The 72,089-nt window shown below is 42.9% G+C and overlaps 1 protein-coding gene and 2 pseudogenes across 1 annotated transcript in view; 1 reads left to right on the top strand and 2 right to left on the bottom strand.

Moving 5' to 3' along the window:
* Positions 1-42,612: 42,612 nt before the first annotated feature.
* On the bottom strand, positions 42,613-43,637 carry LOC113270230 (caspase-6-like; annotated as a pseudogene).
* An 11,685-nt stretch (positions 43,638-55,322) lies between these two features.
* Positions 55,323-57,225, top strand: LOC113270240 (transmembrane protein 242-like; annotated as a pseudogene).
* A 12,482-nt stretch (positions 57,226-69,707) lies between these two features.
* The window catches only part of WNK2 (WNK lysine deficient protein kinase 2), a 67,053-nt gene continuing 64,671 nt past the window's right edge, over positions 69,708-72,089 (bottom strand). Inside the window, exon 15 of the mRNA XM_057305549.1 lies at positions 69,708-69,911. Coding sequence (XP_057161532.1) covers positions 69,886-69,911 — 26 coding nt within the window. The 3' untranslated portion in view covers positions 69,708-69,885. The remainder of the gene's footprint in view (positions 69,912-72,089) is intronic.

Below are 72,089 nucleotides of genomic sequence, written 5' to 3'. Positions count from 1 at the left end.
AATTCCTCTCATATGAAGTATAAAGAATGATCAAATACAGAAATTAGATCAGAGGTTACCAAGGGCTGGGGAGATGGAGGAATTGGAAGTTATTGCTTAATGGTATGGTTTCTGTTTGGGGTGATGAAAGTTTTGGAAGCAGACAGTGGTGATGGCTACACGCATCATGAATGTAATGAAAGCTAGCCTATTGTACACTTAAAAATGGTTAAATGAAAAATGGTGTATGATATGGATTTACCATAGCATAATTTTTAGAAGTTACTATTGTAACAAAACCATTAAATTTCAAACTTTACATGGAGGAATCATACGTGAATTACGTCTCAATAAAGCGTTTTAAAAACCACAGTGAGATCCTACTACACACCTACTAGAATGGCTAAAATGAAGAGTGCTTGTTACCAAATGCTGACGAGGGTGTGGAGGAACTAGGACTCTCACACTGTTGGTAGGAAAATAGTTTGAAACTTTCTTTAAAAGTTCTGGTAATGGGGCCCCTTTAAGTCAGAGAGTGTGTCAGTAATCCCTGTTTTTAGTGTGTCAGTAATTCCTGTTTTTTTCCTAATTTTTTTTTTCCTCTCTCAGTCCTGACCTGAACTTTACCCTCGTCATGAAGAAGCACTGCAGAGGCCAACAAGAAAGCAGTAAGCTCAACCCTGAGAAAAAGCCCATCTTTTTAGCCTAGAGGGAGGAAGAAATGACCTTGTGGTCTGAAGAATGTGGAGGAAATGTGGGCTTATTTTTTTCTGTTTTCTCTTATTTTGCCTGAGAGCAGTTCCTTTTGGCAAAATCATGGGGCATGTTGGCAGGTAATAATCAGAGAGAAACCACATCTTTCTAGTGAGAATGCCAGGGAAAACGGTCCCTGGGAGCTAGAGAGTCTGGGGGACATCCTGGAGATTAGAGAGCTGGAATGGGGGCTCCCCAATTCTGTGTATGAGCAGACACATGTCCACGCTCAGCCTAGAACTGCACCTGTGAGGCAAAGGAGCAGCACTTTGAAAATTAAGGGACATTCCAACCACCACCCAGGGAGGACAAGACAGGTTTGTGTAGTGTGAGACTAACCCAGTGATTGCCTGCTAAAATGAAAATAGCCACATCCTCCATAGAATTGTTCAGACTTTTAGTACACAGAGTCTCCCAACATGAAGCAAACAGTGTTTGCTTTGCACAGCGGTATGAAACTGTAAAAATGACCAGGCAGGCATGCTAAAACTGTGTTATACAATCTTTTATCAATGAATTATGGTTTTCTGTGACTTCTAGAAATTTTCATCAAAACTTGAAAAACATATAGTCAGTTATAAAAACATATAGTCAGTTATAAATGTATAAAGAAATGAGCAAATCAATAAAATTAATATTTATTTTGTACCCTGCAATTGCAGACATTAGCAACACAGAGAATTAAAGTGCTTTTTGTCTTTGTAAAAAGTATATCCAGAGTCTTTTGTGCAGTACTTGCCTTTTTCATAAGTTGTATGACTTATTTGACAACTTGTCATAATCCTTTCTAAGCCTGGATCAGCTTTCAACATTTTCCTTTGTGCTTTTAATGTCATGAAATATCTCCAAGTGCCTTGACTCTGTTTTTGCTGGTGCCCCTTCCTCTGGGACATATTCACCCTTTCTGTCACAGCACTTTCCTGACACATTTGATAAACCCGCCTTGAATGGATCTTTCTGGCTGCACATATGAGCATCTGCAATGCAGCAATGCTGGCATGCCACAGTAAGCTATTTCTTTCTTTTTTTTAAATAAAGATTTTATTTATTTATTTACAGAGAGAGAGGCAGCGAGAGAGGGAACACAAGCAGGAGGAGTGGGAGAGGGAGAAGCAGACTTCCCGCTGAGCAGGGAGCCCAATGCGGGACTCGATCCCAGGACCCTGGGATCATGACCTGAGCCAAAGGCAGACGCTTAACGACCGAGCCACCCAGGCGCCCCGACAGTAAGCTATTTCTTCCATGACCCCATTTATGTCGGATTCCAATTCCTGCTTTCACTGTTCCACTTTGTAAACTTTCATGTGAATTTATCACTGGAGACAAGGAGGCAACACAACTACATACTTTGCTGTCTGTGCAGGAACTGAGATGTGCAGTGACCACTCACCAACAGACTCTGCAAGAAGCGACATCACTGGTCACTGAGCATGATGCCATCTGTTATTTACACAGTGACTGATGGACTGAGTGTTGTCAAAAACTGACCTCTGTACTTCGAAGCCAAAATACAACACGAAGACAGAGTTTGGGATGAAGAGGAACAATAGCTTTATTGCTTTGCCAGGCAGAGGAGGCTGTAGTAGGTTAAGGCCTTCAAAATTGCAAGCGTGGCCAGAGGGTGGGGCTAGGGGATTTTATAGGGAAATACAGGGTCCAGCTGGTTTCCACACGAATTGTGTACTTGCTGCCAGCCTCACTCAGCCTGTCTCCAGGGCGGTACCAGGTTCCCAAAGCAAAAGGCTAAGAAGAGAGATGGAGACGTTTGCAGAAGAGAGGGAAGAGGTTACTTAGTTTAAAATTGAGCTTCACAGAAGCATTAGTGCAGCTATTTTGGTTTTTGTTCAACTTTATGCTTTTAAGTGGTTTCATGAGGAGCTAGAGCAGTTTGCAGCAAGCTTGCACTTAATGCGATTACTTAGTTAATATGCTGTGGTAACTGAAACTTGAACCATGACCTTGGGGTACTACTGCCAGCTAAAAGGTGGTACCTGACACTTCACAATCACAAAGTGTCACTTCAACCATATAATATTCATTAGATGTGACTCACTAGTACCGGATCACTCCCAAAGGGATGGGAATTAGGGTCCAAGTCAAGGGATCTGTGGATGTATTTTTAGAACCACCACATTCCTGAAATGTATTTTCACTGCATATAAAATTCTGGGTTGATGATGCTTCTCTACTAATACTCTAAAGATATTGTTTCACTGCGTTCTATCCTACCTGATTTTTTATTAGATATCCCTGTATTGAATATGTTGTTTGGTTTTTCTGGTTACATTCAAGATTTTTTATCTTTGGTTTTTATCAACTAGATTATGACATACTGGGCATTTTGTTGGATTTTGCTGACTCTGTTGAACCTGTACATTTATTTTGTTCATGCGATTTTAAGTTTTCAGCAATTATTTCTTTAAAAATTTTTTTTTCTGCACCAATCCCCCCCATCTTTCTGACACTCAAATGACAAAAATACTAGACTTTTTTTTCTTCTAAGATTTTATTTAAATTCAAGTGTGTTCACATATAGTATAGTATTAGTTTCAGGGGTAGAATTTAGTGATTCATCAGTTTCATATAATACCCAGTGCTCATTACATCAAGTGTCCTCCTTAATGCCTATCATCCAGTTGCCCCATCCCCCCACCCACCTTCCCTCCAGTAACCCTTAGTTTGTTCCCTACAGTTAAGAGTCTCTTATGGCTTGCCTCCCTCTCTGTCTTTAAATTATTTTATTTTTCCTTCCCTTCCCCTATGTTCCTCTGTTTTGTTTCTTAAATACTAGGCTTTTTGATATTGTCTCACAGATTCCTGAAGCTCTGTTCATTTTGTCTTATCCTTTTTTCTGTCTTTCTCAGATTGGTTAATTTGTATTGATCTGTCTTGAATTCGTGACTCTTTCTTGTGTTACATCCATTCTGCTATGAAACCCATCTATTACTTTTTTTTTTAATTTCAGAAATTATATCTTTCAGTTTGAATTCCCACTTGGAATTTCTATGTCTCTGCCAAGAATTCTTCCTATTTACCTTAAGAGCTTATAATATTGTGATTATAATAGCTGCTTTCAAGCTTTTATCTAATAATCCAACATCTGGATCATTTTTGACCTGATACGTGTTGATTGTCCTTTCCTTTGTGAATAAGTGATATATGCCTGGTTCCTTGTGTGTCCAGGAATTTTGTATTATATCCTGGACATTTTGAATACTATGTTGTGAGACTCTGCAACCTGTTATAATCCTCTGGAGAATATTGATTTTAAGTAGGCAATTAACCCAGGTCGATACAGGCTGAAAACTTTGTCTCTCCTTCCCTGGGTGGTGGCTCCAATGGCAGCTATGGTTTCAAAGCTTTCACTCAGATCTTTGGGTCTGTCCATGCATGTCCAGTTTAGGTCTGAGCCCAGGACTTGCACCAGTTCATGTGCAGCATTGAGGGCTCCTCTTCTCTAGCTCTCTTCCCTATAATTCCCCAACATACACCGTTTGAATCACAGGAACTTTCTGGAGTTTTTGTTGCCCATCATGTCTTTTCATAGTTCCAGGACTGAGGTCCCCCACAAGCAGGGCTGAGAGAGAAACAAGAGCAAGATATATCTCTATCTTTATCTCCATCTCTAATCTAATTTATACTTATACCTATATCTATCTATGTGTCTATCTATCTATGTGTCTACCTACCTACCTACCTACCTACCTATTGAGGAGAGAGAGTTTGGGGGGAGAGAGAACACTCAGGGATATCCCCATGAAATCTCCTTGGCTCACAGAAAAACCCTTTTCCTGGTCCTCTGGCTGGAAAGACAGGGATTTGGAGTTTTTGCTGCATACGCCAACTGGGGGGAGTTCTGTGACTGGGGTCACTTTCATGTCAAAGCTATAATGTCAGCAATATTGGGAAACTCATTCCTGTACAGGATGTTTCTTCTTGATTTTTGATTCACACCCCCTAATTCTCCTACTATTATTATTACTTTTCAGGGTCCACAGGGAGTTGATATATAATTTTGTCCAGAAATTAATTGTAATGAGTGGGAGAAATAGGCTGGATTGTGCTTACACTATCTTGGCCAGCATAAGAAGTCTCAAAACTTTTAAAATCTTACAAAATTTAAGCTTGAGTTTATTTATTTATTTATTTTTAATCAAGTATTTTTTTTCCAAGTGGCTTCAGCATTCTTTTTTATGTCCTTCCCTAGCAACAGGGATTTTTAGAACAGTTTGTTTGGCAAGTGAGTCCTCAATGTTGTGATATTTTATTACTAAATGTGAAAATACCAAACTTTCCCTTTGCTTCCTTTGCTCCCCAGTTCAGTAGAACTTACTTAGCTTTCCTAAAGATATTTCTGAAGTTTTCAAAAAGTACAAAGTATTATGTATTGCATTTCCAAAACCCAAACTGGCATCTGCTGTATATTTAAATTTGGTATAAGATATATGAAGACTAATTTGTCACTACTCTGTTTATTCAAAATGCTGTTTATACGAAGCGAACTTTGGTAAGAAAATGTATCCTGAAAGAGTTTTTGTAATCAGCTTAAAATCATGTCTGCTTTCTTTGGTTTAGATGAAGGGAGAAAAGATTCAGCTTATTTCAAAGAAAAGGAATCTTTTTAAGCAAAAAGATTGTTTTAAAATTGAGTCAAACAAGTTATGTAAAAGGAAACATTTGATTTTAAAACATACATTTTCTATCTTGCTGCCATTTAAAGATAAACAAAATTATACAATCCATCAGTAGTACAGCATAAGAAACTATATCTGTGGTCGTTTGATGAGTAAGTGTGTGGAGGTTCTGATCAGCTCTTTTGTAGTGTGCCATAGAAAAGAGGAGCTCGTTCACCTGTTGCTAAGCAACAATGCTTCCTAGACCAGAACTTGTGGAAACCAAAGACAGGGTAGGGGTATGAATTGTCCAAATTCACAAAGAGAAAGAGAGGGTGCAGTATACAAGTGAATAGAGATCCAGGAAACCACTTTTTGAAAACTAACCAAAGGCAATTCAAGTGAATATTGGAGAAATACAGCAAAAGCCCAATTCTCTAGTTCCTCCATGCACAAAACACACACTGAACCCTAAGGAGTTCTGCATGTGTAAGGGTGAAAAGATTAACTCCCACATAGTTCAATGAACTCACAGTAAAAAATAATAATGAAGACAATTTTTTATTAATACATTTAAGGCATTTTGCTAAAAATGCTGCCTTTCATAGGTAGTAAAAGAAAGTAACACTTCAATTTTACTAATTGTTAAATTTCAGATATGAAGCACAAAGAATTCAGCAAAATTGAATGGGAAGGTTAATATTGTTATAGATTTAAGAATTGGACTTTTCCTTAAATTAAATTGCCAAGACTATAGAGAAAAAGTGTTCAAGGAAAAATAATCCTGTTTTATCTAAGTTGTGAAGAGATTAAAAGTTCTAGCTCTCTTTAGAAAATCTGAAATATGTAAATATAAAATCTTTTTTTTTTTTTAATAAAGATTTTATTTATTTGACAGAGAGAGAGACAGCCAGCGAGAGAGGGAACACAGGCAGGGGGAGTGGGAGAGGAAGAAGCAGTCTCCCAGTGGAGGAGCTCGATGTGGGGCTCAATCCCAGGACTCCGGGATCCCGCCCTGAGCTGAAGGCAGATGCTTAACGACTGAGCCACCCAGGCGCCGCATAAATATAAATTCTTTGTAAGCAGAACCACCAAGTAGCTTTGGTCCATAACCTTTCTAAACTTAGAGAAAATATTGAATTAAAAACCTGAAGAATAGTTGGAGTGGGAGATACCATTATCCCAAATCCAGTGATAACCAAGGAATTTTCTTTTCTTTTCTTTTCCTTTCTCTTCTTTTCTTTTTTTTCTTTTCTTTTCTTTTTGGTAATTTTATTGAAAATATTTTTTTCTAATGTTATTGAGGTAAAATTGACACATAAAATTGTAATATGTTTAAAGTGTTCGATGTGATGGTTTGGTATACATATACATTGTCAAAGGATTCCCACAATCATATCCATCACCTCACATAGCTGCCTTTTGTGTGTGTGTGTGACAATGCTTAAGGTCTCCCCTCTGAGCAAATTTCATGTGTACAATACAGTATTATCAGCTATAGTCACCATGCTCTACACTAAATCCTCAGAATTTATTCATCTTCTAACTGAATATTTATATCCTTTTACCAACTTCTCCTCACTTCCTCACCTCTTAGTCCTTCACAATTACCATTCTACTGTTTCTATGAGTTCAACTTTTTTTTTAGATTACATATACAAGTGATGCCATACAATATTTGTCTTTCTCTGTCTGGCTTATTTCACCTAGAATAATGCCCTCCAGTTTCATCCATGGCTGCATAACATTCAACTATATAGATGGATAAAGATATAGATATAGATATATAGATATAGATACATATCTCACATTTCCTTTGTTCATTTCAATTCTTTTTTTTTTTTTAAAGATTTTATTTATTTATTTGACAGAGATAGAGACAGCCAGCGAGAGAGGGAACACAAGCAGGGGGAGTGGGAGAGGAAGAAGCAGGCTCATAGAGGAGGAGCCTGATGTGGGGCTCGATCCCGGAACGCCGAGATCACGCCCTGAGCCGAAGGCAGACGCTTTAACCGCTGTTCATTTCAATTCTTGATGGACACTTGTTTCTGTACCTTGACTATTATAATAATGCTGTAGTGGACATGGAACTACTGCTATCTCTTCAAGGTATTGATTTTGTTTCCCTTGGATATATACCCCAAAGTAGGAATCCTGGAAAATATGGTAGTTCTATTTTTATTTTCTTGAGGAAACTCCATACTGTTTTCTTTTTTTAAAAAAAATTAATTATTTATTTGAGAGAGAAAGAGGAAGAGAGAGAGAGCATGAGTGAGGGGAGGGGCAGAAGGAGAGAGAGAATCTCAAGCAGACTCCCCACTAAGCACAGAGCCCAATGTGGGGCTCGATTTCATTATGCATGAGATCATGACCAGAGCCAAAATCACGAGTTGGGTGCTCAACCAACTGAACCACCCAGGTGCCCCCTCCATGCTGTTTTCTGTGGCAACTGTACAGGTTGACATTCCCACCAACAGTGTACAAGGGTTCCCTGTTCTCTGCATCCTCACCAGAATTTATTTCTTGTCTTTTTGATGATAGACATCCTAACAGGTGTGAATTGATATCTCCTTTTGATTTGCATTTCTCTGATTAGTGTAGTTGAGCACCTTTTCATGTACCCATTGGTCATTTGTATGTCTTCTTTGGAAAAATGTCTGTTCAGGTTCTTTGACTATTTAATTGGATTATTATTATTATTATTACTATTGAGTTGTATGAGTTATTTTTAAATTTTGGATATTAACTCCACATCATATATGAGGTTTGCAAATATTTTCTCCTGTTCCATGGGTTGCCTTTTTGTTTTGTTGTTTCCTTTGGTGTACAGAAGCTTTTTAGTTTGATACAGTCCATTTGTTTATTTTTGCTTTTGTTGCTTGTGCTTTTGGTGTCAAATCCAGAAACTCATTGCCAAGGCCAATGTCAAAAAGATTATCCCCTATAAACATAAGAGTTCATGGTTTCAATTCTTACATTCAAGTTTTTAATCCATTTTTGACTTGACTTTTGTCTATGGTATAAGATAGGGATTCAGTGTTATTGTTTTGCATATGGATATCCAGTTTTCCCAAGACCATTTACTAAAGAAGCTATTCTTTGCCCATTTGTATTCTTGGTGGCTTTTTTGAAAATTAATTTACCCTGTATTTATGAGTTTACTTCTGGGCTCTCTATTCTGTTTCTTTGATCTTTACACCTATTTTAATGCAAATACAATACTGTTTTGATTACTATAGCTTTGTAATATACTTCGAATCAGGAAGAGTGATGCCTTCAGCTTTGCTCTTCTTGCTCAAGATTACTTCAGATATTTGGGGTCTTTCCTGGTTTCATATGAATTGTAGATTTTTTTTTATTTCTATGGAAAATGCCATTGGAATTTTGATAGGGATTGCTTTGATAAGAATGGGAATCTATTTCTTTTGTTAGGGATTGTAGATTGCTTTGGGTGGTATGGATAATTTAACAATACTAATTCTTCCAATCCATAAATACAGAAATCTGTCCACTTATTTATGTCTTCTTCAATTTCTTTCATTAGCATTTTAGAGTTTCAGTGTACAGATCTTTCACCTCCTTAGTTTAAGTATTATATTGTTTTTGATACCATTGTAAAAAGGATTATTTTAATTTCTCTCTCTAATAGTTTGTTGTTAGTGTATAGAGACACACCTGATTTTTGTATACTGATCTTGTATCTTGTAACTTTATGGAGTTTATTTGTTCTAACAGATTTTTGGTGGAGTCTTTAGAGTTGTCTATATACAAAATCATGTCTTACGCAATCAGAGAAAATTTCACTCCTTCCTTTTAGGTTTGGATGCCTTTTATTTTTCTTCCCTAACTACTTACTCTGTCTAGGACTTCTAGCACTATGTTGAATAGAAGTAGTGAGAGGGGGTGTCCTTGTCTTGTTCCTGATCTTAAAAGAAATGCCTTTAGCTTTTCACCATTGAGTATGATGTTAGCTGTAGCCTTGTCATATATGGCCTTTATTATGTTGAGGTACATTCCATCTATACCTAATTTACTGAGTTTTTATCATTAAAGAATGTTGCATTCTCTTAAATGCCTTCTCTGCATCTATTGAGATAATCATATTTTTATTCCTCATTTTGTTACTAGAATGTATCACATCTATTGATTTGCATATGTTGAACCATCCTTGCATCCCACTTGATCATGGTGTATAATCCTTTTAATGTATTGTTGGATTTGGTTTCTTAGTATACTGTTGAAGATCTTTTTTTTTTTTTTTTTTTTTTTGCAACTATGTTCAACAGAGATACTGACCTGTAATTTTCTTTCTTGTAGTGTCTTTGTCTAGTTTGGTATCAGGGTAATGCTGACCTCATAAAATGAGATCAGAAGTGTTCCCTCCTCAAGTTTTTGGAAGAGTTTGAGAAGAATTGGTATTATTTTTGTTGTCTTTGTTCTTCCTAAATCTAAATGTCTGTTTCTTTCATTTGGTTTAGAAAGTTTTTAGCCATTATTTCTTTGAATAAGCTACCTGCTACTTTCTCTTCATCTTCTCCTTCTGGGACACATATAATGCATCTATTGGTCCATTTCATGGTGTTCCATAAATCCCTTAAGCTGTCTTCTTGACTTTTTCTTTTCTTTTTCTTTTTTTCCTTTCTTTTGATTGATGATTTCCACTGGACTGTCTTTGAGTTCACTGACCCTTTCTTCCACTTGATCTAGTCTGCTGTTGAGCCTCTCTATTGAATTTATCTTTTTTCTTTTTTTTATTATGTTCAGTTACCCACTGTATAGTACATCATTAGTTTTTGATGTAGTGTTCAATGATTTATTAGTACTCTATTAAATTTTTCAATGCAGTTTTCATTCTTTAGTTCTATGGTTTCTGTTGGTATTTTTAAGTATTTTCTCTTTGTTTAAATTCTCACTTTGTTAGGCATTGCCCTCCTTACCTTGGTGAGCATCTTGATGACTGTTAACTTAAACTCTGTTAGGTAGACTACTTATCTCCATTTCATTAAGGTCAGTTTTTAGAGATTTTCTTACTCCATTATTTATAACATATTCATTTGGTTTCTTCATTTAGATGGCAGCCACAACAGGTTGGGTCCTAGATGCATGGACAAGCTCTTTCTAGGGAGAAGCTGGAGGCTTGGTTTTACTGGTTGGCATGAGGCAGGAGAGGATGAGGTTGACCACCTGTTCTCTCAGTTTCCTGGGTGATCCCAGGGAGTGCCACACACGGGCAGATCAGAAGCCTGATCCTCAGGCAACAGCTTAAAAAGTATGCAGTCAATTCCCTTCCAGGGAGAAATGGGGAGATGGATGTTTTTGTCAGTTCCCTCTGCACTGAGCCCAAGGGTATAGATGCAGGGAGTACTCACATGCCCATTTAAAAACTACTTCTTTATACTTGAAACTGATATGATGTTATATGTCAGGTATGGCTCAACAACAACAACAACAGTCTTCTTTGTTTTCTATGGTCCTGTGGGATTCATGAATGCAAGCCCTGTTGGCTATCAGAGGTAGGTGATTTGAGGTCCCATATCTTAGGTGGTAACCTTAAAAGGTGCTTGAAGTATGATCCAAACTCTTCACTCCTCAGGTAGATGCTAGGAGTTGTGGGTTCCATCCTGAGTATAAGGCACTGTGGTAGGAGTAGTGTTTATGGCAAGAGTGTGTTTCATCCTTTCCTACCCATTTCAATGTGGGTATTTTCTCAGTCACTTGTTGTGTAGGAGTCACTCAGCTAGTTTCTGAATTTCTCCTAAAGGAAATTTCTTTGTGTGTATCTGTGTATTTGGTGCTTCAAGGGAGAAGGAATAATCAGGAGCTGCCTAGGACACCATCTGGATAATATCCATCTGATAATTTTCGAAATCTCTCATATTAAGCCCACCACCAACCAACTTTACGAGAAACATTAAAGAGAATTATTTGAGTGGGAAAAAAAGGCCAGAATCAGGAGTAAAGAAAATTATGAAAGGTAAAAGTACCACAAATAGATACAAACATAATAAGTGTAGTAGATTAATCATTTATAAAACTAGTACAGAAGTTAAGCACAAGAGTTGTAGAATCAATTATATCTATAAAAATCAGACAAGTGATTTACAAAATAAAAGGATGTAAAGTATGACACCATATACATAAAACGTCGGCAGGGGTAGCAGTAAAAATGTAGTGCTTTTAGAATGGGTTCAAACTTAAGCCACAGTCAACTTAATACAGACTGCTTTATGCATATACTATTATTTATGAACCAAATGGTAACCACAAATCAAAAACCTGTAATAGACATGCAAAATATTAGGAGAAAGGAACCCAAACATACCACAAGAAGAAGCCATCAAACCACAAGGGAAGAGAGCAGGAGAAGAACTACAAAAACAACCATAAAGCAAGTAACAAAATGACAGTAAGTACATGCCTATCAATAATTACTTTAAGTATATATGAACTAAATGCTCCAATCAAAATACATGGAGGCTATATAATATGCTACAAACCTAAAAATGGATCAACAAGAAATTACTAGAGGAAATTTTAAAAAATACCTGGTGAAAAATGAAAATGAAATAGTTAAATATCTTTGAGACACGGCAATAATACTCCTGAGAGGGAAAGTTATAGCAATGCAGGCTTACTTCAAGAAACAAGAAAAACCTCAAATAAACAATCTTATCCTACACCTAAAGGAACAAACAAGAAGAACAAAAGGAAGAACAAACAAAACCCAAAGTTAGTAGAAGGGAGGAAATTATAAAGCTCAAAGGGAAAATGAATGAAATAGAGACAAAAGAAAATTAGAAACGATCAGCGAAATCTGAGTTCTTTGAAAAGATCAACAACAGTGACAAACCTTTAACCAGACTCATTGAGAAAAAAAGAGAGATGACATAAATAAATAAAATTAGAAATGAGAGTAGTAACAACTGACACCACATAAAAATGAAGGATTATAAGAGACTGCTATGAAAAATTATATGCCAACAAATTGGACAACCTAGAAGAAATGGATAAATTCCCAGAAGCATGCAATCTTATAAGAATACATTGAAAAGAAATAGAAAAAAATATGGGGTGCCTGGGTGGCTCAGTCAGTTTAGCATCTGCCTTTGGCTTAGGTCATGATTCCAGGGAGTCTGCTTCTCCCTCTCTCTGCCCTTCCCCCTACTCACGCTCTCTCTCTCTTTCTCAAATAAATAAATAAAATCTTAAAAAAAGAGAAATAGAAAATTTGAACAGATTACTAGTAACAAAATTAATGAGTAATCAAGAAACTCCCAACAAACAAAAAGCCAAGACCAGTTGGCTTCATAAGAGAATACTACCAAATATTTAAAGAAGAGTTAATCCCTATTCTTCTCAAACTATTCTCAAAAATAGAATAGGAAGGAAATCTTCTAAATTCATCCTATTAGATCAGCATTACCCTAATACCAAAACCAGATAAAGACACTACAAAAAACGAAAAAAAAAATGCCAGTATCCTTAATGAATATAGATGTAAAATCCTCAATAAAATATTAGCAAACCAAATTTATGAATATGATTAAAAGGCTCATTCACCATGATTATGTGGGATTTATACCAGGGATGCAAAAATGGTTCAATATCCACAAATCAATCAATGTGGTACACCACATTAACAATAGAAAAATAAAAACAATTTGATCCCCTCAAATGCAGAAAAAGCATTTGACAAAATTCAACATCTGTTCATGACAAAAACTCTCAACAAAGCGGATTTAGAAGGAACATATCTCAACATAATAAATGCCATTTATTCCTAGGTATCTTATGGTTTTTGGTGCAATTGTAAATGGGATCAATTCCTTGATTTCTCTTTCTGCTGTTTCATTATTGGTGTATAGAAATGTGACAGATTTCTGTACATTGATTTTGTATCCTGTGACTTTACTGAATTCATGTATCAGTTCTAGCAATTTTTGGTAGAGTCTTTTGTGTTTTCTATATAGAGTATCATGTCATTTGCAAATAGTGAAACAATGACTGTGATGAAAGTCGACATCACTGTCTTGTTCCTGACCATAGAGGAAAAGCTCTCAGTTTCTCTCTATTGAGGACGATATTAGCTGTGGGTCTTTCACGTATGGCCTTTGTTATTTGGGGTATGTTCCCTCTAAACCTACTTTGTTGAGAGTTTATAAAGAATGGTTGGGGTACTTTGTCAAATGCTTTTCCTGCATCTATTGAGAGGATCATACGGTTCTTATCCTTTCTTTTATTAATGTGGTATATCACACTGATTGATTTGCAAATATTGAACCACTCTGGCAACTCAGGAATAAATCCCACATGATCATGGTGAATGATTTAATGTACTGATTTGATTTGCTAGTATTTTGTTGAGAATTTTTGCATCCATGTTCATCAGAGATATTGTCCTATAGTTCTCTCTTTTAGTGGAATCTTTGTTTGGTTTTGGCATCAGGGTAATGCTGGCCTTGTAGAATGAGTTTGGAAGTTTTCCTTCCATTTCTATTTTTTGGAACAGTTTGATAAGAATAGGCATTAACTCCTCTCTAAATGTTTGGTGGAATTGCCCCTGGGAAGCCATCTGGCCCTGGACTTTCATTTGTTGGGAAATATTTTATTACTGATTCAATTTCTTTGCTGGTTACAGTCTATTCAAGTTTCCTACTTCTTCCTGTTTCAGTTTGGTGGTTTGTAGGTTTCTAGGAATTTATCCATTTCTTCCAAATTGCCCAATATGTTTGGATATAATTTTTCTTTATATTCTCTTATAATTGTTTCTATATCCATGTCTTGGTTCTGATCTCTCCTCTCTGATTCATGATTTTATTTGGGTCTCTTCCCTTTTCTTTTTGATAAGTTTGGCTAGGGGGTTATCAATTTTATTAATCTTTTTCAAAGGACAAGCTCCTGTTTTCATTGATCCATTCTACTGGGTTTTGTTTGTTTGTTTCTATATCATTTATTTCTGCTGTAATCTTTACTATTTTCCTTCTTCAGTTGGCTTTAGCATCATTTGTTGTTCTTTTTCTAGCTCCTTTATGAGTAAGGTTAGGTTGTGAATTTGAGATTTTTCTTGCTTCTCGAAGTAGGCTTGTATTGCTGTATACTTCCTTTTTAGGGCCACTTTTGCTGCATCCCAAGGTTTTGGACCATTATATTTTCATTTTCATTTTTTTCTGTGTATTTTTTATTTCTTCTTCAATTTCCTAGTTGACCCATTCATTCTTTGGTAGGATGTTCTCTAATCTCCATTTATTTGTGGCCTTTCCAATTTTTTTCTTGTGGTTGACTTCAAATTTCATAGTGTTCTGGTCCGAAAATATGATCTGGAATGATCTCAATCTTTTTGTATTTGTTCAAGACTGACTTGTGACCTAGTATGTGATCTATTCTGGAGAATGTCCCACGTGCACTTGGAAAGAATGTGTATTCTGCTGCTTTAGGATGAAATATTCTGAACATATTTGTTAAGTTCATCTTGTCCAGTGTGTCATTCAAAGCCCTTGTTTCCTTATTGATTTTCTACTTAAATGATCTGTCCATTGATGTAAGTGGGGTGTTAAAGTCCCCTACTATTATTGTATTAGTATCAATGAGGTCCTTTATGTTTGTTATTGTTTTATATTTTTGGGGTGCTCCCATGTTAGGGGCATAAATATTTACAACTGTTAGAGCTCTTGTTGGATGGACTCCTTAATTATAATATAGTGTCCTTCTTCATCTCTTGTTATAGTCTTTGGTTTAAAATCTAGTTTGTCGGGGTGCCTGGGTGGCTAAGTCATTAAGCGTCTGCCTTTGGCTTAGGTTATGATCCCAGGGTCCTGGGATTGAGCCCCACATTGGGCTCCTTGCTCAGTGGGGAGCCTGCTTCTCCCTCTGCCTGCTGACCCCTGGTCATGCTCTCTCTCGGTCAAATAAATAAATAAAATCTTTTAAAAAATAAATAATAAAATCTAGTTTGTTGGAATGCCTGGGTGGCTCAGTCAGTTAAGCATCTGCCTTCAGCTCAGGTCATGATCCTAGGGTCCTGGGATCAAGTACCTCATTGGGCTCCTTGCTCAGTGGGGAAACTGCTTCTTCCTCTGCCTACTGTTCCCCTGCTTGTGCATGCTCTCTCTGACAAATAAGTAAGTAAATAAATACATAAATAAAGAAAATCTTTAAAAAAATAAAATTTAATTTGTCTGGTATAAGTATGGCTATCCTGGCTTTCTTTTGATGTCCATTATCATGATAAATGGCTCTCCATCCCCTCACTTTCTTTCTTTTTAAGATTTTATTTATTTGACAGAGAGAGAGAGAGAGAGAGCCAGCGAGAGAGGGAACACAAGCAGGGGGAGTGGAAGAGGAAGAAGCAGGCTTCCAGTGGAGCAGGGAGCCCGATGTAGGACTCGATCCCAGGACCCTGGGATCATGACCTGAGCTGAATGCAGACACTTAATGACTGAGCCACCCAGGGACCCCTCCATCCCCTCACTTTCAATGTGCTGGTGTCTTTAGGTCTAAAATGAGTCTCTTGTAGGCAGCATATAGATTGGTATTATTTTTTATCCATTCTAGCATCCTATGTCTTTTGATTGGAGCATTTAGTCCATTTATATTCAGAAGAAAAAATTATTGATGGATATGAATTTAGTGCTGTTTTATTACTTGTTTTGTTCTTTCTAGAAATTTTCTCCATTCCTTTCCAGTCTTTGTCATCTTTGGTATTTCTTTCCTGCTCAAAGAGTGCCCTTTAATATTTCTTGCAAGGCTGGTTTAGTGGTCATGAACTCCTTTAGCTTTTGCTTGTCTGGGAAACTCTTTATCTCTCCTCTGTATGATGCCTTGCTGCATAGAGTATTCTTGGCTGAGTATTTTCCCCATTCAGTATGTTGAATATATCGTGCCTTCTCCCTTCTTGCCACAGTCCCTTACTATAGAGATAAAAGACCTAAAAACTAGTCAGGCTGAAATGAAAATACAATAACTGAGATTTAAAACTGACTGGATGTAATGACCACAGGGATGGAATAAGCAGAGAAACAAGTGATATAGAAGATAAAATTATGGAAAACAATGAAGCTGAAAAGAAGAGGGAAAGAAAAGTACTGGATCATGAATATAGACTTAGGGAACTCAATGACTCCATAAAGCACCATAACATTTGTATCACAGGGGTTCCAGAAGAAGAGAGGGAAAACAGGGCAAAAGGTTTATCTGACGAAATTATAGCTGAAAATTTCCCTAATCGTGGGAAGGAAAAAGACATCCAAATCCAGGAGGCACAGAGAACTCCCACCAAAATCAACAAAAGCAGACCAACACCAAGACACATCATAGTTAAATTTGCAAAATATAGAGGTAAAGAAATGTACTTTGGAGATGAACCTTTTACTGAAATTGAATCTTCATCCAACTACATTTCTTAAACAATGTTTTATAACATTATTTATACATTAATCTTATAAGTGAACATTTGTATTTTATTCTCTTTCTATTGTATTTTAACTTAAAAAAATGCAGGTTTGCAATAAAGAATTTTACTAGTCAGCAGCAATATTCTTTTTATGAAATTATATCCCCAATACCCACAAGTCATATATAAAGGCAAATGTTCTTGTGTATTTTTAAAAATATTTATTTATTTATTTATTTATTTAAGAGAGAGAGAGAGAGAGAGAGAGAGAGTGGGGAGAGGCAGAAGGGAAAGGAGAGAGAAAAGGAGAAAGAATCTGAAGCAGACTCTGCACTGAACACAGAGCCAGATGTGGGGCCAGATCCCACAACTGAGAAATCATGGCCTGAATTGAAACCGGGAGTCAGACACTTAACTGACCTAGCCACCTGGCACCCCTTCTGTATTTTTTAAAAAGATAATAGATATCTTGGGGTGCCTTGGTGGCTCAGTTGGTTAAGCAACTGCCTTCAGCTCAGGTCATGATCCCAAGGTCCTGGCATCAAGCCTCACATTGGACTCCCTGCTGAGCAGGGAACCCCCTTCTCCCCTTACCTCTGCTGCTCCCCCTGCTTGTGCTCTCTCTCAAATAAGTAAAATCTTAAAAAAAATGATAATAGGGGCACCTGGATGGATCAGTCGGTTAAGCGTCTGTCTTCAGCTTGGGTCATGATGGTTCTGGGATCGAGCCCCTGCTCAGTGGGGAGCCTGCTTCTCCTTCTCCCTCTGCCTTCCACCCACCCCCACACTGCTTGTGGTCTTTGGTTCTCTCTCTGTGTCAAATAAATAAAAAGAATCTTAAAAAAACGGTAATAGATGTCTTTGGGGGTGTAGTTAGGTGGTATGCTTAAGAAGAAATTAGTATTATTTAATATTTATATTTTGATGTAATAATGGCTAGATATTAAAATAAGACAGCATTGATAAATTGCATGATGGCTTTCTTTCCCTCCAAGAATATTTCAGTGAGTTTTCTGACCAAAAAGGAATTCCCTGGGACAATTTGGGGAAGCTCCACATCACTGCACTAGCTCACCCTCCTCAGTTGAAAGCTGAATGACATTTCAGGGGTTTCTCTCCCACATAATTAAGGTGGGATCCCCACAATTAATAGTTTCCGTCACAGATGATGTCGCATCACCAGGTGATAAGCACAAACTAACACTAATCATGGGGAGAGGAGCAACAAGAGACACTTTATGACTGGCGAATGGGAAGTCACAGGAGACATGTCACAGAGGCAGCACTGTGAGAAGCTGGATGATCTCTCCTCACAATTGGTAAAGAAGCCTCTGCTTGGGCCTGGAGAAAGAGCAGTGAAGACAGAAAGAAGGTCTATGGCCTCATGGAGCTAGCAGCTTCAGAGAAAATGCAGATGTTAAGGAAATTAAATAGCAGAGATGGCATGTCACCTGATAATGCGGGTTCTGGAATAGAACAAACAGGGAGGGGTGGGGAATGATGGGGGTGGGTCGGGAGACCGTGAAGTCAGGGAAGGCCTCTCTGAGTGGGGGTCAGATAAGCAGTTAGGGCACCTCAGGAAGAGCTCTGTAGAATGAGGGATACAACAGGTGGCAGCTCTGAAGTGGGCATGGAGGTGGTGGGGTAACGACCGGCTGGGAGTCAGATCTGGAGCTCTGAGGAGCAACCACAGCTGTAGCTGTAAGTGTGAAGGGTCATCGGGGAGTGAACTTGTTAAATAAGAGATGTCCATGGACTGGGCAGATTCCAGGGGGCAACTTCAATAGGCCTGTTTATGGCCACAGCCCTCATCAGGTTTCGCTTTGTCAACAGTGCCACAAAAAGTGTCAATGGTGACCTACCTCAGTCTGTCACCACATGTTGGGCCATAAATTGTATAGAATTCCCTTGGGGAGGAACACCTCATGAATGAACAAAGCCTGAGGAGAGCAACAGAACATGGCCTGAATCATCCCACAGAGTCATGGTGCAGGGAAGAAGTGTTGCTCTTCTCCTTGGCCCTGGGAAGATGATGCCAACCAAGGTTTGACCTGGAGACTCAGCCTGTGATTGGGTTTTTAACTCTGGGTTTGCCTCCAGGTCCCCTGTCAGGTGACTTTAGGATGGTTAGATATTCCTTCAAGTCCTCCTGCTTCTGAGGGTCATTCTGAGCCCTAATATGCTATGAATCCACCATTGAAACCATCACCTCCCACTGCTCAAGGCTGACGTTCTTCATTCCACTATAATGTGTTTATTATCTTGCAAATATGTTTGTTAAATGTTTTTCTTTAAAGATTTTATTTATTTTTTGAGAGAGAGAGTGAGAGCACGACTAGAGCGGAGGGGCAGAGGAAGAGGGAGAAGCAGACTCCCCGCTGAGCAGGGAGCCCGACACAGGGCTCAATCCCAGGACCCCAGGCTAATGACCTGAGCTGAAGGCAGATGCTTAACCAACTGAGCCCCACATCTGTCCATTTTAAGTCTGTATGAGAGTCATGATTTCAACTTGTTTTGAAAATTCTCCTTTAACAGGTGCCTCTGGCTGATCAGAAGGTCATGTCCAAAGAAATGTAGTAGAGAAAAATGCAAACATATTTTTTAAACAATTATATGTGTCACAGAACTTTTTAAATGTGATAAAATATACATAATGTAAAACTTATCATTATACTGCAAAATTTAACCATTTAAGTGTACAGTTAAATAGCATTAAGTACATTCATACTGTTGTGCTGTTGTGCAAACATTACCACTGTCCATATCCAGAACTTTTTCATCACCCCAAATGGAATAACTCCCCATTCTTTCCTACCCTACGTTCCTGTAACCTTTGCTCTACTTTCTGTCCCTAAGAATGAGAATGATGTTAGCTATGAGTTTTTCACATATGGTCTTTAATATGTTCACGTACTTTCCATCTATTCCTACTTTGCTGAATGGTTTTTTTAGTTTTGTTTTGTTTTTTATCATAAAAGGGTATTAAATTGTGTCAAATGCCTTCTCTGCACCAACTGAGATGATTACACAGGTCTTTTTCTTTCATTCTGTTAATGTGGTATATTGATCACTTTTTGTATGTTAAACCATCCCTGCATTCTAAGAATAAACTCCCTTTGGTCATGGTGTATAATCTTTCTAATATATTACTGAATTCCTTTTGCTAGTGTTCTGTGGAGAATTCCCTCGGATATATTATTTGCAAATATCTTCTCCCATTCAGGTTACCTCTTAGTTTTGTCGATTGCTTCCTTCACTGTGCAGAAGCTTTTTTAATATTGGTGTAGTCCTAACAGTTTATTTTTGTTTTTATTTCCCTTGCCTTAGGAGACATATCTAGAAAAATGTTGCTACTGCTGGTGTCAAAGACATTATTGCCTGTGCTCTCCTCTAGGATTTTTATGGTTTCAGGTTTCACACTTAGGTCTTTAATTCATTTTGAGATTATTTTTCTATATGGTGTAAGTGATCTAGTTTCATTCTTTTGCACGTACCTGTACAGTTTTCCCAACACCATTTGCTGAAGAGAGTATTTTTCCCATCGCATATTCTTTCCTCTTTTACTGAAATTAATTGACCACATAATTGTGGGTTTATTTCTGGGTTTCTGTTCTGTTTCATTGATCTATGTGTCTATTTTGTGCCAGTTCATGTTTTGTTTTGGTTTCTACAGCTTTGTAATATAACTTGAAGTCTGGAATTATGATAACTCTACCTTTGTTTTTCTATTTCAAGATTGCTTTGGCTATTCAGGGTCCTTTGCAGTTCCATACAAATTTAGGCTTATTTGTTCTATTTCTTTGAAAAATGCTGTTGGTATTTTGATAGGAATTGCATTAAATGTGTAGATTGCTTTGGGCAGCATAGATATAGTAACAATATTTGTTCTTCCAATCCATGAGCATGGAATGTAATTCCATTTCTTCTGTCATTTTCAATTTTTTTTCACCAGTGTTTTATAGGTTTCAGAATACAGGTCTTTCACTACTTTGGTTAAGTTTATTCTTAGGTGGGTTTTTTTTTTTTTTGGTGCAATTATAAATGGGATTTTCTTTCTTTCTTTCTTTCTTTCTTTCTTTCTTTCTTTCTTTCTTACTTTCTTTCTTTCTTTCTTTTTTTAAAGATTTTATTTATTTATTTGACAGAGATAGAGACAGCCAGCGAGAGAGGGAACACAAGCAGGGGGAGTGGGAGAGGAAGCAGGCTCCTAGCGGAGGAGCCTGATGTGGGGCTCAATCCCAGAATGCCGGGATCACGCCCGGAGCCGAAGGCAGACGCTTAACGACTGCGCCACCCAGGTGCCCCACCTGTACTATGTTGAACAAAATGATGAGAGTGGACATCTTTGTCTTGTTCCTAACTTTAATAGAAAAACTCTCAGTTTTTCCTCATTGAGTATGTTATGTGAGTTTTTCATGTACGGCCTTTATTATCTTGAGGTATATTCCTTCTAGACTTACTTTGCTGAGGGTTTTTATCATGAATGGATGTGTACTTTGTCAAATGATTTTTCTGCACCTATTGAAATGATCATATGGTTTTCAGGCTTTCTCTTATCTGATGGGATGTATCATATTCATTGATTCGCAGGATACCAAGTACATACCTTAACCCCTAATCCCTAACCCCTAACCTTAACAATAACCCTCTGCAGAAGTATCTGAAGTGCAGGATACAAGGCACACACCCTAACCCCAAACCCTAAACCGAACGCACACGTGCATGTTTGTCTTGCACTGTTTTGCTTTCCAGCACTTTCATGTGACGCTCCTGTGTAGTTTCCACCTCTCTGCCCACATCATCCACCCTTTCTGGCAGCTTCTGCACGGTTAATTCACTAGAGCCGGAGCAAACCTACCATATTGTTTAAGGTCCCGGTCTGAGAATTCCAAAATCTTTGTCATACACAGATCTGCTTCTGGTGCTTGCTCTCTCTCTGAACTGCCTGCCTTGCCTTTTAGTGTGCCTTGTCTTAGCTTGTTGTAAGGCAGACAGGGATTAGGGGTAAAGGAGCTGAGGCAAATAGACCTTAACGTGAGATTTCCATTTCCATGGTGAGGAGTCAGGCTGCTTTTCTCTTAACTTCCCTCTGAGGATGTTCACCACACAGAGCGCAGGAGAACCCTAGCAGGCGTTGCCCCGTGGGTGCTGGCAGCCTTTGCTACCGAGGGCTCCCCTAGTCCTCGCCAGGGCTGAAACCTGCCGACGGGTCTGGCCGGCATGCCCAGTGACGTCTTCCACGGCGACCTGTACGTCCTCTTGGACAGGGAGTTCTATTTGCAAACCCACATTCCCGGGAGCACCTGGGGAACAGTCTCTGTTCAGCGGCCCTTCCCCCCAGTGGCCCTACTTTGTGTGCTCTGTCAGAAGCTGCAAATTGTATGTGCTGTTTCCAGGAGACTCTGCAATAATGTGCACTCACAGTCCTTCTGAACACTTCGTTGGAACGCACTACGGCCATCAAAGTAAACTTTGTGACACAGAGGAGCAGCTCGATGTGCGAAGTTAGTGGCAAACCCTAAGTGACACGGTCTAGTTCAGCCCCTGTGCTGTGGCAGCCATGTTCCGGTGACCCTGTGATTGTAGGGAGTCGGGGGTGGCAGGGCTCGCCCTCGAGGACATCATGGCAGCATCCAGCACTGTCTTTTCCCAGGAGTGGAAGAAAACCTCTTGTCCCCATTCCGGGCTCCTTCTCCTACCACGTGGGGGAAGGAGCATGTTCTCTGACCCGCGTCACCCAAACTTTGGGTCTCTGACCCTGCAGTGGTCCACTACAGCTGACCCAGAGGGCATGCAGCAGGGCTGGACCTGACCCCTGACCTCTCCTCGACCCTGAGGTATCACTCTGGAGAAGGTGACTGCAGAGTCCTCTGACTCTGTCAAGTCCCCCGTGGGAGAGATCGTGGGGTGGGGTCAACAGCCCCTCCCAGGGACGTCACCCTCCCCCTTCAGGGTAGTGGAGCCTGACTGTCCAAATGCAACTGTCTTGTCCTTGAAGGGGATCAGAAATGGGTGGAGGAGATGACAATGTTCAAAAATACCAAGTCGGCCCTAAAAAGAGAGAAGTGGAGATGAAACCATTGGCCCATAATGAAGATAGTCTGTTGTACGAAAAGACCACAGTCAAAACACCTTATACAGAGAGGATTCCAGAAGTTCTGGAATGGCAGCTCCAACCCCTCCTTCAAGGAGTGATCTGACTTTCACAGGATCACTCTGAGGGGCTGGGAGTAGACTGAGGGGACAAGACAGTTCGTTCATGTCGGAAGCAACCATTCTAGAGAGAACGTTCCCTCATCACTGGCATCTCCTGAGGTGTGGCTTGTGCTTGATTCCTTCCATTTGTTGACCAGTTGTGCAGCCGTCAGGTCAGTTGGTTCCCTAGTGTCTGAGTCCATTCCCTCTGCTGGAACACAGCATCACAGAGTGGGCTGCCTCGACAACAGCAATTATTTCTCCCAGTTCTGGAGTCTGGAAGTCCCAGATCGTGGAGCCAGCACGGTTGGCTACCAGGGAGACCCCCTTCCCAGAATGCAGGCGGTGCCTTCTCTTTGCACCTTTATGACCGAGAGAGAGGGAGAGAATTCTCTGGGGTCCCTTTCTTAAGGGCACTAATCCATTTCATGAGGGCTTCACCCTCATGACCCTGTCAACTCTCAAAGGCCTTACCTCCTACCAAGACCATATTGGGGGCTAGGATTTCAACATAGGATTTTGGGGGGACAGTCAGTCCATAACACCCAGCATGTTCCAAGAGCAACTAATGGGTTTTCTGGTTAATATTTTAAAATACTCAGTTTTCAAGTATCTGAGGTGTTTCAGACCATCGCAGGTATCATTGCTCCAGTGATCCCATATCTGGACAGCGGGAACACCACCTCATTGGCCCCTGGGTCCTTCCCACGTGTGCCCACAAGTAGTCCCTGTCGCTTCCTTGCTTTTGGTTATAGGAAGATGCTCCAGGCTCATGGTGCACACTTCCTGCCCCTGACACAGCACGGCCATTTCTTATTGAAGGATGTCCGGTTGCTTTTGGAGGGAAATGCTATTGAGCGTCCTCAGTGAGGGCAGCACATATGCTCACTGCTACTGGCTTTATTGTTCCCAGCCACTGTCAGATCCACCTAGAACATATGAATTTTTAATTAGTGTCTTGATTCTGAGATAAACTGTAGATTCACGTGCAGTTTTAAGGTTGTATTATTTACTGAGGTCCCATGTAAACTCGACTGCAGTCACACCGCAGAAACTCTACTACAACGGCACAACCAGGAGAAGGGCGTTCCCACAGTCAGGATCCATTTCCATCCTTGCCAGGATCCATCACGTCTCCCTCTTAGAGCTACACCCACTTACCCTGTCCCCAATCCGTCCTGCACTCCTGGAAGCCACTGTTCTCCATTCGTCTAACTTTGTCCTTTGAGGAATGCTGTATAAATGGAATCCTACACTGAGTAATCCTTCGGATTGGCTTGTTTCATTCTGTCACATTCTGTGGCAGTTGGCCCACGTTGTGTGTGAATCCCAGCGTGCTCCTCCTCGTGTCTGCGCAGTGCTCCAGGCCTCGGGTGCGGCACGGTCTGAGTCATTCACCCACTGGAGCATGTCCGGGGCTTTGTCCCCCGGCTGCTGGCTGATACAAGTAAACCTGCTACAAACGTTCGTGTACAGGCTTCTGGGTGGACACCAGTCTTCCCTGCTCCATGACAAACACCCAGGGACGCCATGGCTGGGTCGTATGGTAGTAGCTCTTTGAGTAAAAGTGCAGAACTACTTTCCAGAGTGGCCATGCCACTTTGCGTCCCCAGCAGAGTGAAGGACCGATGCATTTCTCCACTCCCTTGTCCCTTGTGCCGTTGTCAGCACTTTCTGTTCAGCCATCCTGACAGGTGTGTGGTGAGAGCCCCTCAGGAATTTACCCTTCCCTCAGCCTTGGCTAATGGTGTGGACATCCTTCTATGTGCTCACTTCCCATCTCTGCATGCTTTCTGGTCAGTAGCCAGTTTTCTTTGTTATCCTGCGGAGGCTGGGTTGGCGGGTCCCTGAGGATCTGGGACGCAGGTAGAGAGCCTCTCTCGACCGGGAGGGCCGCCCTCACCTGAAGGCAGCTGACCATTAACCTGTGACCTGGAAGCCTCTCTCGACCTGGGAGGTCCCCGGACAGTGCCCACTGCGTCGTGGACATCGTCCACGAGGACATCGCACCACTACAGGTGCGTCCCAGAAGCCCCGCCCAGCGTTCACTGTGTCTGGGACGGCGCCCTAGGATCTCCACCCAGTTTCCATTGCCCCCGGCTGGCACCTGTGGAAACCCCAACAGTGGCTATGGAGTCCTGCGGCCACCGCAGTCCACAACGACATCATTGGTGGAGACCCCACCCAGCATCCTCTGCACCTCGTATGGCACCGTGGAACCTGCCCAGCATCTACGGTGCCCTGGAGAATGTCTGCGGAAGCCCCGCCCGGAGTACGGAGTTCTGGACAGTGCCGCCGTGGCCCGGCCCTGCGTCCATGGCTTCCCAGAGTGCGCCTGAGGCCACTCCGCCCCACTACGAAGTTCTTGGAAGAGACTCCAGCATCCAGTGCATCCTAGATGGCGCCTGTGGAATCCCTGCCCCAAGTCTAGGGTGTCCTGGAGGGCGCCTGCTGATGCCCTGCCCAGCGTGTGAGGCGTCCTGGGTGGCGCCTGCGGCCTCCGGACCCCGGACGACACCCTTGGAGGAGGCCTCGCCCAGTGTCTCAGGCGTTCTAGACAGTGCCTGCTAAGACCCCTCCCACCGCGAAGGCGCCGGAGGAAGCCTCACCGCCTGAGAGCGGGGCACGCTGGAAGCCCCTCCGAGCTTCCCCAGCGTCCTGGACGGCGCCCTTGGAAGGCGCCCCAGTCAGAGTCTGCAGCGTCTTGGACGGCACCTGTGCCCTCTCCGCCTCTTGATAAGGTCCTTGGAGGAGGCCCCGCCCAGAATCCACGGCTTCCTCCACTACGCCTGCGGAGTCCCGCCCCACGACGACGTCCTGCGACTGGGACGGCGCCTGAAGAATCTCCACCCAGCTTCCATTGCCTCGGGTATGGAGGCGCAGCCCAGCGTTTATGGTGTCCCGCGTGGCGCTTGCGGAAGCCCCGCCCCACGATGACGTTCTTGGAGTAGGCCCCGCCCAGCACCTACGGGGACCTGGATGACGTCTGTGGAAGCTCCGCCCCATGCCGGCGTTCTCGGAGCAGGCCCCGCCCAGCGTCTGCGGAGTCCTGGCCGGCGTCTGCGGAAGCCCCGCCTCACGACGAGGTTCTTGGGGTAGGCTCCGCCCAGCGTCTACGGTGCTGTAGAAGCCCCGTGCCACTAAGATGTTCTTGGAGTAGGCTCGGCGCAGGGTCTTTGGCGTCCTGGCCGGCGTCTGTGGAAGCCCCGCCCCACGACGAGGGTCTTGGAGTAGGCCCCGCCCAGCATCTACGCCATCCTCGACGAAGGCGGGGCGCCTAGCGATGACAAGCCCCGCCCAGCGTCTGCGGCGCCCTGGACGGTGCCTGTGAAAGCCCCGCCCCACGACGAGGTTCTTGAAGTAGGCCCCGCCCAGCGTCTGCGGCGTCCTGGACGGCGCCTGTGGAAGCCCCGTGCCACTACCCCGGCGCCCCCAAGGCCTTCCCTCTCGCGGGTCCGTTAGTGCGAGTCCCGTCGGGTTTGTGTGTCTTGGCGAGTCTAGAGCTCCCCGGCCCAGCGTGCGCCCCAGTCGCCTCCCGTCCGTGGTTGGGCGTTCCTTGGGCGCGCAGACAGCCGTGAAGCCCCTCGGGGTTTGCTTGCGGGTTGTGGCGCTGGCGTCCCCTGCAAACTGTTGGCCTGTCCCTGGCTCCTGGCGCGTTTCTAGTAGGAGCCTCTCCGCAAGTTTGTTCCTTCCATTTACGGCGGCGAAGTTCTGGCAGCTCCGTGTAGGGGCTGAGCGTTCGTGCAGGGTCGGTCTTTGGCCTCCGGACTTGGAGACGTGCGGCAGCGCCCGCGGGAGAGGACCGCGGGAGGGCCCCGCGCCGCCGGGCACGTCTGGGAAAGGGCCGCAGCGCTTTTCGCGGCCCACGCCCGCGCTCCCAACGCGCTCTAGCGGCTCTGCCGTCTGCGCATCGCCCCGCGAATTTGAGGAGCGTCGTCGAGTCCCTGTCTGCAGACGAGCCCCCCCGGGACGCGCTGGGAATTTCAGGAACGCGGTGCATCCGTTCCAGGAGGATTGGCGTCTTCTCACCCGCGACCCAGGTGTGTCTCCGCGTTTCTTTACATCACTGGTTGATTTCATTCACCTGCGTCTGCAGTTTTCAGGCTACAGGTCATTCGACTTTTATTAGATGAAGAGCTCACATTCCACGTTTTGAAAAATTATAAATGATACCGTATATGTAACTATCATGTTCGTGTGTTCACTGCTAGTCTATAGCAGTGCATTTTTTATTTTTTTATTTTTTTAATAATATTTTTTTAAATTATATTATGTTTTTAAAAAAGATTTTGAGAGAGCGCGCGCACGAGCGGTGGGGAGGGGCAGTGGGAGAGGGAGAAGGAGATTCCCCGCTCAGCCCCTGCGGATGCGAGGGGATGTGATCCTAGGACCCCAGGATCATGACCTGAGCTGAAGGCAGACATTTTTTTTTTCTTTTTTTTATGTCAGTCTTGTATCATGCGACTTTGCAGAACTCTCTATTTACATCTAAGGGTTTGAGGTTGTTGTTGCCTTGGGTGTTTTTGATTTTTGGGTTGTTCGGTAGATTCTTGGTTTTTTTTTTTCCACATAGCCAATCACGTCATCTGCAAATAAGAATAGTTTGATTTTCTTTCATTCTACATTTCCTTCTTCTTGACTGGATTGGCCATGTTGAAGTCCGGTGCTGAGAGCGGACGTTCATACCTTATTCCATTTCGCAGGGGAAAAGCATTCTGTCACACCTAGTAAGTGAAGTGGGTTTTACAAATGGCTTTTATCAAGTTGAGAAAGTTCCTTCTATTCTTATGTTGCTGGGGGGGGGCGGTCAATGGGTATTGAGTTTTGTTAAATGAATTGTTTATGTGGATGAATATAGTCATGTGCTTTTCTTAGCCTGTTCACTTAGGAAACAGGTTTCGGGACCCGGGAACCCCACTTGTTCATGCTGTGTAATCCTTTTTATCTATTGATGGATTGTGTTTACTCAAATTTTGTGGAGGCTGTTTGGGTCTGTATTCGTGAGTGCTATTGGCCTGTAGTATTTTGGGGGTACAGTCAGTTTTTGGTATCTCAGGATTATGTTAGCTTCAAGTACTTTGGGAAGTGTCCCTCTTATTTGTTTTGGAAGAAGTGTATATACATTGGCATTGATTATTCTTTAAACTTTTTTTAAAGACCTTATTAGAGAGTGCGAGCATCAGCAGAGAGGGGGATGGGAGGGTGAAAGGCAGAGGGGGAGGGAGAGGGAGAGAGAGAATCTTTTTTTTTTTTTTTTAAGATTTTTATTTATTTATTTGACAGAGAGAGAGACAGCCAGCGAGAGAGGGAACACAAGCAGGGGGAGTGGAAGAAGCAGGCTCATAGCGGAGGAGCCTGATGTGGGGCTCGATCCCATAACGCCGGGATCACGCCCTGAGCCGAAGGCAGACGCCCAACCACTGTGCCACCCAGGCGCCCTGAGAGAGAGAATCTCTTAAGTAGACTCTACTTTGAGTGGGGAACCGGACCCGGGGCTCCATCCCACAAGAGATCAGGCCTGAGCGGAAACCAAGAGTTGGACACTTGGCCAACTGAGCCACTCAGGTGCCCCTGATTATTCTTTAAACTTTTGGCACAATTCTCCAAAGAGACCGTTAGAGAGTGAGGGCCTTTTTTGGAATTTTCAAAGTTATGGAATAACTTTACATAATAGTTGTTGAGCTATTCATGTTATTTATTATTATCCTTCCCTCCCTCTCCTGTAACCCAAGGCAACCACTGGTCCTTTCACTCTCTTCATAGTTTTGTCTTTTCCAGGATGTCGTACAGTTGGAATCATAGGACATGGAGCCTTCTCAGATGGGCTTCTTTCACTTAGTAATGTGCATTTAAGATCGTCCATGCCTTGTCATGGCTTGTTATTTCCCCCTTTAAAAAAATTATTTATTTGTTTATTCATTTATTTTAGTTCAGAGGTGCAGTTTAGTGATTCATCAGTTGCATATAATAGCCAGTGCTCATTACATCAACTGCCCTCCTTGATGCCCATCACCCAGTTACCCCATCCCTATACCCACATCCCCTCCAGCAACCCTCAGTTTGTTTTTTATAGTTAAGAGTCTCTTATGGTTTATCTCCTTCTCTGATTTCATCTTATTTTATTTTTCTTCCATTTCCCTATGTTCATCTGTTTTGTTTCTCAAATTCCACATAAGTGAAATCGTATGATATTTTTCTCTGACTTATTTCACTTAGCATAATACTCTCTAGTTCCATCCAGGTTGTTGCAGATGGCAAGTATTTTATTCTTTTTGATGCCTGTGTAATATTACTTTGTATATTTATATACCACATCTTAATCCATTCATTTGTCGATAGACATCTGGATTCTTTCTGTATTTTGGCTGTTGTGGATATTGCTGCTATAAACATTGGGGTGCATGTGCCCCTTGGAACACATTTATATTCTTTGGTTAAATACCTAGTAGTGCACTTGCTGGGTCATAGGATAGTCTTATCAGATAAAAGGCTAGTATCCAAAATCTATAAAGAACTTTTCAAACTCAACACACAAAAAAACAAATAGTCCTGTCAAGAAATGGGCAGAAGACATGAACAAACATTTCTCCAAAGAAGACATACAAACGGCCAGCAGACACATGAAAAACTGCTCAACATCACTTGTCATCAGGGAAATACAAATCAAGACCACAATGAGACACCACGTCACACCTGTCAGAATGGCTAAAACTAGCAACTCAGGAAACAACAGACGTTGGCGAGGATGCGGAGAAAGAGGAACCCTCTTCACTGTTGGTGGAAATGTAAACTGGTGCAGCCACTCTGGGAAACAGTATGGAGGATCTTCAAAAAGTTAAAAAGAGAGCCCTCCGCCTTTTTCTTTTCTGAAGATTTTATTTATTTGAAAGAGAGCACATGAGAAAGAACGAGGTGGGGGAGGGACAGAGGGAGAGGGAGAAGCAGACGAGCAGGGAGCCTGTCATGGGGCTGATCTCAGGGTCCCGAGATTGTGACCTGAACTGAAGGCGGATACTTAATTGACTGACCCACCCAGGTGGCCCTCCCTCCTTCTTTTTTTTTTAAGCACTGAATAACATTTCTCATTGTATGGATTTGTCAGTTTGCTTATTCATTTGTTTACTGTAGGACGTTTTGGATGCTTCTTGGCATCGGCACTTGAGAATAAAGCTTATAGACACCTGGGTGCAGGCTTTTGTGTGGACATAAGTTTTGGAGTCGTGTGTGACTACTAAGAAGTGTGATTGCAGGGTTATATGGTAAGAGTACATTTAGTTTGATAAGAAACTGCCAATTTCCTTCCCTTGTGCTGGTAGCATTGTGCATTGATACCAGCAGTGAATGAGAGTTTCTGTTACTCTCCATCCCTGTCAGCAGTTTGTGTGATCAGTGTTTTGTATTTTTGCGCTTGTGTAGCTAGCTGCGTGGTAGTATTTCATTGTTGATTCAGTTTGCAGTTCCCTAAAGACAAGTAAAACTGATTATATTTTATATGTTTTTTTGTCATTTGTATGTCTTCTTAGGTGAGATGTGTGGTCAGATTTTATAAGAGTACATCTTTAGTTTTGTTTTTTATTGTGGGTAAAAGCACATAAACTGAGATCTACTCTGTCAGCAAATTTTTGGAGTGTATAGTACAGTATTAGTTAATAAGCAAAATGATGTACAGCAGAGCTCTTGAACTTCTTCATGTTGTGTAACCAACTTTCTAGCTGCTGACACCAAGTCTTTATTTTCCCCTCCCCAGCCCCTGCCAACCAGCATTCTACCTTCTGCTTCTATGAGATTGACTAATTGATATCCCCTCATTCAAGTGGAATCATGCAGTAGTCCTTCTTTTGTGACTTATTTGAGCGTGGTGTCCCTCAGGCTCATCTGTTGTTGAAAATGGCATGATTTCTTTCATTTTAAGGCTGAGTAATATTTCATTGTGTGTAAATACACATTCTTTTTATCCTTTCATCTGCCAGCAGACATTTAGATTATTTCCCCATCTTGCCTGTTGTGAATAATACAGTAAATGCAAGAGAGCAGATGTTTCTTAGAGATCCTGATTTCAAATCATGGATAATTACTCAGACTTGGTACTGCTGGATCATATGGTAATTCTAATTTTAATTTGGGGGGACCTCCATACTGTTTTTTCCCCCAACATTTAGTTTTTGCTATTTTTGTTTTTACTTTCATTTTTATTTACTTATTTTTAAAAGATTTTGTTTATTTGGGGGGGGAGAGGAGTGCGTGTGAGCACACACAAGCTGGGGGAGTGGCAGCGAGAGGGAGAAGGAGGCTCCCTGCTCAGCAGGGAGCCCTATGTGGGGCTCTATCTCAGGACCCCGGGAACATGACCTTAGCTGAAGGCAGATGCTTAACTGACTTGAGCCACCCAGGCACCCCTATTACTTTTATTTTCTTATTTAAATTCAATTAGCCAACGTACAGTACATCATTAGTTTCAGATGTAGAGTTCAGTAATTCTTCAGTTGCGTGTAACACCCAGTGCTCATCACATCACATGCCCTCCTTAATGCCTATCACCCAATTACTCCATCCCCCTTACCCACTTCCCCTCCAGCAACCCTCAGTTTGTTTCCTATATTTAAGAGTCTCTCATGGTTTTTCTCCCTCTCGGTTGACTTCGCATTCAGTTTTCCCTCCCTTTCCCTGTGATCCATACTCTTTTCCACGGTGGATGCATCTGTCTCGCCAACAGTACACAAGGATTCCAACTTCCTCACATCCTCATCAACACCGGTTATTATTATTTTTTATAATGGCCATTCTGACATGTGTGAGGTGATACCTCATTGTGGTTTTCATTTGCATTTTCCTGGTAATTAGAGATGTTGAGCATCTTTTCACGTCCCTGTTGTGTATTTGTATGTCTTTTTTGGAAAAATGTCTATTCAAGTTCTTTGGCCATTTTTTAATTGGGTGGGGTTTTTTTTGTTTTGTTTTATTTTTTGCGGTTTTTTTTTTTGCAGTTGAGTTGTCTGTATTCATATGTTTTTAAGGTATTAATCCCTTATCAGATACCTGGTTCCTGGTTCGAAAATATTTTTCCAACTCCATAGGTTGCCAATACCCCCTATTGGTTGTTTCCTCTGCTTTGCAGTTTGATGTAGTCCTACTTAACCTTTTTTTTTTTTTTTTTTGTCTGCTTTTGTGTCATATCCAAGAAATCATTGCCAAGACCACTATCAAGCCCCTTTTCACCTACATTCCCTTCTAGGAGATGTATTGTTTCAGGTCTTTTGTTTATGACTTCAATTCATTTTTAGTTGATTTCTGTGTGTGGCGTCAGAGAGGGTTCCTTTCGCATTCTTTCCCACTTAAAGATCGGGTTTTCCCAGCATCAGTTTATTGAGCAGATCTTCCTTTCCCCAATTGTGTATTGGTGTCATCCTTCTTGAAGATGAGCTGACTGTAAATGTGTGGATTTATTTCTGGGCTGTTGTGTTCCATTGGTCTAGGTGTCTGTCTTTATGCCAGTACCATACTGTTTTAATTACTGTAAGTTTATGATATGTTTTGAAATAAAAAAGTGTGAGGCCCTTAGCTTTGTTTTTCTTTGTCAATATTGTTTTGGCTCTTCAGGGTCCGGTGTGGTTCCATATGATTTTTAGGATTGTTCTATTTCTGTATAAATGCCATTAGGATTTTGATAGGGACTGCATGGAATCTCTGGACTGCTTTGGATAGCTTTGACATTTTAACAATATTAAGTCTCTGATCCATGAACATTGGATATCTTTCCATTTATGTGTCTTCTCTGATCTCTTTCACCAATGTTTTGTACTTTTCAGCGGACAAGTCTTTCTCCCCCTTGGTTAAGTTTACTCCTAAGTGTTTAATTTTATTGGATGCTCTTGTAAATTGGATTGTTTTCTAAATTGCTTTAGGGATAGTTTATTGACGGTGTGTAGAAATGAAACTGATGTTTTTGTGTGTGTGTGTGTGTGAGTTCACTTCTTTTATTGTTTTTCCTGTCCAGAGATAATCACAGATGTGTTGAACAAACAAATTCAAAGTCAGCAGTCGGGGGGTGCCTGGGTGGCGCAGTCGTTGGGCGTCTGCCTTCGGCTCAGGGCATGATTCCGGCGTTGCGGGATCGAGCCCCACATCAGGCTCCTCTGCTGTGAGCCTGCTTCTTCCTCCCACTCCCCCTGCTTGTGTTCCCTCTCTCGCTGGCTCTCTCTCTGTCTGTCAAATAAATAAATAAATAAATAAATCTTTAAAAAAAAAAAACAAAAAACAAAGTCAGCAGTCGGAAGAGTAAGGATTTCATGGTTTTTGAAACTATGAAGAAATGAAATACACTTGCTGAAAAACCGTCCAAGATCCACCAAAAATTATGGGGAGACCTCCTATTTTGTACAGGAAATCTTTTTTTTAATGTTTTTTTTATTATATTATGTTAGTCGCCATACAGTACATCCCTGGTTTTTGTTGTAAAGTTCGATGATTCATTAGTTGTGTATAACACCCAGTGCACCATGCAATACGTGCCCTCCCCACCACCCATCACCAGCCTATCCCATTCCCCCACCCCCCTCCCCTCTGAAGCCCTCAGTTTGTTTCTCAGAGTCCACAGTCTCTCATGCTTCATTCCCCCTTCTGATCACCCCCCCTTTCTTTATCCCTTTCTTTTCCTACCGATCTTCCTAGTTCTTATGTTCCATAGATGAGAGAAACCATATGATAATTGTCTTTCTCTGCTTGACTTATTTCACTTAGCATTATCTCATCCAGTGCTGTCCATGTTGCAGCAAATGTTGAGAAATCGTTCTCTTTGATAGCTGAGTAATATTCCATTGTATATATGGACCACAACTTCTTAATCCAGTCATCTGTTGAAGGGCATCTCGGCTCCTTCCATGATTTAGCTACTGTGGACAAAGCTGCTATGAACATTGGGGTGTATATGGCCCTTCTCTTCACTACGTCTGTATCTTTGGGGTAAATACCCAGTAGTGCAATGGCTGGATCATAGGGTAGCTCAATTTTTAACTTTTTAAGGGACCTCCACACTGTTTTCCAGAGTGGCTATACCAACTTGTATTCCCACCAACAATGTAGGAGGGATCCCCTTTCTCCACATCCTCTCCAACAATTGTTGTTTCTTGCCTTGTCAATTTTTGCCATTCTAACTGGCGTAAGGTGGTATCTTAGTGTGGTTTTGATTTGAATTTCCTTGATGGCTAATGATTTTGAACATTTTTTCATATGTCTGTTAGCCATTTGTATGTCTTCATTGGAAAAGTGTCTGTTCAGATCTTCTGCCCATTTTATGATTTGTTTATTTGTTTCTCGTGTATTGAGTTTGAGAAGTTCTTTGTAGATCTTGGATACCAGTCTTTTATCTGTAGTATCATTGTTTTTATCTTCTGCATCTTTCCTGAAGTTGTTTGTTTATTGTTGTTGTTGCTGCTGCTGCTTTTTCTGGCCTCATTAGGGTGTTTTACATAAAAGGTGCTCATTGCCAATGCAGCTAGGTTTATGTCTTCCTTCTCAATGTGGATATAGTATAGCTGTTTCATCCCTAATTTCTCTGGCTTGTGTTGCAGTACTGTGTTGAGTATAAGTGATGAGAATGAGTATCCTTGCCTTGATCCTGATGAGAGAAAAAAAGTTTTCAGTTTTTCACCATTGAGTGTTATGTTCACTGTGGGATTTTCACATATAAGCTTTCTTATGTTGAGGTAATTTCCTTCTATTCTTAGTTCAGAATTTGTATCATCAGATATGCTGAAATTTGCCAAAGGTTTTCTTCATCTGTCAAGATGATCATGTGAATTTTTATCCTTCATTCTGTTAATGGCCAGTGGTCACACTGATTACTCTTCATATGTTGAACTGTCTTCGCACCCCAGTGACAAATCCCACATGGCCCTGGTGTATGATCCTTTAATGTGCTGTTGAGTTCTGTTTGCTAGTATTTTGTTTAGGATTTTCCATCTATGTCCATCTACAATATCGGCCTGTAGATTTCTTTGTTTGTGGTGTCTTTGTCTGGTTTTGGTATCAAGGTAATGCTGACGTCATAAAACGAGTCTGGAAGTGTGCTCACCTTCAGTTTCCTTTGGAAGAGTTAAATTGGTGTTTAGGTGGTAGGTAAGATTCACAAGGGAAGTCATCTGGAGCTGGCCTTCCCCTGTTCAGAGGTATTTAATACCTGATTCAGTCTTCCTACTAGTTACAGATCTGGTCAAATTTGTATTTCTTCATTATTCTATTTCGGTATGTTTTATAGTTCTTGGAAATTATTTTATCAAGGTTATCCCCGTAATTTTCGTAACAGTCTCATGATCCTTTATATTTGTGTGTCATCAGTTTTAAATATCCAGTTGTACATTTCTGATTTTGATCTTATTTGGTCTAGCTGAAGGTTTATCAATTTTGATGTAATCTGGAAATACAGTTTGCCACTTTCTTTTTTATTTGTATACCTCATTTCTTTTTCTGGTCTAACTTCTCTGGCTAGAACTTCTAGTACTGTGTTGAATGAAAGTGTCAAGATTGGGCATCTTTGTCTTTTTCCTGATCTTGGAGAAAAAGCATTCAGCTTCTTTGTTGGCTTGTCGTTCATTGACTTTGTCACTGAGTTACGTTCCCTCTGTACCTACTTTGTTGAGGGTTTTTATCATAAATGGATGTTGAATTTTGTCAAATGTTTTTTCTGCATGTATTGAGAAGATCACATGATTTGTACCCTTCATTTTGTTAATGCGGTGTATCACATTAATACTTTTTGGATGTTAAATCTTCCTTGCATTCCTAAAATAAATCCGTTTTGACCATGGTGTTATGATCTCTTTAACATATTGTTGAATCAGTTTGCCAATATTTTGTTGAGGATTTTTGCATTGATTTTTCTTATGGATATTGGTCTGTAATTTTCTTCTCTGGTATCCTTGCCTAGATTTAGCATCAGGGTCTCAGAAAATGAGTTTGGAAGTGTTACTTATTTTTCTATTTTGTTTAGTTCATCTTTTCCAAAAAAACCAGCACTTAGTTTTAGTGATTTTTTTTTCCTGTTGTCTTTTCGGTTTCTGTTTCATTTATTTCCACTGTTATCTACATCGTTTCCTTCCTTCTACTAACTCTGGACTTTGTTCTTCTTTTTCTAGTTCTTTGTGGTGTAGTGTTAGGTTGTTTATTTGAGATCTTTCTTGTTTTTTGACATAGGCATTTATCTTTGTTACTGTTGCTCTTAGAACTGATTTTGCTGCATCCTATAAGTTTTGTTTTGTTGTGTTTCTTTTTTTAATCATCTCTAGGTATTTTCTGACCTCTCTTTTGATTTCTTTTTTGACCCAGTGGTTGTTCAGTAGCATGTGGTCTAATCTGCAATTATCTGTGAATTTTCCAGTTTTCTTGTAATTGATTTCTAGTTTCATACCATTGTGGTTGGAAAATGCTTGATATGATTTCAGTCTTCTTAAATTTGTAAATTCTTGTTTTGTGGCTTAATGTGATCTGTCCTGGAAAATGTTTTATGTACAATTGAGAAGAATGTGTGTTCTGTTGCTTCTCAATGGAATGTTCTGTGTATATCTGGAAAGGCCCATCTGGTCTGAAGTGTCATTTAAGTCTCGTGTTTCCTTACTGATTTTTCTGTCTGGATGATGTATCCATCTATGAAAGCAGGATATTGAAGTACCCTTCTATTATTGTATTGTTTTTTATTTCTCCCTTTAGGTCTGTTAATATTCTTTTTGTTTATTTAGGTGCTCCTGTGTCAGGTGCATAACTGTTTACAAATGTTACATCCTTATGTTGGGTTGACCCCTTTGTCATTGCATATTGACCTATTTGTTTCTTACTACATACACTCACTGTCTTAAAGAGTATTTGTCTGATAGAAGTATTGCTATTTGAGCTTTGTCTTGGTTTCTGGTTGCATAGAATATATTTTTTCAATTCGTGTGTGTCCTGACATCTGAAGTGAATCTCCTGTAGGGTATTATGGGTATGGATGGGTAATGTTTTTGTGCTTTAAGTTTTGTCACTTCCTTCTTTTTGTAACATTGGGATGACTTTTTTCTTTTTTTTTCCCCTCTAGTTTCTTGAAATGTAAAATGGGATTATTTGAGATTTTTAAAATTTTTATTATTTTTAAATTCATTTTTTAAAATTATTTTTTATTTAAATTCAGTTAACATATAGTGTAGTATTAGTTTCAGAGTTGGAGTTCAGTGATTCATCAGTTTTATATAATACACAGTGCTCATTACATCATGTGCCCTCCTTAATGTCCATTACCCAGTTACCCCATTCCCTCCACCCCTCACCCCCTCCAGCAACCCTCAGTTTGTTTCCTCTTAGTTAAGAGTCTCTTATGGTTTGTCTCCCTCTCTGATTTTGTCTTATTTTCCCCTCCCTTCCCCTATGATCCTGTTTTGTTTCTTAAATTCCATGTATGACTGAGATAATAGGATAATTGTCTTTCTCTGATTAACTTTGCTTAGCATAATAACCTCTAGTTCCAGCCACATCGTTGCAAATGGCAATATTTCATCCTTTTGACGGCTGCGTAATATTCCAATGTGTGTGTGTGTGTGTGTGTGTGTGTGTGTATGTATGTATATACATGTATACACACACACACACACACACACACACACCCCACATCATCTTTATCCATTCATCTGTTGATGGACATCTGGGCTCATTCCAGAGTTTTGCTATTGTGGACATTGCTGCTATAAACATTGGGGTGCAGGTGCCCCTTCGGATCACTACATTTGTATCCTTGGGGTAAATGCAAGGTAGTGGAATTGCTGGGTCATAGGTTAGCTCTATTTTCAACTTTTTGAGGAACCTCCACACTGTTGTCCAGAGTGGCTGTACCAGCTTGCATTCCCACCACTGGTGTAAGAGCGTTCCCCTTCCTCATTCTCATCAACATGTCGTTTCCTGACTTCTTAATTTTAGCCTTTCTGACTGGTGTGAGATGGTATCTCATTGTGTTTTTGTTTTTGTTTTTGTTTTTTAAAGATTTTATTTATTTGTCAGAGAGAGTGCGCAATTGCTCAGAAGGGAGCAAGGAGCCTGATGCAGGACTCGATCTCAGGACTCTGGGATCATGACCTGAGCTGAAGGCAGATGCTTAACCGACTGAGCCACCCACGTGTCCCTCATTGTGGTTTTTGATTTGTATTTCCCTGATGCTGAGTGATGTTGAGCATACTTTCATGTGTCTGTTGGTGATTTGTATTTCTTCTTTGGAGAAATATTTATTCATGCTTTCTGCCCATTTCTTGACTGGATTATTTAATTTATTTTTGTGTGTTGAGTTTGATAAGTTCTTTATAGATTTGGGATAGTAGCCCTTTATTTGATTAGACCTTTGCAGATATCTTCTTCCATTCTGTCAGTTGTCTTTTAGTTTTGTTGACTCTTTGCTGTGCAAAAGCTTTTTATCTTGATGAAGTCCCAATAGTTCATTTTTGCCTTTGCTTTCCTTGCCTTTGGAGACATGTCTAGCAAGAAGTTGCTGCAGCCAAGGTCACAGAGGTAGCTGCCTGTGTTCTTTTCTAGGATATTGATGGATTCCTGTTGCATATTTAAGTCTTTCATCCATTTTTTGTATGGTGTAAGAAAATGGTCCAGTTTCATTCTTCTGCATGCAGCCGTCTAATTTTCCCAGCACCCATTTGTTGAAGAGACTGTCTTTTTTCCATTGGATATTCTTTCCTGCTTTGTCAAAGATTAGTTGATCATAGAGTCGAGGGTCCATTTCTAGGTTCTCTGTTCTGTTCCATTGATCTATGTGTCTGTTTTTGTGCTGGTACCATACTGTCTTGATGATGACAGCTTTGTGATAGAGCTTGAAGTCTGGAATTGTGATGCCACCAGCTTTGGTTTTCTTTTTCAACATTCTTCTGGGTATTACAAATTTTAGGGTTATTTGTTCCAACTTTGTGAAAAAAGTTGGTGGTATTTTGATAGGGATTGCATCGAATGTGCAGATTGCTCTAGGTAGCATAGACATTTTAACAATATTTGTTCTTCCAGGGGCGCCTGGGTGGCGCAATCGTTAAGCGTTTGCCTTCGTCTCAGGGCGTTATCCCAGCATTCTGGGATTGAGCCCCACATCGGCTCCTCTGCTGGGAGCCTGCTTCTTCCTCTCCCGCTCCCCCTGGTTGTGTTCCCTCTCTCACTGGCTGTCTCTGTCAAATAAATAAATAAAAGATCTTAAAAAAAAAAAAACAACGATATTTGTTCTTCCAGTCCATGAGCAGGGAACGTTTTTTTTCCATTTCTTCGTGTCTTCCTCAGTTTCTTTCATGAGTGTTCTATGGTTTTCTGAGTACAGATCTTTTGCCTCTTTGGTTAGGTTTATTCCTAAGTATCTTATGGTTTTTGGTGCAATTGTAAATGGGATTAACTCCTTAATTTTACTTTTTTCTCTCTCATTGTTAGTGTACAGAAAATGTAGCTGATTTCAGTGCATTGATTTTATATCTTGCCACTTTGCTGAATTCCTGTATGAGTCTAGCAGTTTTGAGGTGGAGTCTTTTGGGTTTTCCACAGAGTATCATGTCATCTGCAAAGTGAGAATTTAACTTCTTTGCCAATTGGGATTCTTTTTATTTCTTTTTGTTGTCTGATTGCTGGGGCTAGGATTTCTAGTACTGTGTTGAACAACAGTGGTGAGAGTGGACATCCTTGTCATGTTCCTGACCTTAGGGGAAAAGCTCTGTTTTTCCCCATTGAGAATGATATTCACTGTGGGATTTTCATAGATGACTTTTATGATATTGACGTACGTTCCCTCTATCCCTACACTGTGAAAAGTTTTTATCAAGAAAGGATGCTGTACTTTGTCAGACTTTTTTTTCTGTGTCTATTGAGAGGCTCGTATGGCTCTTGTCCTTTCTTCTATTAATGTAGTGTATCACACTGATTGATTTGTGGATGTTGAATCACCCTTGTAGCCCAGGAATAAATCCCACTTGGTCCCGGTGAATAATCCTTTTAATGTACTGTTGGATCCTATTGGATCCTATTGGCTAGTATCTCTGTGAGAATTTTGGCATCCATGTTCATCAGGGACATTGGTCTGTAATTCTCCTTTTTGGTGGGGTCTTTGTCTGGTTTTGGGATCAAGGTAATGCTGGCCTCATAGAGTTTAGAAGTTTTCCTTCCCTTTCGATTTTTTGAAACAGCTTCAGAAGAATAGGTATTAATTTTTCCTTAAATATTTGGTAGAATTCCCCCGGGAAGCCTTCTGGCCCTGGGTTCTTGTTTGTTAGGAGATTTTTGATTACTGCTTCAATTTCTTCCTTGTTCAGTTTTGGTAGTTTATACATCTCTAGAAAAGCATCCACTTCTTCCAGATTGCCTAATTTGTCGACATATTTGCTCATAATATGTTCTTAGAATTGTTTGTATTTCTTTGGTGTTGGTTGTGATCTCTTCTCTTTCATTCATGATTTTCTTTATTTGTGCCTGTTAGGTCCATTTGTTCCGTAGTATCGTTCAACTCATTGTTTCCTCGTGAACCTTCTGTGTAGATGTTCTATTCATTTTTGAAAGTGGGGTATGAAATCCTGTATTATTATTGTTTTGCTCTCTCTCCCTCTAGTTTGTGTTGGCTTCTTACATTTGTGCATTCTGATATTGGGTGTAAATATATTTATAGTTGCTATATACCTATGTACATTGACCATTTTATCATTATATAATGTTCTCTCTCCATGTGTTTTGCTTTATTATTTTTTTTTAAGATTTTATTTATTTATTTGACACAGAGACAGCCAGCGAGAGAGGGAACACAAGCAGGGGGAGTGGGAGAGGAAGAAGCAGGCTCCTAGTGGAGGAGCCTGATGTGGGGCTCGATCCCATAACGCCGGGATCACGCACTGAGCCGAAGGCAGAAGCTTAACGACTACGCCACCCAGGCGCCCCATCCATGTGTTTTGCTTTCAAGAATATTTTTCTTGATATAAATATGGTAACTTTTACTTTTATTGGGTTATTGGGTTAAATCTAAAGTGAGTCACTTCTGGAACTTGGACAGTGGGCCTTGGTTGTTTTGATTTTTGTTTTGCTGTGCTTTGCTTTCTTTTGTTTACATATTTGCCACTCTTTCATTTGGTTAGGGGGTTTAACCCATCTGTATATAATTGCCTATTGATAGGGAAGGACTTACAGTTGCTATTGTCTTCTTGTTTTGTGTTTGTCTTGTACTTTTGAAACTTAAGATTGTATGATTTTAAATGAATTTTAGGTTCATAGCAAAATTGAGAGAATGTACAGAGATTTCCCTTATGCCCCTTGCCCTCACATATGCATAGATATGCATAGCTTATGCCAGCCGTTATCAGCATTCCCCACAGAATTGTTTATTTATTATGATTGATAGCCACACATTGACACACCATAATCACCCAAGTCCGTAATTTGCCTTAGGGTTCCTCTCGATGTTTGTATGTTCTGTGTGTTTGGACAAACACATAAGACGTATCCATCGTTATGGTATCATATAGAGTATCTTCACTGTCCTCAAAGTCCCTTGTGCCCCAGTTACTCATCTCTGCCCTCCCAAACCCATGAAAACAGAATGTCTTACAGTTGGAATCACATAGTATGTAGCCTTTTTAGATAGGCCGTTTTCACGTAGTGATGTGCATTGATTTCTTCCATGTCTTTTCAGGGCGTGAATGCTCATGTTTTTGTTGGTACATATGCTGATTAACATTCAGTATCTGGATTTAGCACAGTTTATATGTAAATGCACCCAATAGAATATCTTGGTTTTCCAAGTCTTAGAATTATGAAAAATTATATTTGTGCAGGCTTATATGAATATAGATTTTCAACCAATTTGGGTAAATATCCGGAAGGTTCAGTTGCTGGATTGTATGGTAAGAGCTTTATGTTTAGCTTCATGAGAAACTCCAAACTGTCTTCCAAAGTGGCTGTATCATTTTTGAATCTCACCATCCATGAATGACGGTTCTTGTTGCTCTACCTCTTCACCAACATTTGGGGTTGTCACTATGTTCAGTATCTTCTTTGATGAGATGTTGGTTAAGTTCTTGGGCCATTTTAGAAAAAATAGGGTTGTTTTCTCATTGTTGAGTTTTAAGTATCCTTCATCTGTTTGGACAGCATTCCGTTATTGTACGTGTCCTTTGTCAATATTCTCTACAAGTCTATGCCTTGTCTTCTCATTTTCTTGCCTTTGTCTTTCAGAGATCAGAGGTTTGCATTTTTGTTTAGTAACCTTGCGATTTACTATAAAAATCAAGTATCATCAATGCTTGTGTATTTTTTTTTTTTTAGATTTTATTTATTTATTAGAGAGAGCACAAGCAGGGTAAGGGGTGAAGGGAGAAGCAGACTCACTGCCAAGCAGGGGCCCTGATGTGGGGCTCTATCCTGGGATTTCAGGATCATGACCTGAGCCAAAGGCAGATGCTTAACCAACTGAGCCACCCAGGCACCCCTTGTGGATTTTTATTTATAGTAATTCCCTGAGGATTTCATTTCACATATATCAAACCCTTTTACCACGTCTAATACCAATACTAACTATTTTTTAAAGTTTTCATTAAACCTTTAAGACATTTTAAATTGCCGTATTATAAATTTCAACCTAGTGATACTTACTTATATAAAAAGATGGAAAATCTGTTTTGAATATAGATACATAAAACAAAATAGTTCCTATCATTTAGATTTTGGAAAGAAATGCAGCTTTTAGTTAGCAGTGATGCAAAATGGGGAACCTGCTTCTTTCCAGTGACATTTGAGTCTTTGCAAAAGTCCACTGGGCACTGAGAAACTTTCCTGTTCACCGGGGTGAGGAGTTCTGTGACCTCTAAGGAGGAGCCGAATTTTCCCAGCATCTCACACAAATCTTGAATATGCCATGAGCCATTCACAGGTTCCCGATGAGAATAATAACCTTCTGCAGCACAGTAATACATGAGAAATACATGAGAAAGTCAGGTGTGCACTGAGGCCTCATCCACTTGGGTTATGTTAGCATCCAGCTTGTCTGTCAGATGAGCCACTACATCCAAAGGAATGACTGGCACATCATGCTGGTCTCCTCAACATGCCTGAATGATAAATATCTTGGGTTTTCCAACTACGGTCTAACATTTTTCTCCTTTGAACAAGCCAGTCAGTGTCTGAATTTCAATTTTGGCATCATATGAGTAAATGTGATCGCCTACACCATGACTCAGGAAAACACATAAAAAGCAGTCAGCATCTATGTGGCTAGAGGTTGATGCCTCGTGAATTTTGAGCAGTAGTTCTTCTGCTTTAAGATCATTAAAGCATTTCACTTCAAATCCTAGGTCTGAAAACCTGGGCATAAGATTGTCTCTGTGTGCGCTGGTGCCCTGCCTTTCTGGCATCGTTAGGTGCCAGAGGAACCTCTCATGATTGAAGATTAACGCAATGCCTCTACTCTTGTGGTCCATTTTGTACTTTTCTGCCGCATCAAATATTTCACTCTTATAGAAGGCATCAGTTTCCATCACGTTTTGTCCCTCACTTAGGGTGAGCCCCTGTTGCAGAGGTCATGTGGTGTCCGTGCCCCTCCCATCCCTCAGGAGGCCTCTGCTTCCTGCAGCTGGGGCCCCACCAAAGGTTTGTATTTTAATGAAGGGCAACTTATCAGTTCTTTCATGGACTATGTCTTTGGTGTTCTATCTAAAAGTCCTCACCATACTCAAAGCCATCTAGGTTTTCTTGTATGTTATCCTCTAGACTTCTGTGGTTTTGCTCTTTGCATTTGGGTCTGTGATCCAATTTGAGTTGATTTTTTTGTGAAAGGTGTAAAGTCCATGTCTAGATTAACTTTTTTTTTTGTATGTGGATGTCCAACTGTTTCAGCATCATTTGATGAAGGAGTATCTTTGCTCTATTGCCTTGCCTTTTCTCTTTTTTCTCTTTTCCACTTACAGCTTTTCTTGACTCATTATCCTCTCTTGCTGTCTGCTTTTGTGTGTTCTGATTTTTGAGTGAGATATTTTGATTGCTTTTTCATTTTCTTTTGTGTATCTTGTGTAGACATTTTTTTGTGGTTGTCACTGGGCTTACATACAATATCAACTAGTCATAACAGTCTATTTTAATAGCAGCTTAAATTGGATCACATAAAAACCTTACACTTGTATACTGCTTCCTTCCCACACCTTATGTTGATGTCACAAATTACATCTTTTTTTAAAAGATTTATTTATTTATTTTAGAGAGGGAGTGCAGGGGGTGGGGGAGAGCCAGAGGGAGAGAGACACTTAAGTAGACTCTGCACTGAGTGCAGAGCTCAAGCTTATGACCCTGAGATCATGACCCTGAGCCAAAACCAAGAGTTGGACTCTTAACCATCTGCACCACCCAGGCACCCCTCAAATGACATCTTTTTGTATCATGTATCTTTTACCATGTTCCAGTTATAGGTACTATTTATATGTTTGTTTTTTAATTTTTATATCAGAATTAACAGTAGATTTACATAACACCATTACAGAATTACACTATTTTGTATTTGTTTATATCCCTAACTCTACCAGTGAGCTTTATATTTTGTACGCTTTTGTGGTGTGGTTTCACATCCTTTCATTTCTACTTGAAGGACACCCTTTAGCATTTTTTGAAAGACAGGTCTAATGGTGATAAATGCCCTCAGCTTTGGGATCTTCCTATTTTCTCCTTTAGTTTTAAAGGATACTTTGCTAGATATAACATTCTTTTTGGCAGTTTTTCTGTCACACTTTGTATACCATCTCACTCTGTTTGGGCCTGAACAGTTTCTGCTGAGAAATCTCCTGATAGTCTTCAGGGAATTCCCTAGTATGTGACAGTCACTTTCTTTTGCTGTTTTGGAAGCTCTCTTTTCTTTGACCTCTGTCACATTGATCATAATGTGTCTCACTGTGACTTCTTTTGGGTTCATCCACTTTGGAGCTTTTGGGCTTCTAGAATCTGAATGTCCAATTCTTTCCCCAGATTTGGGAAGTTTGGGGCCATTATTTCTTCAAATACGTTTTCTGTGCCTTTCTTTTTCCCCCTTTGGAACTCCTATAAATTTCATATAGCAGTTAGTTTGATAAGAATTATGTAAGTGCCTTAAGTTTTCTTCACTTTTAAGTTCCTTTTCATTTTGCTTTTATGACTATAGAATTTTATATGACTTGTGTGAGTCCACTTATTGTTTTTTCTGCTTCACTGAATCTATTGTTGGGCTGCTCTGGTGAAAATTTTCAATTAACTTACTGTATTTCTTAGCTAAAAATTCTAAGTATTTTTTATCTTGTTTTAAATACTCAATTTGTGTTTCAGTTTGCTGAACTTGGCTAACATCTTTATGATGGTTATTCTAAATTATTTGTTAAGAAGTCCATATGTCACCATTTCTTTTGTGTCTGTTGATGATTAATTTTGTTCCTTTGTTTGGGTCATGTTGTTCTACTTTTCCATATTTTTTGGACACTTTGTGTTGGTGTCAGTGTATTTGATAAAAGTTGCCTGTCTAGTCTTTATAGATTGGCTTCTTACTGGGAAGACCTTCACCGAAGGAGACTGTGCCCTCTTACTCCCTCTGGTGTTTGCTAGCTGTAGTGCAGGTCCTCTGGAGCAACTGCACACTACCCAGACCTTTCCTTGTGTTGTGTTCTCAGTGGCCGTTAGACATCCAGATTGCACCTGTTCCTGTTAGCATTCTGACAGGCTTGACAGAAACTGGTGCCTCAAGTAGCCCCTGTACAATTCTGAGCATGGGATAGACGCTTCAGTGTTGTCTTTCCCTCCCCAGGGAAAATTCAGGGGCTGAGAGGCTTTCTGACTGTGTCGCACTGAGCTGAGGAGGGGCTGTGGGTAGTAAGTGCCCAGTACCCCAGCCATTGCCTCTCTTCTCAGAGGATTTTGCTGCCCTGAAGCTTGAAAGGAAGAAGCCCAGCTCTGCCATTCTTTTTGATTTTAATTTTTGTTTTTTTTGTAGACATTTTTCCTGCTTCGTATTCTCTGAGCCTGGCTTCTTTGGGTGGGGGGCGGGGGGGTGTGGTGAGGGAGTTTCCTTGTCAGACAGCTTCCGTTCTGGAAACCACCAAGATTCTCATTTGCACTTCGGATATTTCCATAGGGTAGGGTACCTTATGTTATCAATAAAATACTACAATGTATGTGTTTTTGGGAAGGTGTTTCTTAAATGTTATCCTTCTCAATCCAGCATTGAAATAAGGATGACAGACACGGTCAGGGAAACGTATCACATTGGAAATAGGTTCCTTTTATGAGGCTTATATTTGGGGACTGCTTAGAGACTTGCAGGTAGGGGGGAATGCAATGCATAAGGCATTGTGTGGTAGACAGAATACCACACCCCCCAACGATGTCCACATCTTAATCCACAGAGTCTGTGAATCTGCAGTTATACATTGAAAAAAGGGATTTTGCAGATGTGATTAAATTCCAGAAAGGATTCTGAAATGGGGAGATGATGGGGATTACCTGAGTGAACCCACTGTCCTTATAGGAGGGAGTTAGGACAGTGAGGAAGGAGATGTGATGATAGAAGCAGAGATCAGAGGGGAGACAGGGTGGTGTCTATGATCCTTATGGAGGGCTGGTATTCAGATGAGCATTGTTGGAAGCTCTAGAAGTTGGAAAGGAACAGCCCTCAAAAGATGTATCCCCGCTGCCACATGACTTTATCCAGCAAGAATGATGTAGGAATTCTGTTCTCCAAGATGGCAATGAATTTAAGCTACCAGGTTTGTTAGAATATTTTACAGCAAGAATAAGAATTAACCTGGGGCTAGTGCCACTCCAGCCATTACATGTCCTGGCCCGAAGGGACACAGGGCAAGTTTGGCAGAGGAACCCCAGGGAGACACTACGTAGACTCAGCCCTGAAGAGAAGCAGGGCCTGAAGCCCATGGTTGAGCCAGCTCAAGGTGACCTTGTCAAGGAGGAGCCGGGAGATAAATGCCCTAGGTCACACACCTTCCCTCACTGTCGTCCTGGCTTCCCCAGCAGTTGAACACAAAGAAAGCTGGAAGGATGGAAGCATCTCGGACGCCAACACTTCATGGGTTCTGCTGGTGGCTCTGCCCTCCCACCTGAGTCCTGGGCTCCAGATGGGAACTGCACACACTAGGCACCCGACCCCCTCACTAGGTTGTTTGTGACTTTGTGTCTCTGCCTGTGTGATGACTCCTTCCAGAATGTCCTTGCTCTCTTCATTTTTAGCCCACTCCTGCACCATAATCATCCTAAACAGCCTGGAGAGCCCATGTCTGCAACTGGGGCTGACATCAGCTGGGCTCGGGGAGGGGGCAGGCTGGTGCTAGAAGACCCCACTGCCTGCCTTGGCTCTGCTCGCTACACAGACAGAAAGGGAGACCACTTATGCATGCATGGGGGATGTGGACCAGGCTGGCTGCAGCCTGGAGCTTGGGGCGTTCTAGGCCCAGCTGGTCCTACAGCACTCCTAGAGGGTCATGGCAGGGCCAGGCCATTCCCTTCCTCTGCCCATGTGGGTCAGGCTCGGGGGACCTATTCCTGGGTGAGGCTCATTCCCCCATTCACAGAAGCCTGGTCCTGCTACAAAGGTCCCAGGGGTCTCCCCCTCTGAGGCTCTGTCTGTCCTTGTCTTTGAGGGTGGCGCTCTGAACTGAAGGGTGTCCCCAGAGGTACCAACCAAGAGCCTAGATTTCCAGATGTAACAACACACAAGACAACGATGGTACCGGCAGGGTCTGAGAGTTTCGTGGATGTTCATTCAGTGCGGCCTGTTTTCCACACTGAATCCAAGTGTTCCAGGAGGGGGTGATCCACTGTTCTGGGGGTTACACAGTGACCCACCCTCATTCCTTACTGTGGCCCTGCCATCCTCAGCTCATTCTTCTCCAGGTGTCCCTGGGGACAGTCTCAGTTTACCGAGTCATCTTCGGAAGTGGCCTCTGCGCAGGGCCTAGGCCCTCTTTGCCTGAATTTGCCACCTCTCATTTGGTTCAGCCATGTCTCTCCTGTCTCTAAGGCAGACGTAGGCTCAGAGCCTCCTGGCCCATCCGCTGGAGTGTGCTGTGAGTGTCTTATCCTCAGAACCGTGTCTGCAGAGGAAGTGAAAGAAGCCCTCGCCGAGGCCGTGTGGGTGTCCTGCAGGGACCCCGTGCATGCAGGAGAAGAGAGTCTGCCCAGTGGTGGCTGAGGGGAGGAGGAAGGCAGAGCCGAAGTGAGAGGTGTTTCTCCCTTTGTGTGTCAGGAGACTGTTCTTAACAGCAGTTTTAGGTTTAAAGGGAAATTGGGAAGTACAGAGTGTTGCCCTCTACCACTGTGCTTCCTCAGACGTCTGGACACCTTGCGTCAGAGCGCTCCATCCCTTACAACTGCTCATTATCAGCTCGCATTCATAGTGTGTGGTAGGGTTCAGTGCTTGTGTTGTGCAGGTTGGTTTGACCAAAGCATAACGTGTTTGTCCCCCGTGACGGTATCACAGGGAAGAGTTTCACTGCCCAGAACGAGCCCGGGGCTGCGCCGCTTCTTCCCTGGCTCTGTCTCCTGCATCCCGACGCTCTCCTTGTTGGGGTGGCTCCTTCTGATGGGGACGCAGCCCTTGCAGCATTCTCGGGGCTAGTGTGAGCATGGCAGAGCTCTGTCCACCCCTTCACCTTCCCTTTAACTGTGTCTTTGTGTTAAAGTGGGTTTCCTACAGACAACAAATTGTCGGGTCTTGGTTTCTGATCCTTTCTGACATCCCCTTTCTTTTAATTCTTGTATTAAAATGTTGATGGGTACATTGATTATTAGTCTGTTTGGATGAAACCTACTATATTTTCACATTTTCCTGTGAGTCGTTTTTGTCCTTTGTTTCTTGTTCTGTGTGCCACTCCTTTCTTTCCTTCTCTGCTTGAGTTCAGAGTTTCACGAGAATCCTGGTTATCTCCTCTCTTAGCCCATCCGTTATACTTCCTTGAGAAGGTTTCTTCGCAGCCCCTGTGGTTAGAGCTGACCCAGTCTGCTTCCAGATAACGCTGTACCTGTCATGGATAGTGCAGCATGGAGCCGGGCGTCCCCTCCTCCCTACCTGTTCTTGCAGCACTGCGGTCATTCACTTACGTGTAAGCTGGGACCACCAGTATCTTAGTTGGAGGCGACTTATCTGATAGGTCAGTGAAAAGCTTTGATTGCAAGCAGCCCTCTGCCAATACTTAGATCTAGTCTCTGGTGCACAGCATTTTCCTTTATGGGAAGAAAAGCTTGCAATAATTCATGCAAGATTAGTCTACTGGGGACAATTGCCTTCATCTGTTGGTCTGAGAAAGTCCCTTTCTCCCTCACTTCTGAAAGATATTTTCACAGGATGCAACATCTGACGTTGTGGATTCTTTTCTTTCAACTTTACATAGTCCGCTGCACTCTCGCTTCCACGGTTTCTCAAGACAGATCTGATGAAGTCTTAGCCTAGTTCCTCTGTAGGTGATATGTTCTTTCCCTTGATTTGTTCAGTATTTTGTGTGAGTCTTTGATTTCCAGCGGTTTGAATGTGATATGCCTAGCTAGAGCTTATTTTATATTAGCCCTACTTCGTGTTTTCTTGGCTGCCTGGGTCTCTGGTTTAGAGTCCATGATTAATTTTGGAAAATTCTCAGTCCTTATTTTTCAAATATTTCATCTGTTTCCTCTCTCTTCTCCTTCTGTTGTTGTCGTCACATTTATGTCACACTTACTCCCACGTTAGTGGATATTCTCTTCTCCCCACGGTGTGACCAGTCTTCTGGCGAGCCCATCAAGATGCTCTCCATTTCTTATAAAAACAGAGGCTCCAATTGAATATCTATTTAAAGAGTATTTAGAGCCCCAGATCCCCTCCTTGCCTCAGCTCAGTCGGTGGCTGCCATGTCTGTTCTCACGTCAGCTGATGTCTAGGGTTTATTCTCTAGAGAGGTCTCCGAACTGCAGGACGCCAGGCACATTCCTTAACCTCGAACCCCAACCCGAACACACACACACACACACACACACGTGCACGCACACGCGCGCTCCATTTCTCTTGCACTGTTTTGCTTTCCAGCACTTTCATGTGACGCTCCTGTGCAGTTTCCACCTCTCTGCCCACATCATCCACCCTTTCTGGCAGCTTCTGCACGGTTAATTCACTAGAGCCGGAGCAAACCTACCATATTGTTTAAGGTCCCGGTCTGAGAATTCCAAAATCTTTGTCATACACAGATCTGCTTCTGGTGCTTGCTCTCTCTTTGAACTGCTTGCCTTGCCTTTTAGTGTGCCTTGTCTTAGCTTGTTGTAAGGCAGACAGGGATTAGGGGTAAAGGAGCTGAGGCAAATAGACCTTAACGTGAGATTTCCATTTCCATGGTGAGGAGTCAGGCTGCTTTTCTCTTAACTTCCCTCTGAGGATGTTCACCACACAGAGCGCAGGAGAACCCTAGCAGGCGTTGCCCCGTGGGTGCTGGCAGCCTTTGCTACCGAGGGCTCCCCTAGTCCTCGCCAGGGCTGAAACCTGCCGACGGGTCTGGCCGGCATGCCCAGTGACGTCTTCCACGGCGACCTGTACGTCCTCTTGGACAGGGAGTTCTATTTGCAAACCCACATTCCAGGGAGCACCTGGGGAACAGTCTCTGTTCAGCGGCCCTTCCCCCCAGTGGCCCTACTTTGTGTGCTCTGTCAGAAGCTGCAAATTGTATGTGCTGTTTCCAGGAGACTCTGCAATAATGTGCACTCACAGTCCTTCTGAACACTTCGTTGGAACGCACTACTGCCATCAAAGTAAACTTTGTGACACAGAGGAGCAGCTCGATGTGCGAAGTTAGTGGCAAACCCTAAGTGACACGGTCTAGTTCAGCCCCTGTGCTGTGGCAGCCATGTTCCGGTGACCCTGTGATTGTAGGGAGTCGGGGGTGGCAGGGCTCGCCCTCGAGGACATCATGGCAGCATCCAGCACTGTCTTTTCCCAGGAGTGGAAGAAAACCTCTTGTCCCCATTCCGGGCTCCTTCTCCTACCACGTGGGGGAAGGAGCATGTTCTCTGACCCGCGTCACCCAAACTTTGGGTCTCTGACCCTGCAGTGGTCCACTACAGCTGACCCAGAGGGCATGCAGCAGGGCTGGACCTGACCCCTGACCTCTCCTCGACCCTGAGGTATCACTCTGGAGAAGGTGACTGCAGAGTCCTCTGACTCTGTCAAGTCCCCCGTGGGAGAGATCGTGGGGTGGGGTCAACAGCCCCTCCCAGGGACGTCACCCTCCCCCTTCAGGGTAGTGGAGCCTGACTGTCCAAATGCAACTGTCTTGTCCTTGAAGGGGATCAGAAATGGGTGGAGGAGATGACAATGTTCAAAAATACCAAGTCGGCCCTAAAAAGAGAGAAGTGGAGATGAAACCATTGGCCCATAATGAAGATAGTCTGTTGTACGAAAAGACCACAGTCAAAACACCTTATACAGAGAGGATTCCAGAAGTTCTGGAATGGCAGCTCCAACCCCTCCTTCGAGGAGTGATCTGACTTTCACAGGATCACTCTGAGGGGCTGGGAGTAGACTGAGGGGACAAGACAGTTCGTTCATGTCGGAAGCAACCATTCTAGAGAGAACGTTCCCTCATCACTGGCATCTCCTGAGGTGTGGCTTGTGCGTGATTCCTTCCATTTGTTGACCAGTTGTGCAGCCGTCAGGTCAGTTGGTTCCCTAGTGTCTGAGTCCATTCCCTCTGCTGGAACACAGCATCACAGAGTGGGCTGCCTCGACAACAGCAATTATTTCTCCCAGTTCTGGAGTCTGGAAGTCCCAGATCGTGGAGCCAGCACGGTTGGCTACCAGGGAGGCCCCCTTCCCAGAATGCAGGTGGTGCCTTCTCTTTGCACCTTTATGACCGAGAGAGAGGGAGAGAATTCTTTGGGGTCCCTTTCTTAAGGGCACTAATCCATTTCATGAGGGCTTCACCCTCATGACCCTGTCAACTCTCAAAGGCCTTACCTCCTACCAAGACCATATTGGGGGCTAGGATTTCAACATAGGATTTTGGGGGGACAGTCAGTCCATAACACCCAGCATGTTCCAAGAGCAACTAATGGGTTTTCTGGTTAATATTTTAAAATACTCAGTTTCAAGTATCTGAGGTGTTTCAGACCATTGCAGGTATCATTGCTCCAGTGATCCCATATCTGGACAGCGGGAACACCACCTCATTGGCCCCTGGGTCCTTCCCACGTGTGCCCACAAGTAGTCCCTGTCGCTTCCTTGCTTTTGGTTATAGGAAGATGCTCCAGGCTCATGGTGCGCACTTCCTGCCCCTGACACAGCACGGCCATTTCTTATTGAAGGATGTCCGGTTCCTTTTGGAGGGAAATGCTATTGAGCGTCCTCAGTGAGGGCAGCACATATGCTCACTGCTACTGGCTTTATTGTTCCCAGCCACTGTCAGATCCACCTAGAACATATGAATTTTTAATTAGTGTCTTGATTCTGAGATAAACTGTAGATTCACGTGCAGTTTTAAGGTTGTATTTTTACTGAGGTCCCATGTAAACTCGACTGGTCACACCGCGGAAACTCTACTACAACGGCACAACCAGGAGAAGGGCGTTCCCACAGTCAGGGTCCATTTCCATCCTTGCCAGGATCCATCACGTCTCCCTCTTAGAGCTACACCCACTTACCCTGTCCCCAATCCGTCCTGCACTCCTGGAAGCCACTGTTCTCCATTCGTCTAACTTTGTCCTTTGAGGAATGTTGTATAAATGGAATCCTACACTGAGTAATCCTTCGGATTGGCTTGTTTCATTCTGTCACATTCTGTGGCAGTTGGCCCACATTGTGTGTGAATCCCAGCGTGCTCCTCCTCGTGTCTGCGCAGTGCTCCAGGCCTCGGGTGTGGCACGGTCTGAGTCATTCACCCACTGGAGCATGTCCGGGGCTTTGTCCCCCGGCTGCTGGCTGATACAAGTAAACCTGCTACAAACGTTCGTGTACAGGCTTCTGGGTGGACACCAGTCTTCCCTGCTCCATGACAAACACCCAGGGACGCCATGGCTGGGTCATATGGTAGTAGCTCTTTGAGTAAAAGTGCAGAACTACTTTCCAGAGTGGCCATGCCGTCTTGCATCCCATATGCAAGTTGGAATATTGTACAGCAGAAATAGGAACCAAGGAAGAATTAACCTGGGGCCAATGCTAGTACATCTGTTATGCCTTCCTGCCCAAAGGGATTGGGGGCTCTGGTGGGAGAGGGCTCTGTGTGTGTCCTGTGCAGAGCAAGGGTGGGTGATGTGTGTGTCCTGAGGGGAGGAGGGGGGATGTGTGTGTCCTGAGGGGAGGAGGGGGGATGTGTGTGTCCTGAGGGGAGGTGGGGGGGATGTGTGTGTCCTGAGGGGAGGAGGGGGGATGTGTGTGTCCTGAGGGGAGGAGGGGGGATGTGTGTGTCCTGAGGGGAGGAGGAGGGATATGTGTGTGCTGGGACTCAACACGTGCCCTCTGTCCCACTCAAACTGAGGGTTTGATGTCAGGAGCCTTAGTTTTGATTTGCATGAGCTCATCTTGGGACATTCCCGGTGTATCTCCTGCGGTCAGTGCTGAGAGTCTGGGAACACTTTGCACCCTCAGGGGCCAGAGAGAGCCTGGCACCCCACTTCTGCCCTAACGATCGCAGTAGTTCTGCTCAGCACTGATGGCTTTGTTTATAAAAATCAAATATAAAAGAAGTTGTCTACAAGAATGTTCTATTGCACAGTGGAACCTGGGTCTGTGGGAAGCCCTGACTCAGTTTCTCCTGCTGTGAAATGAACAGGTGTGCTGTGAGTGCTGTCCCTAGAGGGTGAGAGGATCAGCTGACATTCTGGGTGCTTAAAAGCCCATCCCGGGTCCCACCTCTGATTTTCCTAAGACTTCACATTGAGGTGTGGGGACTGCTTTAGGTAAAGGGCTCCATTGCAGTGGGCAGAAACATGGAATTTTCTTCTGATGACCACATAATTGCACAGAACGAACAAGAGCCTGTGAGAACAGGACAGTTGGGAGGCCCATTCCTTGTTTTGAGCTCAGCACCTAAGAAGTTTTTAAAATACACTCTGAGGTTATTTTCAGAGTTTGCCAAACACGTTTGGAAAGAAAAGACATCAGAACCAGAGGGTATTTTAGTCACAGTTCTAAGTGACACCCATAAAAACAGGGCTCACCCTACCCACACAGGCTCCCCAGCCCTCAAGGGAATCAGGAGCATGGCCTTCTGCCTGCACTCCTGGCCCCCCTAAGCTGGGCAGGCATGGGACGTTCGTCTGCTGGTTATGATGGGTTGGCCTTCGTGTCACAGAAAGGGAGCAAAGACTTTTCGAGTTTTCCATATGGGGTGAGTGATCTCTTTCCCAGGCCAAGGGAGGCAAGCGAGAGGACCCTCAAATTTCTCTTCTGAAGGTTTGGCAGGGTATAGGCCTGGCTGGCTTCCACAGTGAACATGACAGCCTCTTTGCTGAGGTCACAGGGAGAGGCTTGTGGCCCAGGCCAGCCCGCAAATAGCCTGCAAACAGGCTGGAACAAAGTCTTGGTTTGTTTGGGGAAAATGTTCAAATATCTATTATAAAGGGGAGAGTACAGTATAATGGTGAGCCCCACGGACTCACGGTCAGCTCCACAGTGACCAGCTAATGGCCCATTTTACCATCTGCTACAGGCTGACCTGTATTCTCTCAAAATTCATATACTGAAGTGCTGATCCCCAGAACTCCAGAACATGACTTTATGTGGAGATGGGGCCTTTACTGAAGTGATTAAGGTAATATGAGGTCGTATGTGTGGGCCCTAATCCCGTGTGACTGGCGTCCGTATAAGAAGAGATGAGGACATAGACACGCATAGAGGGACGAGCAGGTGAGGACACAGGGAGAGGATGACCATCTGTAAGCCCAGGAGAGAGGCCTCAGAGGAAACTAGTCCTGTTCTTAGGCTTCGAGACTCCAGAACTGTGAGAAATACATGTCCATTTTTTAAGCTGCCCGATCTGTGGTTTGGTTATGGGAGCCCAAGCTGACTGACGCTCTCTGCTGTCACCCACACCCCTGCGGGGTGTTTTTGAAGCATATCACAAACTTTGTGATTTTTTTCTGGCATACGATGTTTTTAAATTGTTCTAGTATTCTGTGGGCTAGCTGTGGCTCATGCCAGACTGAGGGCCTGGGCTTCACTGAGAGAGGAAGGTGGGCACTAGAGGGGAACAGCCAATCCAGTTATAAATGACATGCATCGGGGCACCTGGGTGGCACAGTGGTTGAGCGTCTGCCTTCAGCTCAGGGAGTGATCCCGGCGTTCTGGGATCGAGCCGCACATCAGGCTCCTCCGCTATGAGCCTGCTTCTTCCTCTCCCACTCCCCCTGCTTGTGTTCCCTCTCTCGCTGGCTGTCTCTATCTCTGTCGAATAAATAAATTAAAAAAATAATAATAAATGACATGCATCACACCGTACATATTAAGAGCGCACGGTGTGGTGTTTTCACATCCACAGACACAGGGGCGACATCACTACTGAGAGGGGACTCGTCACTTACCTCCAGGAGTACCTTTCTTGCTCCCTGCCATCCCCAGTCCCACCCTAGGCGACCGCTGCTTGTCTCCCCGTCACTGGAAGTTCACATTTTCTTTAATCCTGTATGAATGGAACCGCCAGTGGCTCCTGTTCTTTTGAGCTGCTTCACTCCGCACAAGCTGAGATTGATCCGTGTTGCTGTAGGCACGTCAGCAGTTGATCCTTCCCTCCTGCTGCGTTTGCACCGTAGGTCTGTGACCTCGCCTGCAAATGGCCGTCGGTGTTCCAGGTCCTGGCTGATCTAGAGAAAGCTGGTGTGAACATTTGTAATCAAGTCTTGGTGCAGATTGATGCTTTCGTTTCTCTTAGGGGAACGCATAGGTGTTGACTGGCTGGGTCACGTGGTAAATACCTCTTCCAGTAGCTGCAGATCGGTTTCTAGATTCTGTGTTCTGCATTGCCAGCTGCAGTGAGAGTGCCACCTCCTTTACATCCTCCCACACGTGGTGTAGTCAGTGTTCTGCATTTAAGCCATCCCACTGGTGTGTAGGGGTATCTTACTGGGTTTTTATCTGCGTTTCCATGATGAGTATTGATTGAGAAACTTTTCATGTGCTTGTTTGCCATTTGTATCTTTTCTTTGATGAAGTATCACTTTAAGTCCTTTGCTCATTTAAAAAAATTGGTCTATGTTCTAATTATTGCATTTTTAGAATTCTTTATGTCAGTACAAGTTCTTTATCAGGTGTCAGTCTGTGGCTTGTCTTTCAGTCTTTTACCACTGTCTTTAAAGTGTTTAACTTTGATAAACATGGAGACGGCTAGTGCTTGGCCTGGGCAGTCGTCCTCTTGTCTCGAGGCTCCAGGATCCACAGACAATATGCTTTTCCTGTAGAGTTTTCCTTGGTACCATGGCTGCAGCAGGAATCCTAGCCAGATTTGTTACAACATTATCATTGGCTAAAAAGAAAAGCCCTGAATGGTTCAGTAAAGGAACTATGGCCACAGCTGCCTTACCAGAGAGCAGGTCTTCCCTTGCCTTGCGAGCCCTGGGTTGGGGCTCGCTTTATGCGTGGTGTGGGGTTGATGTGATCAGCTTCGCAGCCTGGAAAGCTTTAGAAGTTCACAGTATGAAAGACTTTCAAAGTAAAATGCAATCGATATTTCCAGCAATTCCCAAAAACTCCTAAACATCTCTTGAGTGGAAGGAAGCATTGAAATCCAAGTGAGATGAGCATGGTGGGGGAAGTCTAAAACAACTTTCATGGAAAGGGCGGCTTTGGAGATGCCACAGAAGCAAAGGGACTCCCCTGATTTATCATCAGGAACATGTGCAATGTTGACTGAACCCATGGGATGAATGGCATTCAGTGTCCACATAGGCCCACAGTCTGTGTACTTTACTTTAAAATTGATGTGGGCAGCTATGTCTAGTAAGGTTTTCCCCAAATTAAGAAGATTCTTTAAAAATAATTTTATGGATAACCTCTCTGTGGAGAAGATCCCAAGGGTAATAGCTTCTGTTTGTAACCGCTAAAACCAAATTTTGTAACTGAAAAAAAAAGGCATAACATACGATGGGAAACCTTTATAGACAGACTCCTAACAGCACTAGTACCTCAGTGTGTCTAATTAAATGAGTTTCCACAGCCTTTCTTGTTGGATGTGATTGTCAGAACTTGGAAGGCTTGCTCCTATTAGGCCAACTCCACAGTCACAGGTTAATGGGGAAACACCGTATGTCAGTTAGCTGATGCGCTCACCTCAAGGCCCTGTAAATTCTCAGACATAGAGAAGAAGCCAGTAACAGATTATGATGACCTGAAAAGGTAGTCATGCTAAAATAATAATGATGTTGTGGATATAAAATTTACTTATTTTTTTAATTTTTTTTTATTTTTTTAAAGATTTTATTTATTTATTTGACAGAGATAGAGACAGCCAGCGAGAGAGGGAACACAAGCAGGGGGAGTGGGAGAGGAAGAAGCAGGCTCATAGCAGAGGAGCCTGATGTGGGGCTCGATCCCATAACTCTGGGATCACGCCCTGAGCCGAAGGCAGACGCTCAACCGCTGTGCCACCCAGGCGCCCCTAAAATTTACTTTTTTGAGAAGTTGGTTCTGTGTCCCTGAACATTGACTAATAGTTTGTAGTTTTATCTCAATTGTTAATGTAAAAACAGGCCAGTTATCACCTATCTTAACAAATATTTTTTTATTATATTATGTTAGTCACCATACAGTACATCCCTAGTTTTCGATGTAAAGTTCCATGATTCATTACTTGCATATAACACCCAGTGCACCATGCAATATGTACCCTCCTTAATACCCATCACCAGCCTATCCCAGTCCCCCACCCCCCTCCCCTCTGAAGCCCTCAGTTCGTTTCCTAGAGTCCATAGTCTCTCATGGTTCATTCCCCCTTCTGCTTACGCCCCCTTTCTTCTTCCCCTACCGATCTTCCTACTTCTTATGTTCCATAAATGAGTGAAACTATATGATAATTGTCTTTCTCTGCTTGACTTATTTCGCTTAGCATTATCTCCTCCAGTGCTGTCCATGTTGCAGCAAATGTTGAGAACTCGTTCTTTCTGATAGCTGAGTAATATTCCATTGTATATATGGACCACAGCTTCTTAATCCAGTCATCTGGTGAAGGGCATCTCGGCTCCTTCCACGATATAGCTATTGTGGACAATGCTGCTATGAACATTGGGGTGCATATGGCCCTTCTCTTCACTACGTCTGTATCTTTGGGGTAAATACCCAGTAGTGCAATGGCTGAATCATAGGGTAGCTCAATTTTTAACTTTTTAAGGGACCTCCACGCTGTTTTCCAGAGTGGCTGTACCAACTTGCATTCCCACCAACAATGTAGGAGGGATCCCCTTTCTCCACATCCTCTCCAACAATTGTTGTTTCTTGCCTTGTCAATTTTTGCCATTCTAACTGGCATAAGGTGGTATTTCAATGTGATTTTGATTTGAATTTCCCTGATGGCTAATGATTTTGAACATTTTTTCATGTGTCTGTTAGCCATTTGTATGTCTTCATTGGAAAAGTGTCTGTTCAGATCTTCTGCCCATTTTTTGATCTGTTTGTTTCTTGCGTGTTGAGTTTGAGAAGTTCTTTGTAGATCTTAGATACCAGTCTTTTATCTGTAGTGTCATTTGCAAATATCTTCTCCCATTCCGTGGGCTGCCTCTTAGTTTTTTTGACTGTTTCCTTGGCTGTGCAGAAGCTTTTTATCTTGAGGAAGTCCCACAAGTTCATTTTTTCTTTTGTTTCTCTTGCCTTTGGAGATGTGTCATGAAAAAAGTTGCTGTGGCCCATGTCAAAGAGGTTGCTGCCTATGTTCTCCTCTAGGATTTTGATGGATTCCTGTCTCACATCGAGGTCTTTCATCCATTTTGAGTTTATCTTTGTGTATGGTGTGAGAGAGTGGTCAAGTTTCATTCTTTTGCATGTAACTGTCCAATTTTCCCAGCACCATTTATTGAAGAGACTGTCTTTTTTCCACTGGATGTTTTTTAACCAGAAAGGTACATAGGTATTGAGTCTGAATGGTAAGTAGTTAGTTCTGCCTCCTGAGGGATTCTTACACACACACCCAGCCCTTTCCTGTCTTCCATGATTTCTTAGAGAAAACAGAGGATAATGTCTACATGCAATTATTTTTACTGGAGATGAACATTTTTTAAAGAAAGTGCTTTAATATGTCAGTATATCCTGAAAAATATGTTTGGATATCAGTAGTTCTCTTTCTTTATAATTACTTAGGCTCTAATTAGCAATCAGGTTTAATAAAGTACATTTGAAATTTTTAAAAAAGTGTTTAACTTTGATGACTTACAGTTCATCAGTTTTGTTTTTGTTTTTTAATGTGCTGTATTTAAAAATCTTTGCCTGGTTCCTCATTTCTTTTAAAGTCTCACACTTCCAGATTTTATATTTGGGACTGTGGCCCATTTTGACTTGATTTTTGTTTTTGGTCAAGTATGGATCAAAGTTTTATTTTTTTACACACGGATATCCAACTAATCCAGTACCATTTATTGAAAAGTTTAGCCTTTCTTCACTGACTTGCCTTAGTGATTTATGTCATACATGTGTAGATCTGTTTCTGAATTCCTTACTTTGCTCCATTGATCTACTAACCTGTCTTGATGCCATTAGCATTGTAGATTCACGATATGTCTTAAAATCCGGTAGTGTTAATCCTCCAACTTTGCTCTACTTCAAAGTTGCTTTGGCTGTTCTAGGTCCTTTGCATTCTCACATGAATTTTAGAATCAGCTTCTTAATTTCTACATAAAATCCTGCTGGGAATTTGGTTGGGATTGCATTGAATCTGTAGATGAATTTGGAAAGAATTAGCGTTTTAACAACATTGAGTCTTCCAACCATGAACTCAGCATGTCTCTCATATATTAGAGTTTTTTTGTCGTAGTTGTTTCTTTCAACTTAATGTTAGTTATATAGGGCTTTCAACATCTTCTGTCAGATTTATCCCTAGATATTTCATAGTTTTTGGTGTTATTATAACTGCTAATGTAATACTGATTAATTTTTGAAAGTTGAACCATCCCTAATTAACTGGGACAAATCCTACTTAGTCATAAAGTATTATCCTTTTTTTTTTTTTTTTTACGATTTTATTTATTTATTTGACAGAGATAGAGACAGCCAGCGAGAGAGGGAACACAAGCAGGGGGAGCGGGAGAGGAAGAGCAGGCTCATAGCAGAGGAGCCTGATATGGGGCTCGATCCCGTAATGCCGGGATCACGCCCTGAGCCGAAGGCAGGCGCTTAACCGCTGTGCCCCCCAGGCGCCCCAAGTATTATCCTTTTCATATAGTGCTGTATTCAGTTTGCTAATATTTTCTTTAGACTTTTTATGTCTTTGTTCATGAGGGATATTGGCTCTAGGTTTTGTGCAGTTTTAATATGCCTTGGTCAGAGAACGAGAGTGGCAGAATTATTGGGAAGAATTTGTGTAGAATTAGCATTATTTTTCTTTATATATCTAGAGGAATTCACCAGTGATGCCATCTGTGGACAGACTTGTTGTTTATTGTTTTTTTGTTTTTTGTTTATGGGAAGGTTTTTAACCACAAAGTAAATTTATTTCACAGATATAGGGCTATTCAGGTTATCTGTTTTTTCTTAAGTAAGCTTTGGTGATATGTGTCTTTCCAGTAATTTGTCCATTTCATCTAAATTGTCAAATTTATTGGCATAAAGGTATTTATAATTGTCTTTTATAATGCTTTTAATATCTATTACTAGTTTTGATGTCACCTTCCATTTGTGATAGTAGTAGTTTGTGTCTTTTTTCCTGATCAGACTAGCTAGTAGGTTTTTATTGTTAGAGTTTCTCACATATCAGGCTTAAGTTACCTTTGATATTATTTATTGGTTCCTGTTTTCTATTTTATTGATTTTTATTACAGTCTTATGCCTACTTTGGATTTAATTTCTTTTGCTGGTTACTTAAGGTAGAAGATGAATCACTTGATCTTCCTTTTTTTTCTAATATAGGCTTAGTGCTATCAGTTTCCTCCTAAGTCCTGCTTTAGCAGTATACCACCAATTTTGTTATGTTGTGTTTTCATTTCCATGAAGTAAACATTTTTTTCTGACTTCCCTGTGATTTCTTCTTCTCTCATTTCCAAATGTATGGGTATTACCCAGAGATCTGTTCTTGATTTCTAATTTTTTTCAGTTGTGGTCAGAGAACATCAGTTGTATGACTTGAATACTTTAGAATTTATTGTCACTTATTTTTATTGCATAGCATATGGCCTATCTTCGTAACATAGATCATGTGCACATAAAAAAATGTGTGTTTTGCTGTGGGTGTTTTAGAAATGTTAGACCAAGCTGGTTGAGAAGGGTGTTCATGTCTTCTGTGTTCTTACTGATTATTATGGTCACTCCACAGAAACAGGAGGCACCTCCAGCCAAAATTTGGTTCAGCTGTTGAGACTGATGATGTGTATGTGCACGTGCACGTGTGCATACACACACATGCACTGTACCCGTTAGGAGAGGATGAAAAGGTTTGTTACTCACATAATGAGCCTTTCAGGTCCAAAATGGATTGAGAGGGCATGGAAGGAGGACTGGATTAGGTCTTTTTTCTTTTTAATTCAACTGTAGTTAACATATATATATGTGTTATTATTTTCAGGGGTACAGTATAGTGATTCAACAATTCTATATATTATGCAGGGCTCATAATGATAAGTATACTCTTTATCGCCTCCACCTATTTCACCCTCCCCCCAAGCACCTTCACTCTGGTAACCATCAGTTCTTCGTAGGTAAGAGTCTGTTTTTTGGTTTGTCACTCTTTTTTCCTTGCTTGTTTTGTTTTTTAAATACTATTGAGTGAAATAATATGGTATCTGTCTTTCTCTGACTTATTTCACTTAGCATTATACCTTTTAGATCCATCCATGTTTTTGCAAAAGGCAAGATTCCATTCTTTCTTAGGCTGAGTAATATTCCATTGTATGTATATACCACATCTTCTTTATCCATTTATCTATCAATGGACATTTGGGATGTTTCCATAATTTGTCTACTGTAAATAATGCTGTGGTGAACACAGGGGTGCATGTATGTTTTTGAATTAGTATTTTCATATTCTTTCGGTAAATACCCAGTAGTAAATACCCCTACTGGGTCATAGGGCAGTTCTACTTGTGGTTTTTTGAGGAACCTCCATCCTGTCTTCCACATTGGCCGTACCAATTTGCATTTCCACCAACAGTGCATGAGGGTTACTTTTCCCCACATCCTCACTTGTTTCTTGTGTTTTTGATTTTAGCCATTCAGACACATGTGTAGTGATATCTCATTGTGGTTTTGATTTGGATTTCCCTGACAGTTAGTGATGTTGAACATCTTTTCATGTGTCTCTTGGCCACCTGTATTTCTTCTTTGGAGAAATGTCTGTTCATACCTTCTGCCGATTTACAGTTGGATTATTTGCTTTCTGGTGTTGAGTTTTATCAGTTCTTTGTATATTTTGGATATAACGCTTTATCGGATATGTCATTTGAAAACATTTTCTCTGATTCTGGTAGGTTGTCTTTTTAGTTTTGTTGTTTCCGTTGCTCAGGAAGCTTTCTATTTTGATGTAGTCCCAATAGTTTACTTTTGCTTCTGTTTCCCTTGCCTCAGGAAACATAGCTAGAAAAATGTTGCTATGGCCAGTGTCAGAGACATTACTACCTATGTTCTCGTCTAGAATTTTTCTGGTTTCAGGTCTTACATTTAGGTGTTTCATCAATTTTCAGTTACTTTTGTGTAATGTGTGAGAAAGTGGTCCAGTTTCATTCTTTTGCCTGTAGTTTTCACAACACCATTTGTTGAGGAGACCGTCTTTTTCCCATTGCATATTCGTGCCTCCTTTGTAGAAGATTAATTGACCACTGAATTGTGAGTTTATTTCTGAGTTTCTCTTTTGTGCCACTGATCAGTGTTTCCGTTTCTGTGTCAATACCATACTGTTTAGATTACTATAGCTTTGTAGTACAACTTGAAGTCTGGAATTGTGATACAGCCAATTCTTCTTTTTCAGGATTCCTTTGGCTATTTGGGGTCCTTTGTGGTTCCATACAAATTTTACGAGTATTTGCTCTAATTCTGTGAAAAAATGCTATTGATGTTTTGATAAGGATTGCATTAAATCTGTAGATTGCTTGGGGTAATATGAACATTTTAACAATATTTGTTCTTTCAACTTGAGCATGGAACACCTTTCCATTTGTTTGTGTCATCTTCAGTTTCTTTTATCAATGTTTCATAGTTCTCAGTACAGGTCTTTCATCTCCATGGTTTAGTTTATTCCTAGATGATTTATTCTTCTTAATGCAATTGCAAATGGGGCTGTTTTCTTAATTTCTCTTTATGCTACTTCATTATTGTGTAGAAATGCAATGGATTTCTGTAGATTGATTTTGTATCCTGGGACTTGACTTAATTGGTTGATCAGTTCTACTAGGATGTGTGTGTGTATGTTTTGGTGGTGTCTTTAGGATTTTCTGTATGTAGTATCATGTCATCTTCTTCCTTACCAATTTAGATGCCTTTTATTTCTTTTTCTCCTCTGACTGCTCCGGCTAGAACGTCTAGTACTATGTTGAATAAAAGTGGTGAGAGTGGACAGCCTTGTCTTGTTCCTGATCTCAGGGAAGAGCTCTCAGTTTTTGCCCATTGAACGTGATGTTTGCTGTGGGTTTTTCATATATGGCCTTTATCATCTCCAGGTATGTTAGCTCTAAACCCACTTTGTCGAGAATTTTTTCATGAATGGGTGTTGAATTGTGTCAGATGCCTTTTCTGTATCTATTGAAATGATCATATGGTTTCTATGCATTCTTTTGTTGATGTGACATATCACGTGATTTCCACATACTGAACCATGCTTGCAACCCCAGGAATAAATCCCACTTGATTGTGACGAATAACTTTTTTAATGTATTCTTAGATTCGGTGTGCTAGTATTTGTTGAGTATCTTGGTATCTATGTTACTAAGAGATACTGTCCTGTAGTTCTCTTTCTTTGTGGTGGTGTTATCTGGTTTTGGTTTCCGGGTAATGCTGGCCTCATAGAATGAATTTGGAAGTTTCCCTTCCTCTTTTATCTTTTGGAATAGTTGGAGAAGAACAGGTATTAACTCTTCTTTAAACGTTTGGTAAAATTCACCCGTGAAGCCGTCCGGTCCTGAACTTTCATTTGTTGGGAGTTTTTTGATTATTGATGCGATTTCATTGTTGGTGATCAGTCTGTTCAGATTTTCTATTTTTTCCTGATTTGGTTTTGGGAGGTTACTTATTTTTCTAGGAATTTATCCATTTCTTCTAGGTTGTTCAGTTTGTTGGCTGTAATTTTTCATATACTCTCTTACATGAGCCTTTGTATTTCCGTGGTGTTGATTGTTATTGCTCCTCTTTCAGTCCTGACTTTTGAGTCCTCTTTCTGTCTCTGTCTCTGGATGCGTCCGGCCGAAGGTTTATCGATTTGTTGGTCTTTCAAGGAACAAGCTCCTGGTTTTATTGATCTGTCCTATTGGGTTTTTTTTTAGTTTTCATTTATTTCTGCTCTAATCTTTATTATTTCCTTCCTTCTAGTGGTTTGGGGTTTTGTTTGTTCTTCTTTTTCTAGCTCCTTTAGGTGTAACGTTAGGTTGTTTGAGATTTTTCTTGCTTCTTGCGGTGGGCCTGTAGTGCTCTAGACTTCCCTCTTGGAACGGTTTTTGCCGCATCCCAGTGATTCTGGACCGTTGTATTTTCATTTTCATTTGTCTCCATGTACTTTTTGATTTTCTCTTTGATTTCTTGGTGACCCATTCATTCATTGTTTAGTAGCATGTTATTTAGTCTCTACATATTTGTGTTCTTTCCAGATTTTTTACTTCTGGTTGATTTCTACTTTCATACTGTTGTAGTCAAAAGAGATTCATGGCATGACTTTATTAGTCTTTTTTAATTTGTTGAGACTTGTTTTGTGGCCTAATGCGTGATCTGTTCTGGAGAATGCTCCGTGTGCACTTGGAAAGAAAGTGTATGTGGCTGTTTGGGGATGGAGTGTTCTGAATATATCTGTTAGATCCATCTGGTCCAGCGTGTCATTCAAAGCCACTGATTCCTTGTTTATTTTCCATGTGGATGATGTTAGTAGGGTGCTAAAGTCCAGCCAGACCAGATGTCTGCTCCTAGACCAGAGCTGGACTGTTGTGTGTGGTTGTTGTCCCCTCTCCCTGGGCAGGAGTCACTTTGCAGTGATGTTGGCTCCTGTCAGTGCTGCTTGCACACTGCCAGGCTTGTGGTGCTGCTTTGGGTGGGTTCCGGCCGGGTGTGTACTGGAAGGGCAGGTCCACAGGAGAATGCAGGGATAGTGCGCATGGTGCTCTCTGGCTCTACCAGAGCTGATCTCACTGATTTTTAAATTTCCAGGTATTAAGCCCCACTGATTGTAAGAACTCATGAAGTTTGTCCCCCTTCTAAGCCAGTGTGGTGGAGATTCATCTTCCTCGTGCAGGTTCCCCATGCCTGGGGTGCCTGGTGTAGGACCTGCTCCTCTCCCCTCCCAAGGCATCCCTCCATCCTGTGGACAGTTTTGTGGGTCTTTGTGGCTCCTGACCACATCTCTGCCCTTCCTACCCCCTTCATTGTGGCCTCTTCTCTGCGTTTAGCTGTGGAGAGTCTATTCTGCCAGTCTTCAGGTCATTTTCTGGGTTATTGGTGCTGATGTGGGTGTTCCCTAGGTGTGATCCTCCTCTGCCATCTTCTTTGAGAGTCTGGCTTGGGGTTTTGGTGGTGGTTAGGGGAGGGTCGGGATGAGGGCTTCCACTCGTGCTGTGCATTTCCCATGGCTCCAAGGGAGGGAACACCTGAGCTTCTCATCTGCTGTCCAGATGTGCCCAGAAGGGGAAGGAGGAGGATAGGGCTTAAAAGTTGTCAGTCATATGCCAACCATGGGGTCACACTTTATAACAGTGTTTTTTATTCTCTCACTTGAGAGAGGGATGTGAAATACCGACTGTGGTTGTGAATTTGTCTGTTTCTCCTTGTAGTGGTGTTTTCCTCATATATTTGGAAACTCTGTTATCGGGAGCATAAATGTTTTGAATTGTATGTTTCTTGATGAGTTGACCCCTTTTTATTATGAAATGATAATTTTTGTCCTCCTAATAAGCTTTGCTCTGAAATTTGCATTGTTGGACATTAATAGTCATTCCATTGATTGATGTTAGGATGGTATATTTTGGTCAATCCCTTTATCTTAGCTCTGTGCCTTTATATTTAAATAGGTTTGTTGTGTGCAACATTGTAGTTGGTTTTTTTAAATGCAGTCTGACAATGTTTTTTTATTAAAGCGATCAGACCACTTACATACCATTATAAATTGTGTCTATAGATATAGTTAGGGTTAGGCATCTCGCAATATGACTTTTATTTATCTCATCTGTTTTTTGTTTCCCTTTTCCTCTCTTCTGTGGTTCTGTGTGTTTGAGTTCTAAACCAAGAGCTTTGTGTGGTCCTCAGTGTTGTTGTGACCAGCCCTACACAGCTGGTCTTGCGTGTTCACCACTGACCATTGTCGTCCTGTCCGTGATGCTGATGCTTTAGGGTCGGGGAGGGATACTCAGCCCCATCTCCGCCATGAGTTCATGTGGGACCCAGCAAAGGGAGCAGTGAGTGATTCCTTTCAGTTTTCTGCCAGAAATAGGTCTTGACCCCCTACTCTTCCTCCTGTGCGTATGCGCACCAATTTGGTATTTATTTAGTTTTAAAATGTGTGCACAAGTAGAGACAAGTATAGTTTCCGTTGTAGAAATGGATTGTGTATCAAAACAATTTAATAAGCCATGTGTCCCCAATGAATGTTTATGTTTTCTATATTCATATATTGATGGCCTAACTCCTGGTTGGGTGCACTGGGGATAGGGCCTTTATGGAAGTAACTAAGGTCCAAAGCAGCCTTATGGGTGGGGCCCTGATCTGACAGGACTAATGCCCTCATTAGAAGGAGAGAGCAGAGCTTACGCACTCTTCCCACATGTACACAGAGAGGACAGGTGAACACAGAGCAACAGGGCAGACGCATACACACCAAGAGAAGAGGACTCAGGAGAAAACAGCCCTGCCCACACCTGATCTTAGACTCCAGCCTCCAGAACTGGGGGAAATGTATGTATTTTGTTTAAGCTGCCCCATCTGGTATTCTGGGATGGCAGCCTGAGACACATTGTTTCCCCTCAAAAAACCTAATAAATCAAGGCTGGGCTCCTAGGCTAGACTACAGAATTATTTATGACCTAGAAACGTAGAGCTAGAATGGCATAGCTGGGGTGCTCAGAACCCCAGGTGATGCTTTCTTTTGTTTTACTGGGTTTTCCCAGGTCACAGAGAACCAACCAGCCCTTAAATAAGGTGCGCATTTCAGAACTTAAGCTCTTTGACTCGGAGCGGAAGCACACAGACCATGGCAGGCGCTGCAGGGGAGCAGGCTGGGGGAGCTCTCGAGGGTAGCATGAGCATTGGGAGCAGAGTCTGCAGCTGAGCATCTGGCCCCGTGGGAAGAGCTTGGGTGAACCCAGACGGTGGCGCCATCCCCGTCCTGGGAGACCCAGCGGCTCTGTGAAGGCAGCAGGCGCTGGGCAGGTCCCCTCCAGTCCAGAAACCCTGGAAGGAGCGATGAGCAGCCACAGCCACAGCTTCTGCCCAAGGGAGGGTGTGTGGCTTTCGGCCTCAGCTTACCTGTAACCACTTTGCTCCTTGAGGACTGTTCTGGGACACGCCTGAGTTCTCCCTTGAGAGGCTCGAAGCCACATGTGACAAGTGAGGTGCATACGTAGGATCCCCTCGTGGGGTCTGGTGAGCAGTTCCCACCAGCTTCGTGACGGAACTCTGTGCGGGGAGATCCTGAGGGCTTGAGAGGGCCAGAGAGGAGTCATGGAACACAGGAGAATGAGGGGCGCTTGGGAGGGTGGGCAGTAGCGGGGGGGAGGGGGCAGAGGTGCCCAGGCAAAGAGATGCCACACCCAAAGCAGGGGCACATCTGGGGGGGGAGGCCAGCATAAAGGGAATCTTAGACTCTGAGATGGGGGATTGGGGCTTACCCTGGGGGTTCCCAAGACCTGCTGGGTGTGCAGGGCCCCCGTGGGGTGGCAGCTTGCCCATGGCTGTCACCAGCCTTTATCACTCCACCTGTGCTGAGCAACATGGCAATTGAGAGCTGCTTCTAGAGAGCAGCCCCCCTTTGCAGGGAGGACCCTGCTGCTCCCAGAGTGGGAGTAGGGCAGATATGCTTCTCGCGGTCCCAGGAAGTAGGGGGTGCAGATTAGGGGAAGTGGATAAGCCCTCACCTGAGCTGTGGCTGAACAGGTATTCCATCCCCAAGTCTCTCTGACCCAAAACCATCCCCCACAGGAGAGGAATCTGGGTGCTGTCTACTCAGAGTCTGAAGGAACCCTCGGGCCCCCCAGGTCCTTGTGTCCAAGCACTGTTGGGATTGTCTGCGAGCCGCTGCTGGGCCTCCAGCCTTCTGCCCTCGTTCTGTTTACCATTAGCACCTACACTATTACTTGCTTAAAAGGATGAAAAGGTAAATTGTGCGTTATTACCGCCAGTAGAAAACTAGGAGCAGCCACAGATGGGGACAAAGAGAACACGAGGAAAACACAGGCTGTCGTTCTGTCTGGCTGCACGCTTGCCTGCTCTGCTCCATCGCAGAGAGAGCAGGGACTGAGGCCCAGACGCCCGCTAGGGCAGGGCGCATCCGACGTGAGCATGCAGAGCTGCAGAGTTGGGGTCGACAGTCCTCACGAGTGTCCCCAAACTGCATTTGCACGTCCCTTGCGAAGCCCGTGCTGCTCTGCTTTCATCAAGTTGGACAGGCGTTGAGACTGAGGCTGGCATTTTGTCACGATGAACATAGATTACCTGTGACAACTGCTTGTCCTCTGCAGCGGCCGGGGCTGTGGCGGTGGCGTGCCCCAGGGGCCGCTGGCCCTGCCCTACGTTCACCACTGAAGGGAGCGCTAAGTTCCAGTCCAAGATGAAGGACAACAAAGCTCTAATTTCTCATCCCGATGAGCGGAACCCCTGAGCTGGGCTCTGGTGCGAGCCCCACCCCCCAGGCCAGGCCGCACTGCGGTTCTGCCACCGCGTGTCTCTCTGTGAGGCTGCTTGCAGGTTCCCTAGTTCTCTTGTGGGGGTGCAGCCCTGCCCTGCCATCCACCATAGCCACAGGTCTTAGGCCGCTGTGTGACACCCACCTGATGCCCAGAGCATGGGTGTCAAGCTTCAGAGACACAGAGCAGGGGAGCCCCCAGGTCAGCAAAATGCACGGAGCGGTGTGCACCGAGGGCCAAATGTGGACAGGTGGAGGGCCGTCACTGCAGATAGGCACTTCTGCTTGGCCTCCCAGGGGCTGGTACCACCAGAGACCAGGGGCTGCCCTGGTGTGATGGGGAGGGTGCCTGAAAACGGTCCTTGGCCTTGGCTCCTTCTGAGCAAGGCGGGATGTCATCACCTGTCCGGCCTGTCCTGGCTGGTGTCCCAGCCTGAGGACCCTGGGCTAACAGGTGCACCTAAAGCACCATGTTAACACACAAGTTCCCCACCACACCAGGAACCCCTCAGCCAAGGGTGCTCCCAGACCTTGTCCTGCTGCATGGTCCAGGGGATTCTCCAACACCCTTCACTCGCTTCCTACTCTCTGAGGCCACCAGACAGGACAGAGCTTGAAAAACCAAAGTCCCCTTTCCCCCAAAATATTCTTTATTCTTGCATTATGTTTGTGTTTCCAGTTGTGAATAAAAAATGCTTAGAAAGTGGTTACAAAACAGCGTGAACTGGACACGAGGCGTGGACTCGCCTTCTCCATGTGTGACGACACGGGGCCTGGCGTCGGGGTCGGGCTGGCCTGCCTGGGCTCAGTCGGGCTTCTCACTCTCAGAATCTAGAAAACAAAACCGCCACAGCTCATTACAGGCCCAGCTCGGTCACACAAGGCCCTGGAAGGTGGAACAGCATTGCCAGCACAGGTACACTCCTTGGGGAGCTAGGTGGCCTGTGACCCTCTCACTGTGCAGGCAGACTTCTGCCATTGGGCCAGCTGCTGCATGGAGCCGCTGCCCGGGACCAGACAGGGCCTCCCAGCACGTGTGCAGTGTCAAGCTCCTTGGGTACAGCGAGAGAAGCAGCAGCCCTGAGATGCCCCCACTCTGCCCGGGTCTTAGATGAAGCACCAGATGGGGCCATGGGGTCTGCACTGGTTCTGAAAAGGGGGTTGGGCTTTGTGCGAGTCAGCAACGTCGACGGGGTCAGAGTCACCGTTTAGTTGCCCTGAGATTCACACCCTCCATGGGGTAGAGCCCACTGTAGGTCTAAATGCAGTTCAAGTCCAGAGTGGCAGGAAGCCGAGCAAACAAACAGGCCCGGAGGCAGCAGAGCTGGGTCCTCAGATCCCAGGCCACACCTGGTGAACACCGTGTGCAGAAGATGGGGGGGGGGGTTTCCACTAACACCCCCCTTTCATCCCGAGCCAGCTCAGCATCCACCACATGTGGCTCCTGCTGGGGACACAGCACCCACCATCCCACCCACGGGAGGTGTGGAGCTGAGTGTAAGGCTGCGCCCAGGACGGCCTAGGAGCCTGGCTGGTTCAGCTTTTACATGGGCAGAGGGTAAGGAAAAGATGTTGTTCCACACTGTTTTCAAGCAAAAATGTTTATTTTTCTCCTTCATATATATATACAATCTCTTGGGGATTCTGTGCCACTGACCATACATGTATGAAGACAGAACCCCAGATCTCACCTCTGGTGCAGCGGGGAGGTGGGGAGAGCAGGAGAAGGCGGCTTCCACCACCCTCAGGAACCAGGTGCACGAAATTCTCCACCAAAGGACCAAGGGCACGTTACAGAGAACAGAAATCTCTTACTACACCATCGTGCCCTGGCAGAAGACTGCATAATCACCTAGAAAACTCAATTCTAACTGAATTGATGGAATAATACACTTAAAATCATTTAGTCAGTTCTAGTGAGGTCCCGAAGTACAGCAGAACTATACAGTTCACAGCTAGGCAGCCCAAGGCACCTGCCTTCTGATGGGAAATGGGAAACATCTTGGCCACGAGGAGCAAGGACTTCAGCTCCCACCTGGGGCGGTTTGGTGCCCATCTGGGATGAGTCCCACTAAAATCTGCAGGGGAGGGGTCCTTCCAGCCCGGGCAGGGCAACCTGCATGCACACAGCAGAGTGAGACCCAGGCCTCTGTGGAAATGATGGAAAAGGAAGGAGAGCTCGCAGGAGGGTCAGCAGAACCTCAGAGCTGAGGGGGCCATGCAGTCTCTGCAGGATGGTGGCCTGCCTGTGCCCCACAGGCTTTGGGTCAAGAGGGCGTGTTTGCTCATCTAGCACTATTCCAGCAGGTTCTGCACAGCCAAACACAGCTGCTGATGTTCCTTACGAAGACCTGCTGTGGCCTGCAACACGCTGTCCCGGGAAGCACACATCCCCAGGGAGCTTGCCGGCAGCACCCAGAGCACTGCCGCTGGGGGTGGGGGTGTCTGTCTGCTATCAGGAACTGGAGAAGCCCAGAGAGACCTCATTTACAACAGAACTCTAAAGTCAGGCTTTAGCTTCATAGCTTTGCAACTTAAAATGGGCCAGATAGCAGCACACAAGCCAATTATCGAAATGAAATACAATTTTTTCAACATACGATTTTTTTTAACATTTCTTTCCATCAGGGAACAGAAAAGCTGGAATTCAAGGCACTGGACTTCGGCAGGGTGATTACAACGTTCTAACCATCGGTTCAAGTACAGGAAGTGGGTGCAAAGGCTGCAAGTGTAGACCATGGAAACCTAAGAGGGAGCAGGGTCTGCAGCAGTGAAGGAAGCAAGCATTGCTGCCCGCGCATTGGCCCCCTTGCCAGGCACCCACGGGCAGGCGGGGCGGGACTCGGAGGCCAAGCCACAACCTGGCTCCCCCGGACTGCTCAGTTCCACGCATTCCAGCGGACCAGTGGTAAGAGAGCTATGTGATTCGCAGTCTAGGGCCAGGTGCGCTGACCACAGGCGGCCGCAAGAACACAGGCAGTGCGGGCACGCCTGCTGCACCCAAGCCTA

The sequence above is a fragment of the Ursus arctos genome, unplaced genomic scaffold, assembly GCF_023065955.2.
Source record: "Ursus arctos isolate Adak ecotype North America unplaced genomic scaffold, UrsArc2.0 scaffold_33, whole genome shotgun sequence".
Taxonomy (NCBI): Eukaryota; Metazoa; Chordata; class Mammalia; order Carnivora; family Ursidae; genus Ursus; species Ursus arctos.
The sequence above is the reverse complement of the archived record's forward strand: the minus strand, read 5'-3'. Positions and strand labels throughout refer to the sequence as shown.